Below are 72089 nucleotides of genomic sequence, written 5' to 3' on the forward strand. Positions count from 1 at the left end.
AGCAATTGAAGAAGGTGATTGGGTACTTATTTATGATAGTAGTCTAGACAACTAATATAGCACTTTATGGAAGTTTTTAAATTGTTGATTTAGACCGTATGTGGTAATAACTGTTCATGATAATGCGACTTACTCATTACGGGAGTTAGATGGTACAAAATTGAAAATACCAATTGCAGGGAAGCGAGTAAAAATATTTAAACGAAGACACGTGGAGATGAATATGGAAGACCTTAATGAAGGTATTGAGATTCCGCAGCAAGAAGATGAAAGTGATATGGATAATGAAGGTGACGAAGACGAACAGGACAAAGATGTAGACGATATATTCTGAATCAAACAGCAATTGGGTAAATTGGTGCATACCGGAGGATGCACAGGTTCAGAGGGGGTAGATGTCGTGTTGTAACATGAGTATACCGTAAAAATATAAAGAAAAGGGGACTTTTATTAATGTTTAGTTACCTCGAATATTGGAAGCAACGACCAACTCCAGTGCAAATACTGAGTGGCCAGGTTCAGTCATCCCATTACAGTGAGCCGGGGCATACTGAAATGCTCCATTCGATTCCAATAACGGAGGTCAGCAGGAAGAAAAAGGACCAATTCACACGACGGGTGAGCTTGGTTCGAAGAGCCAATTAGATCCAATTTTAAGAATCCAATCCGGGTCCTCGTATCCAATATGAGACTTGCATTGGTCGAGCAACCCAATGCAGTCTAGTTATGGGAACATCCAGGTTACTACGGGCATCTTACTCAATATGAGACCTGCATTAGTTGGGCAACCCAATGCAGTCTAATTACGGAAAAATCCAGGTCTTATTAAGGGCCTCAGCCAGTCTGACACGAAGGACCAATTTGATCCAATTACTGGAACATCCAGGTTACTACGGGCATCTTACCCAATATGAGACCTGAATTGGTCGGACGACTCAATGTGGACCTGAGTACGGGGTTTCGATTCTGTTTCAGGCTGTTCTATTCTCTGTGCCATTTCAAGGAATGTTGTTTTCAGTAAATGGATCTTTTAAAGGTAAAAATGGAGGAGAAAGCTTTGACGGCGGGAGCCAATTCTGGATCCAAGACGAAAGATTGAAGAAATTCAGAGGATAAGGTTAGGGGGAGAATAAGATTAGGGGGGTTTTTTTTCAGATCGAAGAGCTAGCTTTAAGCTCTTTGCAAGGTTACTAGTTCGGTTTCATTGGAGGTTTTTGAAGATCAAGGGGATTGGAGAGGAGCTTCATGCTTCGAGTCGGGGAAGAAAAGATGGAGAATTGGATTTTTCTTCTTCATAGAGTTTTGGGAAGACTGAGGCAATCGTTGCTGAAGTCAGTGTTGTAATGGTGAATCGAGATTTTTTTTAATGAAGTGGGTTTGATTACTCTTGACTGTTTTGTGAAATCGAGTTACGTCTATGATTGAAGGATTAAAAGGGTGTCTATAGGATTGAGTATGTGGAGTGAATGAAATTTATTGGGTTAATCTAACAAGACAGTCAGTGGATACAAGATCGTAAGTACAAAGCGGTATCGGAGATTAGCAGATTGGGTTGTTCGGGGTTCTCTGGAACATCTAGAGACCTACGAGCTGGGGCAAAAAGGACTTCGACAAGCAGTCAAAGGGCATCCGTATAGATTTACGATATATTCTTGCAGCCGTTTATATTCCAACAGTCAAAAACTAATAGACTGCTTGACTAATGGCGAATCTCTATACTACCTTCTACAACCAGACGCCCGGCGCGTTCTTGAGCAGGAAAGCACGTAATACGACATCGAAGGATGCACAAGTTCAGAGGGGGTGGATGTTGTGTTGTAATACGAGTATATCATGAAAATATAAAGAAAGGGGACTTTTATTAATGTTCAGTTACTTCGAATATTGGGAGCAACGATCAATTCCAATGCCAATATTCAGGGGCCAGTTCAGACACCCCGTCACAGTTAGTCAGGGCATACTTACTAGTAACAAAATGCTCCGTTTGAGTCTAATAGTGGGAGTCAACAGAATCGAAAGGACTAAATTGATGACTGAGCGAGCCTGACGCGAAGGACCAATTTGACCCAATTACGGGAATATCCAGGTCTTACTACGGGCCTCTTAGCCAATATGAGACTTGATTTGGTCGGGCGACTCAATGTGGTCCTGATTACGAGGGTTTCGATTCCGTTTCAGGCTATCCTATTCTTTGTGCCGTTTCAAGGAACATTGTTTCCAGAAAAAGAACCTTTTAAAAGGCAAAAAATGGAAGAGAAAGCTCTGACGACGGAGCCAATTTTGGATCCAAGATGGAAGATTGAAGAAATTCAGAGGCTAGGGTTTGAAAGAGGAGAGAAATAGGAATTTAAGGATCAAAGAGCTAGCTTCATGCTTTGGGGGGGGGGGGAAAGACAGAGAATTGGGGTTTTTTTTTCATAGGATTTTGGAGAAGACAGAGGCAATCGTTGCTAAAAGTCAGTGTTGTATTGATGAACTGGATTTTTTTTCCGAAAGAGAAAAAAAAAAAAAAAAAAAAAAAAAAAAAAAAAAAAAACATTCGGAAATGGTTAGGGTGGAGGAGAGGATTCAGAGATTCGAGAATTAGGGGGGTTAAGAAAAAGGGAGGATACAAGGTTTTTGGGTAGGGGTCAGGAAAGGGACTTCTGGCGATCAATGTTGAAAGATCGATGTATTGTACTAGTGAATCGGGATTTTAATGAAGTGGATGTGATTACTCTTGACTGTTTTCTGAAATCGAAGTTACATCTATGATTGAAGAATAAAAAGGGTATCTATAGGATTGAGTATGCAGAGTGAATGAAAATTTTTGGATTAATCTAACAAGACAGTCAGTGGATACAAGGTCGTGAGTATAAAGCGGTATCAGAGTTTAGCAGATTGGGTTGTTCGGAGTTCTCTGTAACATCTAGAGACCTATCGGTTGGGGCAAAAAGGATTTTGACGAGCAGTCGAAGGACATCCATATAGATTTACGATATATTCTTGCAATCGTTTATATTCTAATAGTCAAAAACTGATAGACTGCTTGAATATTAGTGAATCTCCATACTACCTTCTACAGCCAGACACCAAGTACGTTCTCGAGCAAGAAAGCACATAATACGACATCGTTTCAATTACTATTGTTGTATCAATCAAATAATTTCTTTCAGCTTTCATAGCCAAAACAACTCTCCAAAGTTCTCTTTTGACTTGCGAATATGTATATTAACGAGTACTTAAAACTTTAGCTCCAAATCGAACTCCAAATCTATTTCTACTTCAATCATCTTGATCCACTGCCCATCTAATAGCAAAACGACTAGTATCCACAGTAAGAATTATTTATCTATTATAGTCATGCTCAATTCTTCTTAAAATTGGAGGTATCACCAATAACACCTTTAGCTTTTGGATTGCTTCATTATGCTTTCTTTTCGATTTAAATCGATAATCCTTACGTAATAATTCACACAATGGATTTGCTATATGAGCATAATGAGGAATCCATATACGATAAATACACAAGCTCCTAAAAACTTGCGTACTTCTGTTGAAAAGTCACATGAATCCTTCATCCTTCCAATTGCATCAACTTTTCTTGGAACTGGCTTTCTCCTTTAAAATCCACATAAATGCCCAACAATAAGAACTTTCTATACTCCAAATGTAGATTTTTCTCCTGAAAGTGTAAGAAGAACCTCTTCAAGTCGAATTAAAATCTTTTCATAATCTTGTATATGATCAACAATATATTTGCGATACCCTCTCTCATCTAAAGTTTCATCTTTTTTTCCTTTTTTACATCCTTTGATAGGAACATCATCTAAAAAAGGCATAGTTTTTTCAAAAATGAAGTCTCTTAATACCTTGTTCATCCCATTCATCATATGTACAACTCAGTTAATAGCACCTTGTAGGAGAGTATATATTTTAAGCAATCCAAGTGGCATTTTCATTTTTGTTAGATCTCTACTCCCATGCACAAGTTGAAATTGATCATAACCCGAATATAAATCACCCATTGAATAAATTGCCCTTCCCGCAAACGCTTCTACAAACTCATTTATTAAAGGTCCTATACTTATATTTCTTATAGTTATTGCATTCATTGGCTACATATCTTGAATTAAATGTAACGATCTATTTTTCTTAGGCATCGTAAATCAATGACTAGAATATGGAGCAAAAAAAGGCTCCAAAATTTTCATTCGTAACTTTTTTTTCAATAATTCTACCAATTTACGTAAATGTATCTTCAGCACAGGAATTGGCCTTAAGTTCCAAGGCACATGAGGTACTATAAAGATAACCATAGAAGCAACAATATTAGGATCTATACATCTTATTTCACAAGATCCAAAAGCAAATGATTTACCTCGTTTTGCAAGTATTTTTTTATAATATTCAATATCTGTTAGAAATAAGGAACCATCACATCCAATCTTCAATTCAAGTACAGAATAAACTTCTTTTGAATGAATTTCCACAATCTTATTATTATCTCCTAATCTAATAGATGCAATTAATTCCAAAGAATCTTTCAATCTATTTTCTTCATAAACATCTAAAATCCTCTCATCATCTTTTAATGTCCCTAACTTGCATAATTTCCTTTCAATACTATATAATCTTTTTCTTTCTTTTCTTTTAAAATCATCAACTTTTTTATACATAATATTTCCATTCTCAAAAATACCAATAAAACTTGTATCAAAGGCACCTACATCTCATGAGAGTACCTCCTCTTTTATACGTCCATAATCCTGCTTTATAATGGTACTTCCCTAAAATCCTTAAATCCTTCAACAACCCTTGGCAATGGTTTCTCTCTCAACCTATCTCGATTCCATTCATGATTAGGAGGTACTATTAGAAATTTTACAGCTTTTCTTCCATCTTCACTACGTACCCTTGCATAGATAGAACCATTGTCAAGTACTTTTATTTCTATCCATGTTGCCGTAATATAGGATTGTCCTAAAATCAATGGATCAGACGTTGTATCTTGAAAAAAGTCACAACATTTCCAATCCAAATTTTAACATGTAGACAAGCTCCATATAATTTGGCTCGTGTGTTATTAGCTGCTCATATTATCCATCCATGTTCCATATCAATTGGCCATTTCCGCTTCTTATAAAGATTCTTAGACATAAGATTTATTTTAGAACCATGGTCAACTAGAGCAACAATTGGTTCTTCTATATCTCCTACTTTCACCAATACTTCAGTAGTTGCCTTTGTTCAATACTTTCGAGTATAATGGCTTAAAGCTTCTATTTTCTTATCATTATAATCTTTGAAGCGTACTCGTTGATTATACCCATTCTTTTCATTTGTTGATTGCTTGTAACCATTATCAACCTTTTCTTTATCTTTATATAATCTTGCATCAATAGCATGATTGATTCTAGCTTCGTCCATTTATTCCCTCTTTTGCTTAATGTTGTCAATGATAACATCATGAAACTCCTTCTTTGTAATTTCCAAAATTTCTTTCAATGTGAATTCTACCTTAGCATTTAATATATGTTCTTTCAACACCCCTTTTAAATTTGTTGCCACTTCAATATCAGAAAGTAGCTTATAAGCAATTGATTTATCCTTATCTTTTGCCTCTTTTATTTTTTCTTCCAATGATGCCAAAGTATCCTTTATAGGCAATTCTTATAAAGTTGCCTCACGAGCCTTGTCTCCTCGAGTTTACCTTTTACAAGAATTTCCTTCTCTTATATCATCAAAATTTTCTTATCTCTTTTCTTCCATCAAAGCTTTATGTTGGCTCTTAGCAATACATTCATGAACTAAAAGAGACTCAAGAAGATCTTTTCAACCTGTTGCACCTCGTATTGTAGCTCCAGTCCTCAATAACGCTTCCCTAGGCATTTTTCCTTTTTGCATTGTAGAAATGGCAGAAGTCCAAAATTCACTAATTTCTATACTTCTATCAAAGTCATCATCTACTCTAGCACCATTACTTACACTCTCTCATGTTGTTATTCCATATTCTATTAAAAAATCTTGAATCAATACTCTCATATTTCCTTTGCCAAAATTGGTTTGAAGCAGATCCTTTGTATCTTTTAATGTAATTTTTCCATCTTTCCAATAAATAATTTCTTGCTGTATCATATTATTAAATTCACTACAATCCTTCCTAGTATGTGAAACGTCATCACACCAGATACATCTTTGTACACACCCTTGTTTTGAAACATTCTTCAAATTATTTGCAGAAGTATTTTCTTCAAGTCTTGCCAATTTGATTTGAACATCTCGCATTCCACGTATAATTTCATCAATCTCCATCTCTCCTTTCTTTGATAAAGATATTGAAGGTTGAATAGTAGACATTGTTGGTCGTATTGTATGTATTCAAATTTTAGGTGCTTGTACTGCTTTTGGAATATTACTACTATTCTTTGTCTTTTCTCTTTTTGCAAGCAAATCCACCGTATTTTCAATATTTTTCTACTTTTTTATCAATCCTTCATCTTCTTCTTTGCCTTCAAGAAGCAACTCCAATTTCTCTTGTAACCTTCCATCAGCAGCTTGAAGAAATAATTCAACCTTGTTTGACTCCAATGTCAATTTTTCTACCTTCGATAATTGAGAATACTGCCTCTCAAATTCTCTTAGTAGCTCTGTTGCTTACAAACTCTTATTAGGCCATTCAATCCATTCTAGAAATAGTTTCTTAGTAACACAATCAGTATCCTCCAAGAAATATTCGTCTTTTAATACATGTGAAAAAATCTCCCATGAATTTCCATAATGCTCCATAATTGATGTAATATGCTCTCTTATTTCAGATATCGTGGCAAGTCCAAATAATTCAACCATTTTCTTTTCAAAAACCTGATTTAATTCTATTTTCCAAACACAACATCTTAAATATCTTGAAATATCCTTTCTATCAAATTGATCAATTTTATTGACCACTGCTTACAATGCTTTGGTTGCTAAAGCTTCTTTGCGATCATTGCTTTGCTATTGCTGTATTGATAATGATAAGGCTTGAAACATACTAGCAACGGATGGATCCATGTATATATCTTGTTCTTTAGAAGAAATCCCACGAGAAGCTCTACTTAAAGCTCATCCCAAAGCTCCTTCAAAATTTTTATTCTTGTTCTCCATAAAATAAAAATAAAAATAAATGAATTCCAATACCTCCTACCTCAAGCATTTCACGTCGCGTTCACCACTTATATCTTATTATGTGTTATCTAGCTTGAGAATGCACTGGACATCTAGCTGTAGAAGATAAAATGATGTTTTATAAGTATCCAAGTAGTCTACTGGGTTTCAACTACCTAAACACAAACTATTTTGGATTTCAATATAAAAACTTAATCTCAATATAAAGTACTTAGAATATTATTTTTAATAGCTTTTGGATATTATAAGCATAGATTCTTTTATTATTTATTATTTTTATTTTTATTTCATTTATTTATTTATTTATTTATTTTATTTATTTTATTTTTTTTTTAAATCCTAACCCTAGATAGCGAGCCTCGATAAGCTATAATTCTCAATCTAATTGTCCGATTGTTGTGAGACTCTTACGACTAGTGTCTTTACAAGTCTTCTAAATGCTCAAGAAGTTCAATCCAATCTAACTTACAGATTGCAAGAAAACACCATAAATTCACGTTAAAGTTCCTTGACCGCTGCCTAGAAAATTGATGATGAACTTTAACTTGCAATTTCTCCTTCTCTGACTGTTAATTCTCATTCAAACTTTGTGTGTAGCTCCGTCTTTAAGTCCTCGACTTACCGTGTCAAAATTCACCTTATTCCAATTGGTAGATCTCAAATATTATAAAAATCCTAAACAACTCCAATATGCCAACTTCTGATATCTCTTCATACTAATGATCAAATATCTTCTATCCGTACCGTAAGATTAACACAAATTTTTGCATGCACTTAGTATACTCAACCATCTAGACACCTCTAAAATTCCCACTGCAGATATCTCTCCAATTTCACACAACAGTCAAGAATACTAGCCTTTATTTTATTACAAAAATCCAATTCACAGATACAAATACTAACTTTGAGCAACGATTGCAAAGTCCTTCCAAATCCTATGAAATCCAATTCTATACCTTTCAAAGGAACTTCAAGCTAACTTTCTGATCCCAAAATCCCGATCTCCGAATGTCCCCTTCTTTTTCTTCTCCTCCTTTAACTCTGTGAGGTCTCCTATTCTTTTGCCCTGGATTCCAAATTGGAACAGCAGACCCGCCTCTATGGAATTCCCGCCTCTAAGAGGATCTTTCCATGAAAAGAATGTTTCTCCAAAACGGCATAGAGAACGGAATAGCTTGAAATGGAACCAAAGCCTCCATATTCGGAACTTCATTAAGTTGTCCAACCGAGTCATGTCTCATACTGGATAAGAGACTCGTAAGAAGACCTGGATTGGATGTCCCCGTAATTGGGTCAAATTGGCCCTTTGCATCAGACTCACTCGAATATTAAATTGGTCTTTTTTTCTTTTGCTGACTTTTGATAAGAACGGCTCGGATTCATTTTATCTGATTTATCGAAGAATCTTGAGGACCTCGATTTATTCCCTCAATTTTTCCCTTGCTTTGGATTTACTAATCTCAATTATTAAAATAGAACGAAGCATTATATTGCTGATAAGTATGTCCCATCTGCTTGCTATTCCCACACACTGGTGCATAATTGTCACTAACTCTAGAATTGAGACATTTACTAACATAATGACAAATTTGTCTACCACGGAAACAACAAAGTAGTCTTCTTGTACCGCCATCAGGCATATTGGGTGTCTCCATCAATATATACCTACTAGACTTGTTCTATGTAGGGTTAGAAAATGATCCTGGTCGTCTCATTGGTATGGAGGGTACTTGGTTCGATGACGCCGGTAGAGCATACGCTGTTGTCACGTTTAGTGGTACAGCTTGAAATGAGGTGACATTAATTAGCCCCTGAATATTCACACTGGAATTGGCCACTGTTTCCAATATCCAAGATGACTAAATATTAATAAATCTTTTCCATTTATATTTTCACCATATAATCGTGTTGCAACATTACACTGGTGCATTCTCAAGCAAGATAGCATATAATACGACAGTGCTTTGAGATAATACTATTAGTCTTTCTACACAAAGCAATTGTAAAAATTATTATATTAATGCTTCATCCAATTTTTCAAATCCACCAATCAAATGCTTTGTTGAAAAATTACTTCATCTTTAGAACATAGAAATTCAATTGATTTGATTTTTCTATCATCTCCATGATTATAATCATATTTTTTGATGTAATATAATAATTCTTTTGCAATGTTTACAAGTTACATTCTACATTTTTGACAATAGTAAATTATTCTGTTTAGAAAATAATCCAATCTTTGTTTCAAAAATAAACTTTGACATAATAATAATTTCTTCTTTTTTGAATGTTTTGATCCAAATTTATAATGTTCATTCAAACAAGATTTTTTGTTTGGAATTTCACATTCATAATACTTGTACCATATTATATCATTATTGGTCCTATAATTTAAGTATAAATTCTTCTATTTTTTTTCCATTGTAAGAATTTAAAATAAAGAAGGTGAAAATAAGAGAATTTCTATTGAATGAAGGTGAAATATTTGTATAACGAAATATGAGGTTAATTGATTTTAAAATTATAAATAAAGCATTGAAAGAACAATTGCTTTAGCTACTGCATGTAAAAAATTCAATAATATTAAGAAGGAGTTGTTTTTGAAAGATAAATCAATTGAATTGAGGAATGATATTTTTACTCCTGAAGAGCTTCAAGTAATCACAAAAGTAGTATCATATCTTGAAAAGAATGGAAGAAACTTGTATCGATTATTAAGAAAGGAGAATTTAAATATTTCTATGTTTGGAATATAATTTACTTATCGAGATACTATATAGTAAGTTTTATATATATAGATTTAATATAATTAAAATCATTAAATTTTAAAATAAGATAATATTATATTTTAATACTATTGATTTTATATTATAATTGGATGTTATGTAGGTATGTTTAAAAAAAATCAAAATATTATCATTTATTTAAAGAACTTACAAAATATACTTATCATATCTTGAAAAGGTTGCATAGGAGCTTATTTTAATATTTGAATAATATTATGATTATTGAAGGATTTTCAAATGGTGAAGCTTGTATTGGTAATAGACCATTTATATCATTTGCTATTACAAGGGATTTCAACTATAGGCCTCATTGTAAGTGGTTTTTTTTCCTCTCACTTAAATTTGATTTAATTAAATTTTAACTTTGATTAGAGCCCAATATTAATTGATGTAGAGATGCAAATCATATATAAGATAGAAAAAATAAAATGATATAATAATCAATATTAATCCAATAATACAAATAAGTTAGTTACACATTTTTATGATTTAGTTTTTAGCATTTGTAGTTCATTCAGTTAAGTACCTTCCATGACTTGTTCCATCAAACTTGAACTCTAAAAATTACAAATTAGTCTAAAAGAAAGAGAGGGAAAAAAAATAACATCATGCTAAAGTAATAATCTAGAGCTTTCCATAAAGATATTAAATCATGTGAAGTAAAGATATATATATATAAGAAATTATCCACAGATGAATTTTTTATGACAACTTCATGTAGAATTGAAAATTTTGTAATAAATAGACCTAAATATTTAAGTTCAATACTAACATGAAGTTAAGATTTTTTAGAAAAAAGATGAAAATTAGAAGATTATAAAATTAGAAATAAAAAATAAATAAAAAATTAAAATTAAAATTAAAATTAAAGTTAGAAATAATAATTAAAAATTAAATAAAAAGTTCAAAAGTAATGGAAGTAAAAGTTGAAGATTAAAAATAAAAGTTTAAAGATTAATGTTAAAAGAAAAAAAAATAATATTAAAAGATCATATTAATTTTTATATATATTTTTTTTAATTTTATCCTTAAAAAATAAAAATAGATGGAAAGATAAAAATTTAAGATTAATTTCTAGAGTGAGATAAGAAGTTCTTTAAAATTAATAAATAACATTAATTAATAATAATAAGATGAATGAGTGATAATATAGCAATTTGGATACTAAATGATGTGATTAGAAGGTGATAGAGAAGGAAAACTTACTTAAAATATGTCAAATTGAGGCAATAGATCTCTTATTGTTCAAAATTTTTCTAAGATTCTTCAACAATTCTTATGTACTTGAAATTTTTTGTGGTTGAATTTGACTTAGGATTGTTTTTATTTTCTAAATTTTGTTGTTATTCAATACTTAACGGTTGAAATATTAATTTTCAAAATAATGAGACTTAAACTACCTAAGTAGCAGACCCCCTTCTACTTAAAAATTTATTAGAAATTAGTTAATGATTCAAAGTTCACAACTTTGTTTTTTTTCTAGAACTATACTTTGTAGAATTTTTTTTTCAATAAAATTTAGTACAAAGACATGAGTAAATACTAAGATAAGATTTTTCAAGGACAATTATTCTAATTGCTAAGGCAGCAAAATCCTTCTCACTTAATAGTATGTTACAAATTTGTTATAGCTCAAAAGTTAATAATACAAATTTTATAGTAAATTAGACTTCAAATTTCATTCATTTCAATAATTCATATTAAAGTTGAGATAGGAATTACTGAGTTATGGGTTTTTGAACTTCACACTTTTACGCTACTAAGGGCAATAGATCCTTGTCACTTTAAAAATTTGCCAAAAATCTGTCACAGCTCCAAATCAAGCGTGCCCTATGCGGTTACAAATCTAAAAGTGAGTAATATTTGGCTACAAAATTTTATGAGAAGAATACTAAAATAGATAGATTGAGTAGAAAAAAAACCGAGGCAGTACAAGGTTAAGGGATAAGATTTATATTTACAAAATAAGAAAATATATTTGCCATGGCTTTGCCACAAGAAAAAAATGGAGAGAGAGAGGGGGCTCAGCCACCAAAGCCGTCTTAATTGGGTAGAAGGAGGTCCAAAAGTGGTGGACACATTTCCACCATCTAAATTAAAAATCTCTAACCAAGACCAAAGATCCACATTGATCCTAAGCCTAAATCCAATTTCAAGTCCATAATTGCCTATATCTCAAAAACTAATGCCTTTTTGGCTAAACTAATACCACCAATGTATCCAATATATATTTTTATCCTACGATTGATTATTCACAAGTCCAAATTTAAGTTCTAAATTATTAAAACTACTTAATTTACTAATTTAGTTATAAATTTTAATTAGAAATCTAATTCTAATTATCTTAATTACTGTTGGCTGGTATTTAATAACCAGCAATCACACTCCCCCAACTCATCTAACTTCGGTCTTCTCTTATTGCCACATTACGTTTCAATAGCTATACCTTGATGTTGTTCCAACTTTATATACCAAGCCACCATCCTTTCTTCTTCCATGTGGTTATTAGACGCGTTAAAGTGGTCAGTGTGGAATTCTATACCTTAAAGGTTTTTGTTTCTAAAAAGGACATTACTCTTTCATAATAGTTATATGGGTTTTTTAAACCATAGATAGTCTAACCTACTAATTTATGTGTTTATTTAGGCTCGCATCTCTATTTATGTTTACTTATTTTTTGGTTTAAGTAGCTACTCAATGGGATGCACTTGTCCCTTTCCAAAGATTATTAGTAGAAGCAAGAGTAGATGCCAAGATTTCAGAGGTCACTAAACTAAAAGGTTACTTATTGCATCTGCCACGTATGGCAGTTTTGATTTCTCATCAATGCTACTTTCAATGGAAGAGCTATCTGAATAAAATAGAGAAATTTATTTGTCATGATCCTACACGAGGCATTTGCTGGAATTTGAATGACCATCTTGAGATTGGGTTAAGGCCTCCAGCTATAGGCTCTACAGAAAGTTCTTATCATACTTATTAGGATTGTCTTGTAACTAAGCCAATATCCCTGTTTTCTTTGGAAATACTTCTCTTTGATAGAGACACCTCAAGGTTTAGTACATCCAAGAACAAGCACCCAAACAAACTTGAAATGGTTTCCAAATTCATACTTTGGTGTGGTGAGGAAAAGGGACTAGATACTAAAGGTGATCCTAAATGAGAATTAGTCAAGAAGTTAATCTGGACGTATGAAAACTTGTCCTATCTCCTATATCATTATGCCAATGTAGCGATTGTTATTTATTGTGCACTAATGCATGATGCTAAGTAATATAAGACTGAGGTAGTGGATTTGATCATTGTCAATCTATACATTGTAGAGGACATGTTGCTGGCATTGTTGATAGGCTTCAACATCAGTAAGTTGCTAATGTACCTGTCTAAAGCTGGAATTGTGTTGGAAGTTGAGTCTAACTTTTATGATTACTGCATTGATGAAAAAACTATTTTTGTAGGAATTGGTATTAACAAGATCTACAAAGATAAGCGTATCTTTGAAAAAATGTATCAAATATATGAGAGCATCAAGGATTGCCCTAAATAGAGTACATGTAAAAAATTAATGTAGGTAATCATAGATTCTAAATGATATCCTAATATCTTATGAAAAGCTGGACGAGACGTGAAGATGATTTTTTGAAAGTATTGATCAATGTTGCAAAAGTACTAATTTAATTACATGGAAAAAATCTAATGTATCAAGATATAACTTGATAGAATGTTCTCAAAAACACTTCAAGTATCAACTGATTTTTGATTGATTTTGATGACATTGCTGCTACTTCCTATAGCCATGCTCACAGATTGTGTATCAAAGCTCATGCCCCTGAGATGAGTAAAGGTCATCATGACTCAAGTGTAGACATATAGGACATTGGATATTTGATCACGAATAGTGGGATAAAAGGTTTGTCAGCGAGTGTGTGAAAGTTACAAAGGGATTGCTTACAAATGGATGCTTCCAGAAGACCAAATGTAGAAACTTGCTTGGAGAGATTAAAATGTCTCTATGGAATGATTAACATGGACTTCGAAAGCTGTTGAATGTGATAGAAGGGATACTATGATTTTGGCATCAAGTTATTGAAGCAAGTAAGGATGACCTGTGATGTGGGAATGAATTCTTATTTGTAAGAATCCTACGTAGAGCCATGTTTGGTATTATTAGCTCAACGTGCCTATAGTGCTCCATCTTCTCAAGTTTCATGTAACTTTTGAGAAAATACCTCTAGAAGAATGAAGTCTGAAAACTCCGCAATACCAATCTATACTCTAATCTATAATATGAAAAAATATATGTTCACTTAATGCAACACCCCACACTAAACACTACACTGACAATCGATACAAAAAAATAGAATTTTTATCAACTTAGTGAGGTTAAAAATCACTGCATTTATAATTGATGATAAATCAAGGTCAAGGATCTGAGTTTAATTGAAAAGTTAAGTATTTCAAATTTGAATCATTTGTATACTCTTTGATATCAAAATCACTCCTTTCAATGCTACCACATTAAAAGTAGGACCAAAAGAAATGATCATGAGGAAGGATAGTCATTCTCAAAGATCATGGTCCCTTCTAAGATCAGATTTTCTACTTATACAAGGCCACCAAATAGCTATGCTATATCAAATAGCTATGCTATATCAAATAACTATGCTATACCAAATAGCCATATACCTAATATATTGTTACTAATTATCTTAATACTATGTAGCCATAATATACAAGTAATCCATCTCTATCCATCTAATTTACATAGGATCTTCCTATCATAGAATTGAATTTACTATTTTCATAATCTAAAATGTTAAGAATTGACTAACCAAGAGTAAAATCAATATGCAATTAAAACAAATCCATAGCATATATATCTTCAATGCCTTTTTTCTTTCTTATGTATAGTGTCCTAGTTGATGAATTGATGAATTTCCCTGTGAAAATATTTGGGATATGCAATAATACAAGGTTCATAGTAAAGGAACAAACTATAGCTTTAATAAAGATGGTTATTATATCAAGAAGCAACATGCTAATCATAACTTCTTCAAAGATTGTAGCTTCTAACAAATTTCTTTATAATATAAAAGGATGTGAGGAATCACTTATTATAATCACTTCACTAACATGTGATAGATATGTGATAAGCTTATTCCAATAACTATTTAAAACAAAATTCTATTATGAATTTCTTAATCAGATACACCAAAGAATTGTCTATTGATACTTTATGCTTAAATGTAGCTTTACCTCAATTATTTTTAAGCAATAAGTGCTATTTTGTGTACTATTACTTGTTAGTGACTTTTAAGTATGCTACATTGCGCTTCATACTTTGAGGTAGTTTTAAAAAATATTAGCACATATACCAATACTTGTTGAATTTTTAAAATAGTCAAATACATTGAAAGACATCTAAGTAACATCTTTTTATACAATCAAAGAAAGAGCTTGTAATTCAAGAGAGGGAAGTTAAGATATGAACAAGAAGTGATGAACAATGAGTGGTGAACAATAACATGTGAGTGGTGAGCATGAAATTTTTGAAGATTATTAAATTAAGGATAATAAAAAATTTATTTTTAAAAAATATCTAAATTTGGTATAAAGCTTAAGATTATAGATTTAAATAGGTGGTTAAAAAAAGTTCTTCTATTTGTATCTATTGATGATATAGTAAAGATAAAAATTATAATTTTAGAAGGATTGGTTTGTCCTATGAACTAACACATAATTAAACAATAGAACAATAAAATTTTAAAAAGGTATAGGTAATTATAGAATAAAGAAAGTGATAGAAATAGAGCCTTAAGTGGGCTTTTTTATATATGGTAGAGATAAGGGGATTACATGTCAATGAAGATTGTACCTTGTATATGAGATTAATTAAAGTCCAGACCTATCTACCAAGGTTCTAATCAATCAAAATCTTAGGCTCTATAATACAAGCTAATTCTAAGATTTATATAACCTTGTGATAACTGAAGGTGGGATCATGAATGAATGTTTGCATTATATATTCTATTGAGCAAAAATACCTTAGTATATAATAGACATGCATTTTGAACATTTACTATCATTTTTTCTTCAAAGATTTAGAGGACATCTTGGTAAAGTGAAGACATGTGTATTACGAAAGATTAGTGATTGATATCAAATAGGTTTTATCTGCATTGAAGATAAAGGTGAAGATGGCTCTATATCCTGAGTATGAAATTACTGTGACCCCAATGACATAATAGTCATTTATAAGTGTCATATTTTCCCATTTTTTCTTGTACTCTAGAATAGATGCATTAAAATTGTGGTGGATGGTCTTGGAATAGTAGATGGTCTATCGTCTTAGAATATTGGATGCTAAAATCATCAATAAACATTGTTATTGATTTGTATAGTAGATCTAAGAAAGCATATGATATTGCTCTTTGAAATGCTGCAAGAGCATTGCAAAGTCTAAAAGGCATGACTACATAAATGAAGGTGCCTCAAGGTGTAATCAAGGCTATTTTATGGTGATCTTCTACAACTATAGAAATCTATGAATTTCCATCCATAAATATATATAATTTATGCCCAGCTACCTCTTCTAAGATGGTATTTATAAATGAAAAGAAAAAGTGATCATTTTTAGTATACTTGTTAAGCTTCCTATAGTCTATATATACTCAAAGTTTTCTATTCTTCTTTTTAACTAATACCATTTATGAAATCCAATTAATAATTTCTACAAGTCAAATAAACCTAGCTTTGAGAAGTTTTTTTAATTCTACCTTGATAATTAATTATAGATTAGGATTTATTCTTCTTTCTTTTTGTCTTACAAGAATTGAATTGAAAAGGAGAGGAATTCTATATTGGGCTACTTTCAGAGGTATACTCTTAAGGTCCTTATAAAACCATACAAATATATCCCTATATTCTAAAATTAAGGACTTGTAACTTGTCAACTCATCCTCTATCAATTGAATTCTCACTTTGATGAATTTTAGATCTTCACTTTCGAAAGATACATCCATTAATTTATAATTAAGGTTGTACATATGTAATTACTCTTTTTATCCTTTATATCAATTATTTTCTATTTATGGATAAATAGCCACATCATTTTTAGCCATAATACTATTAGAAGTTTGTTTAAATTATAAAGAGGGATTAAGGTCAACTTCTTCAATCATGTCTACTAATTATTGACCTTAAGTGCCATCAAAGTTCATTCCAAGGATGTCTTCAATATTAATGTCATCAACTAAGGTAGCTAAATCTATCTCTATTTCATTGTTTTGCCAAGTAGAAAAACCTTCTATGAAATTAATATTCATTACTTCATTTGCACTTGAAGTAAGATATTTTGTTAACCATTAGGTGAATTCCTCATCATCCTTCTAATCATATAATCTATGGCCTATACAACTTAATAAAATAAGTTTAATTATATTAGATTGAGTCAATTCATTTAAAAGCCCTTTTCATCATTAGAGAAACCTCTAATAGTTAAGCAATAGTTATATTGGCCTTAATTTCATTCAAGTTTTTTTATGAATTATAGGATTTATTTTTGTCTTTAATTTTTAAGAAAAATGAGGAACTACATTCTCGTTCAAGAATCCTAGGACCTTCCTACTCTTTTGTAGAAAAAAATTCCTCTACATGAATTTTTTTCTTTCCTATTTTGGATTTCTAAGGAAAGTTGGATTTAAAATTTGAGAGAAATGTAACTTTTTCATGTTGTCTATTGCCTCTCTTAAGGCTTTGTTTAAATCAAAGAAGTGAAGTAATTCTTTTGAATTATTTTTATTTTTTATTGAGGTAGGAAAAAGAGAACTAGTATACTTAGATCTTATCATAATTACTAAGGCCGACATGTTAGGAAGTTCTTTATCTTCACTAAGAAATTCTTCATGAGGAATGTAGTTTCTTTGAAAAGATGAAGGATCATCTCTAATCTTTTGAAAACCTTGCTCTTCGGTTGCTATTTCTAAATATCTTGCATCTTCTGAATTTGTTCTTGATTTTATTAGCTATATTGAAATCAGCCACTGTTTAATAAAATAAATCTTCTTTGTGTATTTAAACTTGAGGAAAGATATTGGATTTGATGATTATTATTATAATCATAAAATAGATAAAGAGGTCTCAAGTTATTATCTAAATTTGAGGTTTTTGCCTCCTTTAAATAATCTTGGGCTTGTTGTTGATAATTTCTTAATAAAAATTTTAAGAGAACTACCTTATCAGGTTGACTATATATATTTGTAGGATGGTTTCTCCTACAGTTTTTATATACTATTCTATTTTCTATTCAACAACTATGCGGTGGATGGCTTTTTCTACAAAAGTAGTGCACCTCATGTAATTATCATTGTTGATTCTTAAAGCTTTGGGTAGAATTTTTTTGAGGATGAAATTGGGAATTTGAATTCATCATGCTTTGATTCTTATAAGATGGAACATACAATTACGATCCTTCTTAATTTTTTGGTAATTTTACTAGTTTGAACAAATTTAGCTTATATGCCTTGATTAGGTATACCGAGTGCACCAAAGCCTTAAAGGATGTCTATCAGATTCTATGGAAGGTGGAGCTTGATTTGGATTTTGACTCTTAATTAAAATAATCATCTACACTTGTATTGCCTTTATTTTTTAGACAAATTTATTTAAAAATCTTTGCTAGCTTTAAAAGACTCTATTCTTAAAGTCTTCCTTCTATCTATTATTATCTTCAAGGTATGTGAATTCAAAAAGAATGGGAGGTGGTTTGACTTCTAAAAGTGTTGGACAATGGTTTATGGATTGAAATCAGATTTCCACAATCCTATACAAATGTCTTTGAAATTTTTCTATGTTTTGAGCATGTATAGAAATGAAACTAGGGTTTGTGTGATCTTCCTTCTTTTCTATTTATTTTTGTTGCTTGTCAATGTCTTTGACTATCCGAGCTATTTTTTTGGTTTTTTTAAAATTATCTAGCTTTTTTTTAAGGATTTTTCAAATTATTCCTTCACTATTAAATCTTTAAATAAAAAAATAGATGAGAGTATCATCTATGAGAAGAGTTCTAACAAATCGGATTAATAGGAATTCAAATCATCGAATATATTTAGTAATTTCTTCTCCTTTTCCTTGTCTCAAAGAAGAAAGGCTTGTGAAGGCATTACTTTGTCTTACTTCTAATTTAAATTTTTTTAGAAATGCTCTCATGACCATATCCTAATTTTTAAAGGTTTGAATAAGTGGTTTCTATACCGTTTGTAAGCTCCATCCTTCAAGGTGCTTAAAAACCACACAAGGTAATAACTCAAGTTGGTTATTAAACATGTTGTAAGAAGTTTCATAAACCTCTCTATGTATGTCGATGGATCATCATCCCTAGTCTCTTTAAATATAGGGAAGTTGTGGGGCATATGATCTACTTATAAATCCTTTGAAATTACAATCAATAAATTTCTTGATTAAACTAAGAGATTAATGGGTGTAGGGTTGGAATTAGTCTCTCTCTTGTATTTCATTGTACGAGAAGGAGGTGTTGATTCTTCTCTTTCTTGATTTACCTCTATATATAAATTAGGTGAATCAAGTTCCAATCTTTTTTCTTCCTATTTTTTCATCTAGATTTACATCAAATGGATTTAATACAAAAATATCTTTTAATATTAGAAGTGCGGGATGTTTACTTAATTGTTGAGTTTCTACCTATTTGATCTTTGGTTTATTTTTCTTGATAGTAGCTTCAGGATTTTTTATAATTGGTGATAGGTTGGATTGCATAGATCTAATAAAACAATGCATTTATATGACTATTAACCTATCATTCAACTTAATGAAATTTTATCTACCAATCCACAAAAATTTTGATTTAACTCTTTTACTTGCAACCCACTTAAAGTACCTCCTGACAAGGAAAAAAAGTGGAACAACAACCAAAGAAGAATTTCTTGCTTAAGTATCACCCTAAGTAATATATATATATATATATATATATATTTCCATCTTTGATTATTATACAAAAATAGTATTGTATAGAAGTAATTCTAAGCAATCTTAGTTGTGAAAAGGAATTTTGTATCGAGATGGCAGAGAGCTCAAGTTCTTCTTTTTTCTTGCCTTTTTACAATAAGACAATTAGAAAATTACTTAATACAATGATTAACAACAAAAGTTACATTACAAAAATAATTCTTTGTAATCAATTCATACCATGTTATAAAGGAACTCACCTAATTGCATCTCCAACCAACCAAGCACTGATTAAGGAATCTCCAATACATGCAACTCTTCCAAATCAATTCCAAACTAAATATTTTGAATAAATCTTTTGGGATTGAGAAAGGAAAGGATTTTGAGGCTTTAATGAGTCCACAAATTATATTAGTAAAATTAATTAAATCTTAAATAAATTTGTTGAAAAGATGATTAAATCCTCCTACTATTAAAAAAATACCCTTAGTAGGAAAATTTACTAAGAGGAGTGATGACCCTTATAAATGAACTCTTATTAAAAAATCCAACTCCTTGGCCACTTCAAGATTGCATTCTTCTTAGTAATCCTACACACAAATACCAACCAACAAAACAAAACTACTTGCCTTCCAAATAATTAGAACTACCTCACTTTCGACAAATGTATCAAAATGTGAAGTAAAATACACCTCCACTCATCAAGCGTCTATTATAATTTACAACAATTTAATTATTTAAATTTTCTAATAAGTTTCTATTACTATTAAGTATCCAACAATTCCAAAAATATCCCAATCATAATTAACCTCAATCTCGTTCACATGTAATGTATTTTAGTTAATTAATATTAATTAGCTTACAAATTAATTGATTAAGTTGTCTAGTACTTTGTGTAACTTTTCTATTTTCTACCAATTAAATTAACCTTCAACTTCCACAACAACGACAAGACAAATAACACCAGGCACTCAAATAACTGACCATAGTTTGTATACACAGATAGGAGCATCAAAATCCAAGATGAGAGTTTCAGAGCACTAAGATTTACCACCAATGGTTGACTAGGACTTATCATCCTAAGAAGCAAAACCGAATCTGACCTAAAAATAATAATCACGTTTTGAAAAAGATTGTGATAGGTCTACTGCCTGGAGGAGCAAGCTGTTGTTTCTTTGAGGACTTTGGCTGCTGAGACCTTTTTCTCGTAGGTTCTCCACTAGTTCCATGTTCCTTCTCAACTGGGATATCCTCACCATTTGCTGTGTCTTGATTAGATTCTTCTAACAAGGTCGCTAGATCATTCTCTAGACACTCCCGGAATTGCCTGTTCAAATTGTTAACGAAATAAAACTAAGATCTATTAGCTTGGGGCAATTCGCAAAAATCTCATATACATTCTAAAAAACTAGGTACCTAATTCCATATAGTTCTAGTGTACATGAAATACTGACTGAGAAGCAGTTTGGGGGTTAAAACTTTACCTGGTTGATTTTGCAGCAAGAATAACGTCTGGGCCACGGATGGTCTTACGTTTAGATTGGAGCATCACTTTAAATGAAGCCGAACTTAAACTTTGCACAAATAGAGCTGTTGCTTGAGTTATGAGCGCAAGTGCATCACTGGATACAAGTCTTACATCCTTATCAAGCTTGATAATTCTCTTCACTCTGGTAATCGGGAACGCTGGCACAAACCTCTCACCATCAAAAGATTTCTCTCCCTCGTCCTGACCATCATCCAACATTTCGAAGCTCTTTTCAGCTCCGTCCACGTTCATGTCTTTGGTTTCATCCGGATCATCACCATAACGAGGGAGCCCTTCTTGAGGCGTGACAGGATCTGTATCCTGGGCGTCATCATCAGTGCCACTTTCTCCTAAGTCATTTTCGATTATGTCTAGGTTCGCATCTTTCGTCTCATCCAGTTCATGGCTATCATCGGAGAATTCGTCTCTAGGTGTGCCAGGGTTGTCAGGAGTGCTAAGGTTTGTCATCAGACCGTTTTCGTCGTAGCCCTTTTCTTCGTCGAGGTCATTTTCGGTCATGTCCAGATTCATATCTTTGGTCTCGATCAGGTCGTGGAGCTCTTCAGGTGATCCAGGAGTGTCAGGAGAACCATGGCTGTCAGGAGTGCCAGGATCTGTCATGAGACCCTCATCATCATAGCATGTTTGTTCTGCTCCTCCGCTACCAACCGAGTTCTCAAGTTCCTTCCCCCGCTGCGGTCTCTCATCAACACAGGAATCTGGAAAATGGTGGACATTGGTTCGTATCAGAACACAATGGTACACTAGGTTTCAAGTGAAGACTAATCACATGCTTGTCTGCAACATAAAATGTAGAAATTTGAGCGATTCGAATTGAGTTAAGATCCCCTAGATCAAAACACACGCACTGAGATATATCTAATTTTTTGTCCCACATAAAAAACTTCTGTAAATTGGCGAGTGAATTTTCAAAGAGACATATGGAGAAAATCAGCTAAGAATTCTACGAAGTCTAAATGAATCTCTCCAAAGACCACGCACCTGAATTTGTTAGATCTTTTGATGGAGGACCCGTTGGAATCACCGGAGAAGCATTAGTATTGGGAAATTCTTCCGGGTTCATGTCCATGGAATCCATTGCAAGCGTGTCCATACACATAATCGCGCAAGAGACGGCATCGATCTCCTCCTTCCTAGCCATTAGTATTTCTTCCGGCTTAGCTCCAAACAAATAAGCATACGCAGGTCAAGTAAAAATGCGTGCGATTTCACAGCATGATTTTACCAGAAACAATCAACTGCGCAAAGGGACATACGATCTGATGGAGCACAAGCCATAGCCAAGAAAATTGTAGCCATAGCGTCTTTCTACACTGCCAATAGAACTCTTACTTTACCGAGTTTCAATGCATCTTAGATCATCAATGCGCTGGAATCCGAAGTTGAGTGCGCCTCTGAATAAAAAAACTGCTAACCTACACAAATCACAGCAGAGCTAATAGATCGGCGGCGACAATTGTAGACAATCCCCTGCAATTTAATGTTCTCCCAACTACCAGCGTAACATCTAATACCGAAGCTGTACAACATTTCCCTAATAGCTCACCATTGAAATCTGACATGTATGAAGTACTAGGCGAAATTACAAGGTTACTAAAACTCCAAACAATTGCACAAAGAAGCCTAACATTGAACCTAACAAACTGGTCAACAAACGGGCACCGACGTCAAGAAAAGCTGAGTATAGATCCAGTGGGTAAGCAGAACTTCGATAGCAATGGGGATCAAAATGACAACGCTATCAATCGACAACATAGTAGCGTCCAAGCATCAGCATTCGCTGGGCGATTCGGGAAGAGCAGGGGGCTGAAGGGCGGGAAAAAGCCAGACCCAAGGCTCTTGTGCTGCTGTTTCGAAACTGTTCGTCAAGGCGAGACTTGTCATCCACAGAAATGACAGGAGTGGAGTGCAATCTCGTCTGCAACGACTAGTTTGGATTTGTTAGTTTGGATTTATGTTTGAAGAAGAAGCAGCTCTGAGTTGTCGAAAGTTGAAAGTTTGGCGATTCTTTACCGAAGATGGTTCTTCATTCCTACCATGCCGCCCTCCGGGAGTTAAGAAAGCTTTTACGGTCAATGGATCCGAAGAGGAAAATACCCAATGTCGTTTGGACGTTAGGGTTCGGGTGAACAGAACTCCTGCACATCGTGCATTTAGAGTCAGTTAGGTTCATGTTAGGTCTGAAAATTCCCCGCAGCTCTTGAGATGTGGATAAGTTGTGTCCTTGGAAACATGGTTCACATTAGGGCATATTCAGGCACAAGTGCCCTTTGGGACCCTACGTTCAGCTGACAAAGCTTTGCCATCAGGTAACGTCTAACAACCTGTGCTCTGCTAGTACAGGATTCGATCACTTGATAATGGGAATGGAGATGAGGCGGTTTCAACATGCATGCCTCTCAAGATTCCCAGCTCTCCTCCAACCCACTCAGAACTGCCTCAACCAGTGACTGCATCGTCACTGCCAGAGGAGAATCGATTGTTTGTGGTTAGCTCTTCGTTGGACATTTTAATTATATAAATAAATACATGAAAGTATTTGTAGTAGTTGCAAAATTGAATCTATTAACGAGGGCAGAGTTTGTTGAGGGTAAAATACATCTCACTATTTGTGACTATTCAGTCGTTGCCACTCAGTTGATGGAGCATGAGGGGGGGTCAATCAAGGATGGATCCGAAAAGCTCTCCGCTGTGAAGATTTGTGGATGCGAACCAATTTACTTGTATTATTGAGCAGAAAGTTAGATTCATCAATGATACATAAACATGATGTACATAGGGGAAGCGTCACTCGAGCACACAATCTGAAATTATTGCAGAGACCGAATTGAGCCGTCGCCGTTTATATCATGGACAAGAGGATTGAAGTACAGCTTCGCAGAATTGGATAGCAAGAGGTTAACTACTTGATCTGCAAGCCTAGAATATCCTACTGCCGAAGAAGCGAGAGGCACACCAAAACATCGTCATCTCCACAGATTCTTTCATTTCGCTCGGGCCTGTATGCAGCTAAGGCCACAACCGCATTGCCACAAGAAATTGGCCACAAGAATCAAACCTACAGGCAGTGGAGCGGAGCAATTGAGAATCTACTGAAACTTTTGACCGTCATGGGATGTGGAGTATCCAAAGATGACATTGCAGAACCCCGTCCCATGCGATCTGATGGCCGTAGTCATAAATTCCAATTTGTAAGCAAAGCCGCCTTAAAACCCAACATCCTAGAAACATATGCTCTCGACTCCACATACGTATCCTTGTTACACATCCCTTCTTCCGGAATCAACAATCCTCCTCCAACCTCGGTATTCATCAACACCCCGGATGAAGACACTAGTGTTGAGAATGAGTCGTATTTAGATCCCAGCTTTGCATTTCCTTTCAAAATGAGGGTTGAAGAGGTCAACGACAATACACCCAACACAACAGCATTGGCTGCTTTGAGTGGCGAGAAGGAAGCCAAAACATCCAAAACGGAGGAAAAGGATAAAACAAATGAAAATGTTCATAAGCGAATTGAAACCATATTTATCCATGATGAAGCGTTGAGCACAGAGCGTTGTGAAGATTGTTCAACTTGTCCACTCGATATGTTGTCCGAGGCAGCAATTCTCCAAGACCTGAGAAACACCAGCCCTGGGGTGAACTTTCACACCAATCTTTCCACGTCTTTCAGTTGCATGTTGAGTTACTGCTCATAATTGGAAATTAAGTTGAATGAGTTCGTTACGTCAGTTTACGAATACGTGATCCCTCAAGAGCCTGCACAAGTGAACCTGTGGAATTTGATCGCCAGTTAGCGGGATTTTTCCAGTAACAGAGCCTAACATGCTGGAATTTGTAGAACCAATCCAGAAATTTAGGGTTGCCCCGTCTTCCAGCTCTATGCTCTTGTAGTGGACAATGGTCACAAAGTATCATGGTTAAGCCCATCCAAGACTCTTGGTGAAATTTTTGTTGACTGCAGGATGATAGTACTATAACAAAGGTTTTAGGGCCAGAGCCCAGTCATTGGTAAGTCCTTCAACGAAAGATGCACATTGTCGACCTGAACGTGGACTGGTCTTGTGTTCTTATACTACAATCGTTATGAATTATAAGTCAAATTCAGAACGCATGCAATTCATGATGTTAGTTTCTAAACAAAAAACCGGTAAGGGGATGCATGTAAGAGAATTGAACTTGTGTTACCTGTAGCCTTTAACATGCCACCAAAGAGTGTAATTTCCTCGCACGCGACCCTTAGAAATCACCCCTGGATGCTGTTAAATCTGCAGACCAACTGAATGTTAAGAGAGACTATTTAGAAATTAAGAAAGAATGTACCGCGGTTCAAAGAAGGGCTGTCACTCATCCCTCATCATTGTGTGTCTTGTTGGGAAACAATCCCTCCACGAATGGTGCATCCTGCTCACAATGAAAATACAGCCTCGACTTCTTGTTAAAGCACGATCAAAAATGATTTTTTTATATCCCTCACAGGAAGAATCGGATGCTGGTATAACGCGTTGGCTGGAGAGCACCTATGAGAAGGAAGTGTACCAATCTGACCAGGAACAGAAACTTGAAGGGATCAAAGAATCTGAGGACTTTCAAGAACCCGCAGAACCAAACGAACCAGCTGAACTAGATGTTGTTAATCATGAAAAGGAACATGCTGATGAAGTCTCGGCAGCATTCTTGACGGAGAATTCCAAACAACAAGAAAAGCATATGCAACACGAGCAGCTTAAACGACAAGATCAGATTCCTGATGATTCTGCGGACGCAAACAAAATTTGGTCCGGCTCCGAGTTCAAGAAAACAAAGCTTCCTCCTCTTGCAATAGTTTCCTCAACACGTAAGATAACTTCTATCCAGCTCATCGTTGCATCATCAGCCTGCTCTTTATTGTATTGTGGGTAAATCCATGGTACAGTTCTGCACAAGATTGATGAACGTGATGTGCTATAAATTTCAGTTATCGAAATTCCGTCAAATCCATTTACGAAGCCCGCACTTCCCACTTCAACAAAGCATGGCTTTTTGGAAGTAGAGGTACCAACTGTGTGCGAAACTGAGAAATATGAAGACCACTCTGCCGGGACAGTGACCATGGTCCTTGAACCAGCGGAGTCGATTAACGGAGACAATTCCGACGAATCATCAACAATAACAGAGCATTCGGAAGGAACCCCAACCCCTGCAACCAAGAGTCCCACACGGTGTGAGTGGAGAACACCGCTTTGCGACTTACCTGACTGACATTGAAGACATTATGCTTTTGGAATCCCAAGAGCTCAATAGCCTGCCCCTGCTTCCGATGTTGGACTGCCACATCATTCTCATTGACGAAAATGATCTCATAAGTCGAAGTCAGGGACTCGTCTCCTAGTCCATTGACACCTCTCTTCACAAGATTGGAAATTGCATGAATGCCGTGTTTCATGTGCCTTCGAAAGACCAAAAACGTCAAGCAAGAAATTGTTTGGTCATCTTCGGTGCATATCTTTGTCCCCAGATTGGCAACAATTTGCACACAAGGGCTTAACTCCTCTTCCCACCAAATCCTTCAACAACACACCTTGCTCGACATCATGTACAATGTAGCAGCGCCTGATCTCAACACTTGCATGATACCCAGTTCTCCTAATTTATAGCATGCAAGGAGAAGCATTGTCTGCCAAGAAGTGGCGTGCTACAACTTATATCAGCACAATTCCTCAAAGTGAAGGCATCTATCCAACTATAGAAACGCACATTCACTGCACATCGTGCACCATGAGCCTTGATGTACATCATGGTCCCCGGCTCTTCGGTTGAATTCATCTTGATTTCAGAATGATTTTAGTATTTCGACAGTGGAAGACATCCATGTGCATTTGTTTGTATCATTTCTATTAGTTGAGGCATAGTTGAACTACTTTCGATATTTAAAAATGAGGTTCATTTGCAGTTACTCATGCACATATGAATTTGAGAAGTTTCGGTCTGCTGATGAAGTGCCATTCTGTCTGTTCAAAGAATTAGAAGCGGGAATGTATTTTTACATGGCTACCAAATATACCTACTTTGATCATACGTACGTTTTTTCTGCTCAGTATCTTCCAAGATAATGGAAAATGTGTTGTAGTTTCATGTCAGAGGAGATTTCATGACGTAAATAGTTTTTGGCCTTTGGATTGCTTGTAAAGGCTGGTGCCCAAACGTGGCTTCTACACACGCTCCATCACATTTGAGGAAACAATCTACCAGCATTTCACATGCCAAACACGTCACAACTGTGAGAGAATAACTCAAGAATTGGTTGTGTTTACTAGGGAAGAGGATACAGATGCCAATAAAGCTAAGTAACTGAACGCAAGTTTGTCACGTATCTTATCTTTCTTCAGTTTATTACGTATCCTGTCTGCGTTCAAGCATATTCTGCAACACCTAGTGTTTCTGAAACTCAAAAATCTCCAAGCTCATCTGGAGAGTGCTAAAAAAAAGCCGCCTTTCCTACCGCTACAATAGCTTAACAAGGCCGCACAACTCCCACCTCAACTACTACAGCCGCCTAGAAGAGGCTGTAAACCTCCTATCGAAATCCGGTGGGCTTCATTGGAAATTACATGTTAATTTGATGTTGTTAGTTTAGTACAGGTGAGCCATGTATGAAAGTTGATTCAATGCTATACAAGGATGGGATGATGGTCATGCTACAGCATCAGAACAACGGACCTGGCCGTTTACGGTCTACGTCAAGAAACTCGGTTTCTGCGTTCTGGAGGTATTTGAAGCTCTCTAATTAAAATGCAAGGCAGCTCAGTGGCTCCCCAGTCAGATCGTCCGCCTGCACCACCTCGATTTTACTGCACTCCAGCACGTCTTAGCCGGGATTTGCCCCTGCAGTCTTAAGACCACGAAGGGTAGCATTTTCAGAAACCAATATAGCGAATGGGAAGAGAGAGAAGGCGTTAAGAATTTTGGTATGCATCTGCACGAAAAAAAAAACACACTTTCCATAACTAAAAAAACAATAAGTTCATAATAAGTATTTCAATCAATACAACTTATCATCTAGCACTAAACTCTTTGCCTGAGTGCAGGTGGTTTGGATGTCGTAACAGTGAAAAAGCATGTGTGTGTTTGATCTCTACAGAAAGAAAAATGACAGCTTAGCAACAACCTTGTGACTGACTCAGCAAAACAGAAAGCAAAGAAATGCCCTAAACTGCTTAGCTGGAATCTGGCTTGATGGGTCACCACCAATGCTTGTAGAACAGGTGGATGGGGCAATTTCACTCAATTTGGGGCAACGGAATAGATGCATGTAGAATGTATAATCAACTTGTGAAAAAAAGGATGTTTTGATTGGCTGTGGGGAGATTCTACGCACAGGCTCGGCGGATTCCAGATTCAGGATTCAAAGCTAGCAATGCATAATCTACGTGTGAGGACAAAATTTTATGAGCCTTGGGAATAACGATGTGTGTGTGACGCTCATTTTTCAATTACTGTTCAATTGGTTTTTTCGTACATTTGAGAATTTATGGATGGCCTCACCGAAGTCATGTTTTTCTTATATTAGTAAATTCCGTCATCACTGCATTCGTCCATACTTCAAATTTACTACTACGTTTATGAATATAAAGGTAAAGGTTTTCTTTGGCTTTTCATAATGGTTAGGGTTATTGAAGTAGATTCCATCCAATGCATTTATTTTTCAATCTATCAACGAACAAGAAAATTTTGCAGCAATTAAGTTACAAAGCAACCAAGACTTATTATCTGGGAGAATAATCTCTTCAATGATATATTATAATGGTTGACACAGTTTCATGCATGTTCCATGTAGTTGTATTTTAAAGATATCATGCACAATACGGTACTTTAATCTGATGTTCTTAGTGATTTAACCAGTAACTTTAGTTGAATAATAATTTTAACAAAAGGATTTACAATGATTCAGTGATCGATTCCTTAGCGATTCGGCAATTCCTTCACTATTGGACGCATAATGGAGATGCCAAAATTGGAGAAGGCTCAGCTGTTGTCTGGATACCGCGATACAGTGGAAGCCGCGATCGCGATTGCCATCTCGCGGCGGCGGCGGCGTTCGGTATTAGGAGTTCGACAGGTTTCAGCGGTTCCACGAGCTGGAAGATCAGTCAGGAGAAAACGTGCACAATGTTCCATGTTGTACAGAATCTATGCATTCCACTTTGGGAGTTAAGGCGATGATGAAAAGTGTTCGGGAAGTGAGTTTTAGTGTACCCTGCAGAGATTGCTGGACCTTGCCTGTGGTTGTCTAGGTGTTTGCTCATGGGTCTGGTTGCAAGTTGGTCTTTGCCGGTGAGTAATGGTTTCAATTGTGCTGGATGCATTGCTTAAGCTAAATTTCTAATTCCGTGTATACCACTTCGGGTATTTTGCTTTTAATGCAGGAACCTGTTCGGCGGATATTTCTGGTAATATTTGAGTACTCACGCACAGGCGTACGCTTTATAAGGTTTTAAGCAAGTGATTCAGACTATTGGATGTGGTCACTGTTGCTGCTTCTCCTCGACACAAAGTTCTGACTCTTTCTCAACTATATATACAACTTATCTTGCGAGTCTCGAATCAGGCAGCGCGGAAGCTCTCAGTGTTTCAATCACATAGTTTCAGATCACAGCATCCTACTGATACGATATTTGAGTCTAATTGAATCAATTCAAGTTCTAATCTACGGAGATCGAACATAGCGATTGCAGTGAATGCACCAACAGTGTGTTCTCATGAAATGTTGTCCTTGATACAGACAACTGCTTCTTACGAGTGTATGGACGCAATTGGTGTGGTTTGGAACGCTCAGCAGTCAGTATCAATTGTGACCCTTATGTTCGACCCTTGTTGTCAGTGACGCTGCATCACCTTTCATCATTCTGTACACTTAAATCCCGAAGCTCTCGCTTATTTGTGCACTAATTATGAATTACGGCATATAGTTGTATGAACGAAATTAGTCCCCCCAGAAGAAGAAGAAGAGAAGTAAGAGTGAAAGTGCAGAGGAGGAAGAATAGGAATCGTGCTCTTTTGAATCAGGCACATACATCTGCACAATCTAGTGACTCATATCCTGCTTAAAGCAGCAAACTCTTCACTCACCTCCTGAACTGAAAATATGTGTGTCTGAAACGAACAAGGATCTTATACAGCTGCCATGGTATATGCCATCAATTACAACTGAAGCAACTTGGTATGAGATATTTCTACTAGTAGATGTTGGATGATAAAAATTAAATTCTCGCACTCACAGATGCACGTGAGCTAGGCTCCAGTCACTTTAACAAACTCGACTTTGGAAAGGCTGTTGTAGTTACAGTATGACTCAGCTGTGGTTCATCGCCAGCTTCTACAATTAATGAGTTTTTCCACACGTCTATGATTGTAACCAGAGTACATTTCTAATCTAGTTTTACCACCTCACTTCAGGGCATGTTCCTCTTGACTTCTTTTTGGTTAATTTACAAGGTTAGAACAGTACCATAGAAGAAGAAGAAAGTACAAACTCGTCCCTTGTCATTCTTTTGGCAATCAGAACTCCACATATTCGATTGACATGTGGTAGAAAAAATTGGATTCTAAATGTGGGTGCTGCCTTATTTTCGTAAAAATCTCTTTGCAATGGTACATGAGAGAGTTGATGTTATTGCATATGAGAAAACAATATGTACAACACAAAGGTGATGTGTTTGAAGTGCCTTTTTGCATGGATTCTAAATTTTCTCTGTTAGAACTATACTTCGAACATAACTCTTTGATGTTTTCAATAAATTTTGATACCCTCACTCTGAATGATACTCTTATTATATCTAATACCTTGACCATGTCTTGTTGTGCATGGTTATCAATCTCATCCATATATGAGAGGATATTGGCAGTTCTAAGGCTAGTAGGAAAGGAACAAGAGCCTTTTTTTTTGCCAATACTCCCTTTTGTTTAGGATTTCTCTCTTTCTCTTCATTTTCATTTGGAGAGTGGAGACGATGCTGCAATGGCGCTTATTCTTGTGCAAGCATTTGGGCAAGTTGAGTCTCTTCTACTAGTAAGTCTCCTTCTTGCTTTGTCATATTTTGTTGATGATTTTCTTTATTTTTGTTTTATTCCTACTCTCATTAATTCAACGTAAATTATTCTTGTTAGGTATTTGGTTCTTGGTTACTCTTTTACAAAAGTATTGTGATTATATACTCATATGTACATATTACTTGTTATATAAGTCTTTGCAATGATTTGAAGACCCTAATTTTCAAGTTGAATAAAACTCATCTTGTAGTACAAATTCTAACTTTAATAAACATTGTATATATTCTACTTATAATATATTTCTTCCATCATTATATACTACTATTAGTTTTATAAAAAGAAATTTTTTAGAGAGGTTGTTGAGAATCAATAATCCTTTCCAACTAATAAGACTAAAAGGTTTAAACAAAAGTTGGAAAAAAAAAAATAGATGATATGGATCATTGCAGAAATTTGATGTTTATTAAGATCAATACTCTTAACTATCAATAATGTATGATAGCTAAAAGTATATAGCCTAGACATTTGTTATATAGATTTAGATATGAGTACAATTTATTTATGATAGTTTGTAGGAAAAATATAGAAAGACTTATCAAATAATATATATTATCTTTAGATGTAGATTGCAATCTTCTCGAAGTACCTAAGATAGGTTTTAGAAACAAAGATGAGTTGATTCCATCTTTTCTATTAGTTTTTTATGTTGTTTTTTTGTTGATTGGCTTGGACAATAAATCAGCTAATTATTCTTTACTATAAATACATAAAACTTCTATTTCTCTAAGCTATGTCTTTTATCTGATGAAATAAATTTTCATTCTATATGTTTTGTTCTTGTATATAAAATTTGATTAGCTACTACTTTAATGCATTTTAATTATTATTCATGATTGATGTTATTACATTTACTTGTGTATATAAATCTTTGAACAATCTTCTTAACTATGTAATATTTTTAGCAACTCTAAATAAAACATAATATTTTTCTTTAATTATAGATAAGACAAGGATATTTTACTATTCAAAATTCGAATTAAAAAATAAATTATTAATAATATACAAAAGATCTAAGATGGATCTTTTTAAATCAATATTGCATCTCCAATTAATATTAGCATAAGTAATGAGTTTCTTAAGTTTTCTTTTAGATAATGAATTTTTAGATTAGTATTTCATTTAAGATATCTCAAAATGTGCATTCTAGCTTTTCAATGAAGTTTTTGTAGTGAAGTGTAATACCAACTTATATTAATGTTTGCAAAATTGATGTTGAGTCTTTCAGCATTTGATAAATACAAGAGACTTTTAACAAGTCTTTTGAATTCAATCTCATCAATAAATTCACATTTCATTTTGTTTTAGAATTTTTAGCCTTCATTCATTATAATTGTGCAAAGATTACAATCTTGTATTTTGAATCTATCAAGAATAATATTTATACGACTTAACTTCCAATATTTTTGTTGTATCAATTCTTATGATTATTAAGTCATTCACATATAAAAGTAGAATTATGTATAAATTTTTATAATAAAAAATATAAATATGAAGGTTTGCTTTTGACTTTCTTAATCCAATCTTTTGCAAATATTTGTCAATCCTTCTATACCAAATATAAGGAGATTGTCAAAAATCATACAAAACTCGTTTGACTCTATGAATTTTCTTATTATTTCCATGTTCTTCAAAATAAGATAGGATTTTTAGATATACCTATTTTAGTATACCATTTAAAAATATAGTTTTGATATTATATTGTTTTATTTTCCATTAATGAGATACAGTTAATATAGTAGCTATTCTAATTGTATTCCAACTTATGACACTAGTGAAAGTTTCAAAAGAATCTTCTTTCTCTTATTGTTCAAAGCCTCATGCAACCAATCACACCTTTTATTTTTTAAGATTTTTTCAGCTCATGTATTCTTTTTGAAGATCCATTTCCATGTTATGAGCTTTTTTTCAGTTGATAAGTCACATATTTCCTATACGACTTAATTTTACTTGTATTGAACTCTCTTCTTCAAGTTTGTATAGATAAAGTCTCATTATTGGAATCATCAATTATGTTTACTCTCAACTATAGTCTATGGACTTTTATAATGAATTTTAATAATATTTTTTTAAACCTTGGAAATTGATTTATTAAAGCTAAATTATATATTAAACTATTAAAAGAAGAAAATAAACCATTCAAGATAATTTACATAAGATTCTTATTTAGAACTTTTTTACCAAGTGTTGCAAGTTAATTCTTGATTTTTCATAATGTCCTCAAAAACTCTTTTATTAATGTAAAGTTTCAAAACTTCAATATAGATAGTTTATACTTAAGATTGACTACTATAGCAAGGTCTTTATTTTCATATTCTTGCTTTAATGCCATCCTTACATCTACAAGCTCTTTATTCTTTGTCACTATATCGATAAGATAGTTTTCTATAGCAAATATTAGTATTTTCATAACCTTTGTTTTTATTTCATATGATTGTATTTTTGATAATATATGCCTATTGTATATGCATAGATATGTTGTTGGTAAAAGCTTCTTAATGGTGAGATCTTAAAGACTTTCAGCTCACAAGAAGGTCTTCATTTTCAAGCTCCATATATGATAGTTATCTTTTTCAATTAGTTTGCTAGCCTTGCCAACCTACAAGGGATCACTTAACATTTTTTAATCTTCAAAAAATGCTTATCAACTATATATGTTCAATATACTTTCTCTCAAGCAACTATGAGATAATTTTCATGAATTCTTTATTCTTGCTTTGATACTATGTAAAAACCTCTATATAATGATATATAAAAAAATTGATTTATTGCATAAGAAATAAAAATATATAAAATACAAAAGTAATGTATTATAATTATATTTTTTCATAGATTTTAAATTCTTTTTGTATTCAAACTATACTTCAAACATAACACTTTAATATTTTCAATACATTTTGATGTTCTAAATTTGTATGATACCTTTACAATGTCAAATACCTTACTTATGTCTTATTATGTATGGTTATCAATCTTATCTATGTATAAGAAGAAATTGGTAGTTCTAAAGTAAATATTACAAACATACATATTTATTTTAATAATTATATAGATAATATGATTATATAAAAAATAGATAAAAATAAATTAATTTCACAATGTCTTTTGAGAAGCTTTATAAAAGCTTTATAGATTTGTTTCATCTTTATATATATATATATATATAAAAGTGATTTATAGATTAAAAACTTGGCTAACAAGTTAGTGTCATGGCCATAATCATGTAAGCTAATAATTACATATAGAAATAGGTAGAAGTAAGTAAAAGTAGATAAAAGTAAGTTAATTGTATAATATTTAATATAGAAGCTTCTTAGAAACTTCCTAGACGCTGCTTTGACTTCATAGGTGTCTTTAATTGACTTTTTGGATTAGAAACGTGGTCAACAAGTTGGCCATGTGCCACACATGTTGTTAGCTTGAAGATCAAGCTAACTATGTGGCCCACACGTAGAAAAACTTGCCTTGTAAGTCAAGGCATGTGTCCTACAAAGTCAACACATATTGGAGGTCCTATAGAACGTCGCCACGTAGCCCCTAGTTAGATAGTATATATAGAGACAAGAGTGAAGGCTTCTTCACTCTTGTCAACTCCTTTCTTGCTTCTAGTCCAGGTTCAAGAGTCTTTAGTTTCTTGTCTTGTGGCAATAGCCATTCCAGTTTCCTTTTAATATACCTACTTATTTATATTTAGACTTATTATATCGAGATAGCCTTTTGGTGTATATTTTTCCTCATCGAGTCTTTGTCCTTGACAGATTGACAAGAGTACACTTACAATATCAGAGCTTTGTTTTTTCTTGAGTAAGAGTGGATTACCCCTTTCTCTTGACAAGACATAAGCGTATTAGAAGTTTGCAGATTACCCACTTCTAAACTGATATTGTTCTTAGTATCTTCTTTGTTATCAAGTCTTTCTTTTCTTTTGTCTTGAGCAATATCAAACAAATTTTTCTTCTTAGTGTCATTATGGCAGAGCTTGTTGAAATGAAGAGTGCAATGGCACAAATGCAAGAGCAAATAAGGGAGTTAATGCTTGCGATGCATCAACTCAATTCACCAACACAGGAAAGAACAAGAATAGCAGAAAGTGGAGATATAGAGATGATCGGAGCTGCTTCAACATCTACAACAAATCACGTTCCTTCTCCAATTGTACAACACCCTGTAAGCACTAGAGAACCAAGAATTGCCTTACCCGAGAAATTTGATGGTACGAGATCAAAGTTTCGAGGGTTCATCAATCAAGTACAATTGGCAATTGAACTTCAACTGCAAAGCTATCCAACTCCAGGATCACAAGTCAGGTTTATTGGCACTCTACTTTCTGGTTCTGCATTATCATGGTTTTCGTCTTTTCTTGAACAACGAAATCCAATATTGGATAATTTGGAAGCTTTTTTGGCGGAGTTTCGATCTATGTATGGTGAACACGATGCAACTCATGTTGCAACAAATAAGATCCGAATTCTGCGACAAGAAAATCGCTCAGTAACAATGTATGCTTCATAATTTCGACAACTTGCAATTGACATCAAGTGGGATGATGCTGCACTCATTAGTCAATTTCTTTATGGATTGCAATACGAAGTAAAGAAATTGATGCTCAACTTACCTGATCCTCAAACTTTGAGTCAAGCAATCGATTTTGTAGTAAAATGTGATAATCGACTTTTCGAATTTCGATCTGAGAATCATTCACGGGAACCTCAACATTATTACTCAATGACAACATCAACATCTTTGCCAAACGTACATTCAGAAGTAAAAGACATGCAAATTGACGCGGTACGTTTTTAACCCCTAACTGAGCAAAAAAAGATTCATCGTCGTCAAGAAGGATTATGTTTATATTGCGGAGAACCTAAGCACACTGCTCAACATTGTCCAAAGAAATGACGCAACTATAAAATAAGGGGTACGACGGTCAAAGAAGACAACATGTCAGAAAACGGATTCGTCCAGCTACAATAGGGACCGTGCAGTTGGAACCTTGTACAATTCCTAATAAAGGTCCTATCCTCTCCTCAGAACCCTCTCCTTGTTTTATAATAGACTTATATTTAGGACCTAAGAATTACAAAGCCTCTGCTTTATTAGATTCGGGAGCCTCAGCATGTTTTTTAGATGAACAATTTGTTAAAAGTCGTAAAATACCCTTTGTACAAAAACCTAAACCAGTACATGTAGAAGTCATAGATGGTCGTCCCTTGTCTTCTGGAGATGTCACTCATGAAACTCATCCTATAAAAGTAACAATAGACGGTCATGATAGCTACACAGCTTTTAACATAATTAAATCCCCGTCCAATCCAGTTATTTTAGGTTTATCTTGGCTAGAAAAATATAACCCTCGAATAGATTGGAATAAGCGTAAACTTGACTTTTCCCAGAGCGTTTTTAATAGTTCTACTAATCAAGTAAAAAATTATAAGTCTAGTATATTAAAACCCGCACTGATAGGTGCAAAAGCATTTATACACGCAGCAAAAGAAGGATCAACTTTTGCTATTTATGCTGCACCTATTTCTGAAAACGTAAAGACTTCAAGTGGCATTCCAAGTCAATATCAGGAGTATCAAGACGTTTTTGAGAAAAAGAATGCAGATATTCTTCCTGAGCATCGTCCATATGATTGTTCAATCGACCTCAAGGAAGGAACTCAGCCACCATTTGGACTAATTTACAGTTTATCGCAAGATGAGATGGCTGAACTCAAGACATATATTGACGAGAATTTAGCGAAGAATTTCATACGCCATTCAAAATCTCCAGCAGGAGCTCCAATTCTATTCGTAAAGAAAAAAGATGGATCTTTACGAATGTGTGTTGATTATCGAGGACTCAACAAGATCACAATCAAAAACAGGTATCCATTACCTTTGATATCAGGACTCCTTGACCAGTTGAATCAAGCTAAGATCTATACAAAAATAGATCTAAGAGGAGCATATAATCTAGTACGGATCAAAGAAGGAGATGAATGGAAGACTGCGTTTCGAACCAGGTATGGACATTTCGAATATAATGTCATGCCCTTTGGACTCACGAATGCACCAGCTGCTGTTCAACATCTCATGAATGATGTATTTCATGAATTCTTGGATAATTTTGTCGTCTGCTATCTAGACGATATCCTGATCTATTCTAAGAACGTCGAAGAACATGAAATACATGTTCGTCAAGTATTACAAAAACTTAGAGATGCAGGATTGTACGCCAAGATGGAAAAGTGTGTATTTCACACTACTCAAGTTGACTTTTTAGGATACATCATTTCAAATGATGGTCTCATCATGGATTCTAAAAAAGTCCAAACAATCATGGATTGGAAGATTCCAAGGACAGTAAGAGATGTCTAATGTTTCTTGGGATTTGCCAATTACTATCGGATCTTCATCAAAGATTTCTCACGAGTTGCAGCTCCACTTACACGCTTGACTAGTAAAGATAAATTTCAATGGAATCAAGAAGCGGAAGCAGCATTTGAAGCCTTGAAGACATCGTTTGTCTCTGCACCAGTCTTATATCGTGTTGACTTTTCCAAGGCATTTTTTATGGAAACAGATGCATCAGATTTTGCCTTGGGTGTAGTTTTATCACAAATGGGAACAGATGACAAACTCCATCCGATAGCTTTTCATTCAAGAAAATTCTCAGCAGCCGAGATCAATTATGAGATCCATGATAAAGAACTTCTTGCGATCGTGGATTCCTTTCAAGAATGGCGTCATTATCTAGAAGGCGCTTCTAGTCCAGTCACTGTGTATACAGATCACAAGAACCTCGAGTATTTCATGTCAGCACGCGTGTTGAATCGTCGTCAAGCTCGTTGGAGTATGTCTTTGTCAAGATTCGAGTTCATTATCACTTATCGGCCAGGAAAACAACAAGGTTTATCCGATGCCCTATCTAGACGTTCTTATTTTGCACCAAAAGAAGGAGATGCAGCTTTTGAGCAACAAAGAACGGTCCTCTTGAAATCGGAGCAATTTCATCTCCGAGCAATGAAATCAACATTGACTGTTGATTCAACTTTTCTCAAGCAAATCCAGTCCATTATGTCCTCAGACCCTCTTGTTTATGATATCGAGAATAATTCTTCCAAGTCTCTTGATCCTTAGAAGTTTGAGTTCAAGAATAATCTATTATATTTTGAAGGACGCCTATATGTTCCAGAAGGAGAAGCACGTTTACGTGTTCTTCAAGCACGTCATGACTTTCTAGCAGCAGGGCACTTTGGATATAATAAGACTTTGGAACTCATATCAAGAGATTTTTGGTGGCCACAAATGTGGAAGTCAGTCAAAGACTTTGTACAATCATGTGATGTTTGTTCAAGATCAAAAATTCCTCGTCATCGACCTTACGGACTTCTTCAGCCATTACCTATACCAGAACAACCATGGTCTTCTGTTTCTATGGATTTCATCACAGATCTTCCAAGCTCAAGATCTTATGATTCTATATTTGTGATAGTAGATCGTTTCACCAAGATGGCACATTTTGTGCCATGTACAAAATCTATCACAGGTGAAGAAACAGCTAAGCTTTTCATTGATAATATCTATCGCTATCATGGATTACCTAAAGATATCATATCGGATAGGGGAACTCAATTTGTGTCAAGATTTTGGAGGACCCTTTTCAAGATTTTAAAAGTGGACATAAAACTATCTTCGGCTTTTCATCCTCAAACTGATGGACAAACAGAGCGCGTAAACCAAGTCTTCGAGCAATATTTAAGGTGTACTATCAACTACCAACAAGATGATTGGACAACCCTTCTACCATTGGCAGAGTTTGCTTATAATAATACGGTACATTCTTCCACGCAACAAACACCTTTCTTTGCCAATTATGGCTATCATCCACGACTTGATACTTTTGATTTTTCAAAAGTTGATAATCCTGCAGCAGAAGATATGGCAAATCGGTTGTCAGAGTTACATGCAATAATGAAGACACAATTGAAGGAAGCTCAAGAACGACAAAAGATAAACGCAGATCTATATCGTAAGGAGCAACCACAGATCAACGTCGGTGATAAGGTATGGCTACTTCGTCGCAATATCAAGACTACTCGACCTTGTGACAAGTTGGACTATCGTAGGCTTGGCCCCTTTTCTGTTTCTGAACAGATCAACCCAGTTGCATGTCGGTTACATCTACCAGAGTCAATGAAGATCCATCCTGTATTCCACGTATCTCTTCTTGAACCATATAAGACAGTGGATATACAAGGAAGAAGACAAATGCCACCGCCTCCTATAGAAGTAGATAATAATGAAGAATTTGAGGTGGAAGAGATATTAGACTCAAGGCGGCGCCGAAATAAGCTAGAATATCTTGTTCATTGGCGCGGATATGATATTTGTGAACGTACATGGGAGCCATCCAGGAATCTAACAAATGCATGAGCTAAAGTCAAAGTTTTTCATCAACGACATCCATCGAAATCAAGAAGAAAATCTCTCTTATAAAAGAGACAAGATTGAGGCAAGATAACATTCAATTTCCTATCCTTGTTTGTAACTTCTTTGCATTTGTGACGCTAATTAGATGGAGAGCCAATTACCAGCAGATTCAACTCAAGAACCTTCGTTTGCTGACCTGCCGGACGAGACATTACGATTGTCACAACCTTCAAGTCGACGCAATCGAGATGAAGATCTTCAAGAACGACATGTTCTTCCTCGAACAGATGGTGAGATACAACGCGTTTGGTATCACGATTTGGGAAGGGACTCCCGATGTTTGGTGATTTTGCTAGAGGTAGGAACAACTCCTGATGGTATTCCGAATATTCTATTCGAAGGAAGTTATGAAGGCCTCAATAATGATCAAATAATTGGGTGGTCTTCCCGCCCTGGTATGGGACACTACCGATGGTTGAGAGGCCCTATCAATCATCTTCGAAGAGAACAGAGATCAGAGTATGTGGCGAATACAATTCGTCGCATCATAGATTTCCTCAACATATGATGACCGCTCCTCGTGGAACTCGTCTCTAGAAAGGGGGGTAATGTCACGGCCATAATCATGTAAGCTAATAATTACATATAGAAATAGGTAGAAGTAAGTAAAAGTAGATAAAAGTAAGTTAATTGTATAATATTTAATATAGAAGCTTCCTAGAAACTTCCTAGACACTGCTTTGACTTCATAGGTGTCTTTAATTGACTTTTTGGATTAGAAACGTGGTCAACAAGTTGGCCATGTACCACACATGTTGTTAGCTTGAAGATCAAGCTAACTATGTGGCCCACACGTAGAAAAACTTGCCTTGTAAGTCAAGGCATGTGTCCTACAAAGTCAACACATATTGGAGGTCCTATAGAACGTCGCCACGTAGCCCCTAGTTAGATAGTATATATAGAGACAAGAGTGAAGGCTTCTTCACTCTTGTCAACTCCTTTCTTGCTTCTAGTCCAGGTTCAAGAGTCTTTAGTTTCTTGTCTTGTGGCAATAGCCATTCCAGTTTCCTTTTAATATACCTACTTGTTTATATTTTGACTTATTATATCGAGATAGCCTTTTGGTGTATATTTTTCCTCATCGAGTCTTTGTCCTTGACAGTTAGTCACATGTTACATGTATTAATAGCTTGTATAAGGTAATAACGTAGCACACATATAAAAAACTTGTCTTGCAAGTTAAGACATATATCTTGCAAATTGGACATGTATTGGAGGTCTTATAGAACGTTGCTATATAGTTTATAGATAGATAGTATATATAGAAGTAAGAATAAAGCCTTCTTCACTTTTATCAATTTCTTTCTTGTTTTTAATTTAATTTCAAAGGTCTTTAGTTTTCTTATCTTTTAGCAATAACCATTCTAGTTTCTATTTAATATATATATATATATTATCATCTCTCTTTGATAAAACTCTCACTTATTATTTGTCTTCATTGAATTTTGTCCTTCATAGATTGATAAGAATGTACTTACAATATGATAGCTTTGTCTCTTTTTAATTAAGAGTAGATTATTCTTTTTTTTTGATAAGGCATAAACATATTAGAAGTTATGTATTATCTACTTCTAAACTAGTATTGTTCTTAGAATTTTTTTATTTTCTACTCTTCTTTTTTATTTATCTTGAGAAATATTAGATATCTTATTTTTTATTGTATAATTATAGTAAATCTTGCTTAATTGAAGAGTGTAATGGCACCAATGTAAGAGCAATTAAAAAAATTAATTCTTATTATGTATCAACTCAATTTACTACCACAATAAGCAATAAGATTAATAGGTAGTAAAGTTATAGAGATGATTGGAGCTACTTCAATATCTATACTAAATCATTCTATGCCTTCTATAGTAAAATATCATTCAAATATTAGAAAATGAAGAATTTTCTTACCTAAGAAGTTTGATAGAATAAAATTAAAATTTTAAGGATTCATCAATAAAATACAATTAGTGATTCAACTTCAATGTCAAAGCTATTCAACTCTAAGATTAAAAGTCAAGTTTATTAATACACTTCTTTCAAGTTCTATGTTATCATCGTTTTTATTTATTTTTAAACAATATAATCCAATATTAGATAATTTAGATGCTTTTTTGATAGAATTTTGATTCATATATAGAAAACATGGTATAATTTTTGCTCCAACAAACAAGATCTATATTTTGCAATAAGACAATCAATCTGTAACATTTGACAATATCCATTGCTATCATGGATTATCAAAAGATATTATATTGGATAAGGGGACTCAATTTGTATCAAGATTTTGGTGAATCCTATTCAAGATTCTAAAGGTGGATATAAAGCTTTCTTTAGCTTTTCATCCTCAAATTGATCGACAAACGGAATGGGTAAATCAAGTTCTGAAGCAGTATTTGAGATGTACCATCAACTATCATCAAGTTGATTTGACAACTCTTTTACCATTGGCAGAGTTTGCATATAATAATTTGGTACATTCTTCTACTCAAGAAACACCTTTATTTGCCAATTATGGTTATCATCCACATCTTGATACTTTTGACTTTTTCAAAAGTTAATAATCATGTGGCGGAAGATTTAACAAATAGCTTGTCAAAGCTACATATAACAATGAATTTACAATTAAAAGAAGCTCAAGAACGACAAAAGATCAATGTGGATGCCTATCACAAGGAGCAACCACAATATAATATAGGTGACAAGCTATAGTTACTTTGTCGTAATATCAAGAGTACTCGTCCTTGTGATAAATTAGATTATCGTAGGTTGTGACCTTTTCCTATTTGTGAACAAATCAATCCTATTGCCTATTGATTAAATCTACCAAAGTCTATGAAGATCCACCTTATATTTCATGTCTCTCTCTTGGAGTTGTATAAGACAGTGAAAAACTTGAAAAGAAGACAAATGCCACCTCCTCCTATAGAAGTAGATAATAACCAAGAGTTTAAGGTGGAAGAAGTCTTAGACTCAAGGTGGCATCGAAATAGGTTGGAATATCTTGTTCATTGGCATGGATATGATATTAGTGAACGCACATACGAGCCATCAAAGAATCTTACAAATGCAGTAAAGAAAGTTGAAGACTTTCATCAACGACATCCATCAAAACTAAGATAAAAAATAGCAAACCTTTGCTATAAAAGAAATAAGATCAAAGAAAAATAACATTCTACCTTCTATCTTTCATTATAGCTTCTGTGTATTTGTGATGAGATGGAGCACCAACAACCAGCAGATTCAACTCAAGAGCTTTCATTTACAAACTTATCAGATGAGACATTGTGATTGTCACAACCTTTAAGAAGACAGAATTGAGATGAAGATCCTCAAGAACGACATGTCCTTCCTTGAATAGATGGCGAGATACAACGTTGTCGTAATACGTGAAGTCTTGCTTGAGAATGCTTTGGGCACTTTGCTATGGAAGGTAGAATGGAAATTGCAACAACAAAATCCTAACTCTAATAGAATACTAACTAAACTCTAATTAGACCATAATAATGTTAAACAAGATTTAATCAAATTCAAAGAAACCTCAAAGAAATTTCAAAAAAATAATAAGAAATCTTAAAAAAATATTGGAATGATCACAAATATATCTCAAATACATCTTAATTCAATCTTAATTTAATCCTAGTTAAAATCCTATTGGACTTCATTCAAAATTTAGGCCAAAGCTAATTAAATCTTAAATCCTAAACAAATCCTAATAAAATCCTAAATCCTAAATCAAACCCTAAATCCTAAACCAAATCTTAACCAAATCTTAAATCAAATCCTAATTAAATTCTAAATCAAATCCTAAACCCTAAATCAAACCCTAATTCAACTTTAAATCCTAAACCAAATCCTAATCCTTAAATCAAATCCTAAATCCTAAACCAAATCCTAATCAAATCTTAAATCAAATCCTAACCAAATCCTAAACTAAATCCTAAATCCTAAATAAAATCCTAATCAAATTCTAAACCCTAAACCAAATCCTAATCAAATCCTAAACAAAACCTAAACTAAATTCTAAATTAAAATCTTAAATCCTAAATCAAACCCTAATCAAATCCTAATCCTAAATCAAATCCTAACCAAACTCTAAACCCTAAACCAAACCCTAACCAAACTCTAAATCCTAAACCAAATCCTAACCAAACCCTAGTAATTTCTACAATAGATTTAAATTTCAATAACTAATAAATGAATCATTGATCTTAATTCAAATTTTGCATACGTCTTAAAAACTAAGTTAAAAATAAGCAAAAATAAATTTAAAAAGGATCAAAATTACCAAATAGACAATAACCTCCAAAATGTGCTTGGATATTAGTCGACCTCCTTCTCCAACCTTGATGTCAATCTCCCAGAGCAAATATCTCTCTTTTTCACCATTCGATTGATCTCAAAATTCTCATACACATAGAAAAACAAGTCTAATATCTTCTCACATAAATTTCACTTCAATCCAACTAGTAGATTGCAAGAAATCTAAAAAATCCTCACTGGACCTAAAATTCTACTTTTTGAGACCTTGACCCACTTAAACCTCAATAACCCTCAGTTTAATTGTTATATTTAGCTAAGATTTATAACACATATTAAGCACAACTATAAACATTAATTCATAAAATTTCACTTAAAGATCTATTACAAAACTCTTGAAATTACTAGAAACATCAACCGTATTTTATATCACAAACCTTAAGTCATCTGAAAACAATCTTGACTTTGAAAAGCTCTTACAAAGTCATAACAACTTCAAATTGCTCAAAACTAATGCTCATAGAAATCTTATCTAGTTTGCTATCAAATCCCACTCTCTAATTTGCAAAAGAACCTCTGAGTTTCCATAGATACTCGGTTTTGTGCCTTAGGGTCTGATTTTGATCTAGGTTGATAACCGGCCCTCCTCGGATATAAATATCTAATTTTTCTAAGTAATTTTTGCTAGAATTTACTCTTAACTTCTTCCTAAAGATGATTATATCATTTTTTTCAATCTACCTTATTTTGCCTTATTTTTGGCCCTATAAAGTAAGTAGAAGCTATTTTTTCTAAAAGGGCAACATTACTACTAAAAGTTTTACTACCTCCCTATCTTTTATCCATATTTTTTTACTTTATCTTTTAACTTGGCTCTTCTATAGTAAGATCCATATTATCACCTTTTACTATATAGTCATGTAATAACATGACAACGTGTTTGGTATCACGACCTTGGAAGAGACTCCTGAAGTTTAGTGATTTCATTAGAAGTAGGAACAACTCGTGACGGTGTTCCAAATGTTTTATTTGAAGGAAGTTATGAAGGCCTCAACAATGACCAAATAACAGGGTGGTCTTCTTGCCCTGGTGTGGGACACTATAAATGATTGAGAGGACCTTTCAACCATCTTCAAAGAAAGCAAAGATCGAAGTATGTAGCAAATACAATTCACCGCATCTTTGACTTTCTCAACATTTGAAGACCGCTTCTCATGGAACTCATTCCTAGAAGAAGAGATAATGTCACGGACATATATATTTATCTCAATAGTTACTTATATGATTAAGTAGAAGTAGGTAAATATAGAATAATTTCATAAAGACTTATAGAGAAGCTTCTTAGAAGCTTTATAGATGCGATTTTGACTTTAGATGTGTTTGTAGATTAGAAACTTGACCAAAGAGCTAATCATATATTGGTAGCTTATGGAATAAGTTATCTCTGTGTAATAGCTTGTGGAACAAGCCAACTATGTGGTCCATACATAGATAACTTGTCTTGCAAGATAAGACATGTGGCTAGCAAAGTCAACAAATGTTGGAGGTCCTATAGGACATCGCCACATAGCTCTTAGTTAGATAGTATATATTGAGGCAAGAGTGAAGCCTTCTTCACTCTTGTCAATGCATTCTTAGTCTTTAGTCTTATTCCAAGCTTTTCTACTCTTCTTGTCTTTCGCAATAGCCATTCTAGTTCAATAATATATCATTTTTGAGTGATTTTCTAGTTCTCCTCAGTGATACAAGAGTGTATTGAGGATTTTCTTTCTTCGAGATTCATGTCTTTGACAGAAGATTTCAAAAATAATAAGAGATGTTCAATATTTTTTGAGATTTGTCAATTACTATCGAATTTTCATCAAGAACTTAGATCAAATTGTAGCTCTACTTATATCTTTGACTTATAAAGACAAACTTTAATAGAATCAAGAAGTAAAAGCAGTATTTAAAGCTTTGAAGATGATCGTTATTTTTGTATTAAGCTTATATTACATCAAATTCTTCAAACCATTTTTTATAGAAACAAATACATCAAAATTTACTTTAGGTGTCGTATTCTCACCAATAAAAATAGATGATAAACTTTACTCAATAGCTTTTTATTTAAAAAAAATTTTAGCAATAGAAATCAAGAACAAGATCCATAATAAAAAAAACTTTTTATAATTATGGATTCATTATAAGAATAAAGCTATTATCTAAAAGGAATTTTTAGTCTAGTCATTGTGTATGTGGATCATAAGAACCTTCAATATTTTATATCAATACGTATTTTGAATTATTGCCTAATTCTTTAGAGCATATCTTTATCAAGATTTTAATTTAAGATCACTTATCAGGTAGAAAAATAACAAGATTTCTTAGATGTTCTTTTTAGACAATCTTATCTTATATTCAAAGAATAGAATATATTTTTTGATTAATAATAGATAATAATTTTTAAAGCTAGAGCAATTTCAAATTTGAACGATGAAATCAATACTAATTGTTGATTTAATTTTTTTAAGTAAGTTCAATCAAGTATATCCTTTGTTCTTTTTGTTTATGATATTAAGAAAAATTCTTCAAAATTTCATGGTACTTCCAAGTTTGAATTTAAAAATAATCTACTTTATTTCAAAGATTATTTATATATTCTAAAAGATGAAGTATAATTACATATTCTTCATCAACTAGATATTTAAGATACATCAAGATTTTAGAACTAAAAATATTATTGGCTTTTTATCCTCAAATTGATGGACAAATAAAGTATGTAAATCAAGTTTTGGAGTAATATTTGAGATATACTATTAACTACCAACAAGATGATTTAATAACTCTTTTGTCATTAGCAAAGTTTGCTAATAATAATATGGCACATTCATCTATTCAACAAATATCTTTTTTAAATTATAGTTACCATCTATGATTTAATACTTTTGACTTTTTAAAAGTTGATAATCTTATAGTGGAAGATTTAACAAATTATTTATTTCGGCTACATACAACTGTAAAGACACATCTAAAAGAAATTCAAGAACAACATATATTAATACAGATGCTCATTATAAGGAACAACCTCAATTCTACATTGGCAATAAGATACGATTACTTTGTCATAATATCAAGACACTTTGGCCTTATGAAAAGTTGGATTATTATAAACATGGACTATTTCTTATATGCCAACAAGTCAATTCAATTACTTATTGATTATATCTAATGGAGTCTATGAAGATCCATCCTATACTTCACATATCTTTATTTGAGTCATATAAGATAGTAAATATCTTGAGAAGAAAATAGATATTGTTTCCTCTCATAGAAATAAATAATAACCAAGAATTTGACATTGAAGAAGTCTTAGACTTAAGGTGGCGCCAAAATAAATTGAAATACCTTATTCATTGGTACATTGATGAATATCCAAGAGAGCTAGCAAAGAATCTTATAAATATAGCAAAGAAAGTTAAATCTTTTTATCAAAGACATCCATTAAAATTAAGATGAAGAGTCAAAAAATTTCTTGCTATAAAACAAAAGATGTTCAATAGAAATTGTATTCTATCTTCTATCCTTTATAATGAGTTCTTTGTATTTTATAATGCTATATAAGATGGAAAATCTATAAAAAAAAAAAAAAAACAAAAAAAAAAAAAAACAAACAAACAAACAAATTTAACTGAAGAACCATTGTTTATTAACTTATTGGATAAGACATTACAATTGAAATAGCCTTCAAGACAATGTAATTGAGATGAAGATCCTAAAAAATGACATATTTTTCCTTGAATAGATAGAAAAATATAATGTGTTTGATATCACAATGTTGGAAGAGACTTCCAATGTTTGATGATTTTATTGGAGATAGGAACAACTCATGATAGTGTAATAAATATTTTATTTGAAAAAAGTTATGAAGGCTTAAACAATAATCAAATAACAAGGTGTTTTTTTACCTTCAAATGAGACATTATCGATGGCTAAGAGGATCTATCAATTACCTTCAAAAGAAACAACAATCAAAAGTATGTAACAAATATAATTTCATGCAACTTAAACTTCATCAATATATTATCACCGATCTTTGTGAAACTCATTTCTAAAATAGAGGATAATATCACAAAATCGATTTCTAATTCATTTGAAGAAATATAGTGTCAATTTGATTATTTTTAATATTTCTTTACTTACTAATTTTAAGACTCATTGTTACGGACATACTCATGTAAGCTAATAATTACATATATAAATAAATATAAGTAAGTAAAAGTAGATAAAAATAAGTTAATTCTATAGTATTTGATATAGAAGCTTCCTAGAAGCTTTATAGACGCTGCTTTGATTTCATAGGTGTCTTTAATTGACTTTTTGGATTAAAAACGTGGTCAACAAGTTGGCCATGTGCCACACATGTTGTTAGGTTGAAGACCAAGCTAACTATGTGGCCCACATGTAGAAAACTTTGCCTTGTAAGTCAAGGCAAGTGTCTTACAAAGTCAACATATATTCGAGGTCCTATAGAACGTCGCCACATAGCCCCTAGTTAGATAGTATATATATAGACAAGAGTGAAGCCTTCTTCACTCTTGTCATCTCCTTGCTTATTTGTAGTCTAGTTTCAAGAGTCGTCATGTTTTCTAGTCTTTGGCAATAGCCATTCTAGTTCAATATATTATCACCTTTGAGTGATTTCTAAGTATTTTCGAGTGATACAAGAGTGTATTGAGATTATCTTTCTTTAGAATTCATGTCCTTGATAGTTTGACAAGAGTGCTAACATATTATTTTTGTCTTGTTCTAGAAGTGAGTGGATTACCCAACTTCTATTATTGTATTTTGAAGGTTACGGACTACCCACCTTTAAAAAAAAAATCTTGTTTTCTAACATTGATCTTTTCCTTAAAGAGAGTAGATTATCCCTCTTTGTGGAATTTATTTTTAGAGGTTGTAGATTACCGTCCTCTTATTTAACTTTTGAATTCATTGAGTTATCTATAGAAAGAAAAATCATGGATGTTACACTTGATGGAAGTGAAAATAGATTTGCAACTATTGCAGATCTTCATGAGCTTGTCAACACTCTTAGGACCGAAATTTCACGCATCACCAACACCAACCATGGAATCACTATTCCCACTACTATGGAAGAAGTTCAGAGTCTATGCCAAGAAGTTATGCAGTTGAAGGAAACAAGTCCATTAGCCTCGCAACCAAATTTTGGGAGTTTTGCTTCTACAAGCTTGAGAGAGGCAAGGATTAGTATGCCTGAAAAGTTTGACGGAACAAGATCAAGATTTTGAGGGTTTTTGCAATAAGTTAAACTCTACTTAAGGTTGCATCCTTTCCAATATCCTGATGGATTTACTCAAGTTGGATTCATAGGTGCACTTCTATCTGGAAATGCTTTCTCTTGGTTCGCACCTTTGATGAAAAAAGATTCATGACTATTATATGATTTGAACTCATTTTTAGAAGTATTTACGGCTATATTTGAAAAAAGTGATTGAGAAAGGATAGCAGAGACCAAGCTTGTATCACTACGATAAGGATCACGTTCAGCCACCACATATGCCGTTGAATTCCAAAGTCTTACTTGTGATGTGGGCTGGAATGATAAAGCCCTTATCAATCAATTTTGCTATGGATTAAAGGATAATGTCAAAGATTTGTTATTGACAATGCTAAAAACAGATTCTTTAGAATAATTCATTACTCAAGCTATTGCATGTGATAATCATTTATTTGAAAGACGTCAAGAATAAAGATATGGCTGAAGAAGAACAAGTCAAGTCATGGCAACACCTTCTAAGTTTTTGGAAACCTTTCAATCAAGGCCAGAGCCAATGCAAATTGATACGGTACATTTTAAACCACTCACGGAGCAGGAAAAGACTTGACGACGCCAAGAGGGCTTATGTCTATATTGCGAAGAAGCTAAACACACTGCTCAATATTATCCAAGGAAGCAATGCAATCACAAAATGAGGAGTACGATTACAAAAGAAGACAATGTGTTGAAAAACGAGTTCCTCTGGCTACAATAGGGACCGTGCGGTTGGAACCATGTACAATACCTAGTCAAGGTGCTATTCTCTCCTTAGATCCTTCACCTTGTTTTACAATAGATGTGTGTTTAGGACCCAAAAATCATAAATTCTTTGCATTATTAGATTCAGGAGCCTCAGCTTGTTTCATAGATGAAGACTTTGTCAAAAAATAAGAAATGTCGTTAGTCAAGAAAATCAAACCCGTACATGTGGAAGTCGTAGATGGTCGTTCGTTGTCTTCTGGTGATATTACCCATGAGACTATTCCTTTAGATGTAGTAATTAAAGATCATAATAGTGTAGTAATATTTAATGTGATACAATCTCCTTTGAATCCAATCATTTTAAAACTATCTTGATTAGAAAAGTACAATCCTCAAATAGATTGGATTTTTCGTAATCTTAACTTTCTTAATAGTTTATTTCAAAATTCTATTAATCAAGAGGAAATACATAAGTCTAATGCATCTAAGCCCTTACTAGTAGAAGCAAGAGCTTTCATGCATGTAGCCAAAGAGGGGTCATCTTTTGCTATATATGCCATGCCCATTTTAGATAGTGAAAAGATGTCAAGTGGTATTCCTAGTCAATATCAAGAATTCCAAGATATTTTTTAGAAGAAAAATATAAATATTCTTCCAGAACATCGACCTTATGATTGTTCAATTGATCTTCAAGAAGGAGCTCAACGGCCATTTGGACTAATCTATAACTTATCACAAAACGAGTTGATTGCATTAAAAGAGTATATTGATGAGAACTTGGCTAAAAACTTCATATGCCATTCAAAATCTCCAGCAAGTGCATCGATCTTATTTGTAAAGAAAAAAGATGGATCTCTATGGATGTGCGTACACTATCAGGGCCTTCACAAGATCACCATCAAAACAGGTATCCTTTATCTTTGATTTCACAATTTCTTGATCAACTCAATCAAGCAAAGATCTATACAAAAATAGATCTACGAGGAACATATAACTTGGTCTGCATCAAAGAAGGAGATGAATAGAAGACTGCTTTTCTTGGAAAAGTGTATATTCCATACTACTCAAGTTGACTTTTTAGGATATATTATTTCCAACGAAGGTCTGATGATGGATCCCGAGAAAATCCAGACTATCATAGATTAGAAGATTCCAAGAACAGTATGAGATGTGTAATTTTTTTGGGCTTTACAAATTACTATCGAATCTTCATCAAGAATTTTTCTCAAGTTATAGCTCCACTTACACGTTTGACTTGTAAAGACAAATTTGAGTGGAGTAAAAAAGCTGAAGTAGCGTTTGATGCTTTAAAGAAAGAATTTAATTCTGCACCAATCTTGTATCACATCGACTTTTCTAAGGTATTTTTTATGGAAATAGATGTATCAGACTTTGCCTTGGATGCTGTTTTGTCACAAATGGAAGCAAATGACAAGCTTCATGCAATAGCTTTCCATTCCAAGAAATTTTCAGCAGCTGAGATTAACTATGAAATCCACAATAAAGAGCTTCTTGCAATTGTGGATTCATTTTAAGAATGGCGGCATTATCTAGAAGGCACCTCAAGTCCAATCATTGTGTACATTGATCATAAGAATCCCAAGTATTTTATGTCAGCATGCGTATTAAATCATCGTCAAGCTCGTTGGAGCATGTCTTTATCAAGATTCGAGTTCATCATCACTTATCGATCAGAAAAATAACAAGATTTGTCCGATGCCTTGTCTAGACGTTCTTATCTTGCACCAAAAGAAGGAGATGCAGCTTTTGAGCAACAAAGAACGATTCTCTTGAAGTCGAAATAATTTCATCTTCGAGCAATAAAATCAACATTGACTGTTGATTTAACTTTTCTCAAGCAAGTCCAGTTAAGTATGTCTTCAGACCCTCTTGTTCACGATATCAAGAATAATTCTTTTAAATCTCATGATCTCACTTAATTCGAGTTCAAGAACAACCTACTCTATTTCGAAGGATGCTTATATGTTCCAGAAGGAAAAGTACGTTTACATATTCTTCAAGCTCGTCACAACTTTCCAACAGTAGGATATTTTGGATACAATAAGACTTTGGAGCTGATATCTAGGGATTTTTGGTGGCCTCAAATGTGGAAGGTAGTCAAAGATTTTATACAATCATGTGATGTTTGTTCAAGATCAAAGATTCCTTGTCATCGACCTTTTAGACTTCTTCAGCCATTACCCATTCTAGAACAACTATGGTCTTCTGTTTCTATGGACTTCATCACAGATCTTTCAAGCTCAAGTTCTTATGACTCTATATTTGTGATAGTAGATCGCTTCACCAAGATAGCACATTTTGTGCCATGTACAAAATCCATCACGGGTGAAGAAACAGCTAAGCTTTTTATTGACAATATCTATTGCTATCATGGATTACCAAAGGATATTATATTAAATAGGAAAACTCAATTTATATCAAGATTTTGGAGAATCCTTTTTAAGATTTTACAAGTGGATATAAAACTATCTTCGGCTTTTCATCCTCAAACTAATGGACAGACAAAGCACGTAAACCAAGCCTTGGAGCAATACTTAAGATGTACCATTAACTATCAAAAAGATGATTGGACAACTCTTCCGCCATTGGCAGAGTTTGCTTATAATAATATGGTACATTCTTCTACGTAACAAACACCTTTCTTTGGCAATTATGGTTATCATCCACGACTTGACACATTTGATTTTTCAAAAGTTGATAATCCTGCGACAGAAGATATGGCAAATTGGTTGTCAAAGTTACATGCAACAATGAAGGCGCAATTAAAAGAAGCTCAAGAATGACAAAAGATAAATGTGGATGTCTATCGAAAGGAACAACCACCATTCTACATGGGCAATAAAGTATGGTTACTTCATCGCAATATCAAGACCACTCATCTTTGTGACAAGTTGGACTATCGAAGGCTTAGACCACTTTCTATTTCTGCACAAATCAATCCAGTTGCATATCGTTTACATCTACCGGAGTCAATAAAAATCCATCCAGTATTCTACGTATCTCTTCTTGAACCATACAAGATAGTGGACACACCAAGAAGAAGACAAGCTCCACCTCCTCCTATAGAAGTGGACAATAATAAAGAATTTGAAGTGGAAGAAGTTTTAGATTCAAGGCGACACCGAAATAAATTGGAATATCTAATTTATTGGCACAGTGTCATGATGTAACACGATTAACAGGTGAAAGAGTGTAGAGATTATTATAATTTAAGAGATCTTAGTTCAAAGTATTAGAACAAATTATCTTAGAAATATAGTTAATAGCCAAAGGGGTAGAAAAATTAAAAGGTATCAATGCTGCCTTTTAAAAAGGTGACTTCTACTTACTTTGTAGTACCATAAGTAAGGTAAATCAAAGTATATTGGAAAAATAAATGATATAAGAATCTTTAGAAGAAAGTTAAGAGTAAGTTCTAGAAAAAAATTACTTAGAAAAACTAGATATTGATATCCGGAGAGGGCCAGTTATGAACCAAGGTCGAAATCAGACCCTCAGGCACAAAACCGAGTCTCGACGACGACTCCAGGACTCTTTGGCAGATTAGAGAGTGGGGTTTGAGAGAAGATTAGATAGGGTTTCTATGGGCATTCATTTTGGGTGATTAAGAGTTGATATGAATATGTAGGAGCTTTGCAAAGTTGAGGTTTTTTTTGGATGACTTGGATTTTATGAAATAAAATAGGGTTTATGTTTTGAGTGATTTTGAGAGTTTTGTTGTAGATCTACAAGTGAATTTTTTCGGATTTATGTTTGTAATTGTCTTCAATACATGTTGTTAATTTGAGCTTGATCTAACGGTTGAACTGAGAGATATTGAGGTTTAAGTGAGTCAAGGTTTCAGAAAGTAGAATTTTAGGTCCAGTGAGGGTTTTTAAGATTTCATGCAATCTACTAGTTGGATTGGAGTAAAGCTTATGTGAGAGGATATTAGACTTGTTTTCCTATGTCCATGAGAAATTTGAAACCAATCGATTGGCGCAAAGAAGAGAAATTGGCTCTGGAATGTTGGCAACAAGATTGGAGAAGGAGGCCGGCTAACACTCAAACACATTTTTGAGGTTTTAGTCAATTTGGTAACTCCGACCCTTTTCAAATTTTTTTGTGCTTGTTTTAAACTTGATTTTTAAGAAGTGTGAAAATTTTGAATTGAGATCAATGGTTTATTCATTAGATATTGAGGTTTAAATTTGTCATAGGAATTACTAGGGTTTGGATTAGGGTTTGGCTAGGGTTCGGTTTAGGGTTTGGATTAGGGTTTGGACTAGGATTTGAATTAGGGTTTGGCTAGGGTTTGGTTTAGGGTTTGGATTAGGGTTTGGATTATGGTTTGGTTAGGGTTTGATTTAGGATTTGGTTAGGATTTGATTTAAGGTTTGGTTTAGGATTTAGGGTTTGGATTAAGGTTTGGTAAGGATTTGATTTAAGGTTTGGTTTAGGGTTTAGGATTGGATTAGGATTTTATTTAGAGTTTGATTTAGGGTTGGTTTAGGGTTTAGAGTTTGGAATAGGGTTTAATTTAAGATTTGTTTAGGATTTGACTTAGAGTTTAGGAATTATTAAGGTTTAAGATTTAATTAGGTTTGGTCTAAAGTTGAGTGAAATTCAATAGGGTTTTAACTAGAATTAAATTAAGCTTGAATTGACATATATTTGAGTAAAATTTGTGATCATTCTAATATTTCTTTAAAAATTTTATTGTTTGTTTGAAATTTCTTTGAGTTGTTTTGAATTTGATTATGTTTGTTTATCATTATTATAGTCTAATTAGAGCATTGTTAGTATTCTATTTAGGATTTTGTTATCACAATTTCTATTCTTCCTTCTACAGCTAGGTGCCCGGAGCATTCTCAAGTACGACTTCACACATTACGACAGCGGATATAATATTAGTGAACACACATACGAGCCAATAATGAATCTTATAAATGCAGCAAAGGCGGTGGAGGCTTATCATTGATGACATCCATCAAAACTAAGATAAAAATCTTCTTTATAAAAGAAACAAGATCTAGACAAGATAACATTCTACTTTCAATTCTTGTTTGTAGCTTCTTTGTAGTTGTGACGCTAAGGAGATGGAGAACCAACAACCAGTGGATTCGACTCAAGAGCCTTCATTTGTTGACTTGTCGGATGAGACATTACGATTGTTACAACCTTCAAGATGATGCAATTGAAATGAAGATCTTCAAGAATGACATGTTCTTCCTTGAATAGATGGCGAGATACAACGCATTTGGTATCACGACCTTAGAAGGGACTCTCGATGTTTGGTGATTTCAATAGAGGTAGGAACAACTTTTGATGGTGTTTCAAATGTTTTATTCGAAGGAAGTTATGAAGGCCTCAATAACGACCAAATAATTGAGTGGTCTTCTTGCCCTGATATGAGACACTACCGATGGTTGAGAGGCCCTATCAATTATCTTCGAAGAGAACAAAGATCAGAGTATATGGCGAATACAATTCGTCGCATTATAGATTTCCTCAATATATGATAATTGCTCTTTGTGGAACTCGTCCCTAAAAGAGGGGATAATGTCACGGACATATTCATGTAAGCTAGTAATTACATATATAAATAAGTAGAAGTAAGTAAAAGTAGATAAAAATAAGTTAATTCTATAGTATTTGATATGGAAGCTTTCTAAAAGCTTTATAGATGCTGCTTTGATTTCATAGGTGTCTTTAATTGACTTTTTGGATTAAAAACGTGGTCAATAAGTTGGCCATGTGCCACACATGTTGTTAGGTTGAAGACCAAGCTAACTATGTGGCCCACACGTAGAAAAATTTGCCTTGTAAGTCAAGGCAAGTGTCTTACAAAGTCAACACATATTCGAGGTCCTATAGAACGTCGCCACATAGCCCCTAGTTAGATAGTATATATATAGACAAGAGTGAAGCCTTCTTCACTCTTGTCATCTCCTTGCTTATTTGTAGTCTAGTTTCAAGAGTCGTCATGTTTTCTAGTCTTTGGCAATAGCCATTCTAGTTCAATATATTATCACCTTTGAGTGATTTCTAAGTATTTTCGAGTGATACAAGAGTGTATTGAGATTATCTTTCTTTGGAATTCATGTCCTTGATACTTATACTTAAAGAATATATTTGTAGAAAATATAAAGATTGTACTAATAATAAATTATTTACATTATTGTGTATGTTTTAGTGTCTCCCAAGAGGACATAATTGGTATAAAAATACAATTGTAAGAATGTATAACTTGTATATTTGTCCTTACAAATGAAGCAAGATTTAGACTTTTTATTAGTAATGTCTATCAATATTATGAATTGATGAATGAAATTATATCCTATCAAGGATCTTAATTTGTATTTTGGTTTTAAAAATTATTATTTAAAATTCTTTGAATAAATATCAAGTTATTTTATAGCATTCTATTTATAAATTAATAACTAAATTAAAAATTTCAATAAAATTTTAAAGCAATATTTAAGGTATACTGTCAACTATCAATAAGTTGATAAGACTTTTTATTTGCTACTTGTTGAATTTATTTACAACAACATTTTTTATGCTTCTACTCAATAACTATCTTTTTATATCAATTATAGATATTATCTATAAATAAATATAATATTTTAAAAATATATATATAAATATAAAAATCGAATAATTTTTTATAAGATTAATAAATTTAAATTTAATTATAAATTTTATATTAGAAAAAATTTAAAGATAATATAAAATAAGAAAAAATAATTTTTTTAAAAGTAGTCTTTTTTTGGAATTAGTGAAAAATCAACAATGCAATAAATTGGACTATTAAAGACATCAGTCATTTTTTATTTAGAAGCAAATCAAACATATTGCTTATTATTAAGAATAATTGACATCTATAGAAATGCATCTTATTTTCTTATACTTCTCTTTTTGAGTCTTGTATAAATCAAGCATGTTAAAAAGAATCTAAAAACCATTGCTTTACATTGAAATAGATAATTATGAAGAAGTTGATGCAAAATAATGACTTAATTTAAGAATAAAACAAAGAAAATTAGAGCTCTTAATACATAAGCACAATTATACTATTAGCAAATAATAATAAAAACTAGTCTAAAATTTAGTCAACATGCCTCAAAAGTTACATGAATTTTATTAACAATATCTTTCTAAACAAAAAGTGACAATACTTATAATCAATGCTTTATAATATTTGACATGAAATCTAATTTAAAAAGATAAATTCTACACCCCTGATGTTTTTTGGATTTTTTTATATCAAAAAAAAATAATTATAAATAATTTAAACTAAAATATACATAAAAAATCTAAATCTATTATATTTCACCTTGAATTGAGTAATTTTTCTTGATTTTAGCTTAATAGTTCAATCATTAATAGTCAAAATAATGATATGTTAGAAATTATACTACATCAATCAAATATTTTATTTATCAACCTTAAGAGGAAGAATTATTCAAACTACAATGAAGTCAAAGAATATCTAATTGCCAATCGGTTGTAATTATCATTGAAGCACAATTTACTTATGAAGATTGTCCTAAAGTAGTATTTGAAGGGTGTTTTCAAAATAAAGATATAGAAGTATAAGCTTAGTTTTAAACAAAGAATGTTGGTTATTATTCTTAGTTACAAGAACCAATAAGTCTTTTAACTTATGAAAAATAAATAGAATATATAGCAAAGACTATGAAGCACAGCTTTGATTTTGTAGGTCTTGGAGAAATTTTGGCTTTATTTCTTCTCACAAAAATTGGAAGTGAAGAAAAGGTGATATCACATACATTCATCTAAAGAAAGTTCTAAAAGAATCTAAAAGGTTCTAAAAGATCTTTGAACTTTTTGAAAGGTCTTAGAAAGTCGTAAGAGATTTCAAGAGTTTTTTAAAGGAGATTCTTTAGATTGCTTGACTTCCAAATAATATAAGAAGTAGTAAAAAAAGATTCTTAATATTTCTTTATATTAAAGTAATAAATAAGTTATTTAAGTATCATCTTAGGATTACTTGGAACTAAAGCTTTTTACAAAAAGTTATATAGAAGATTCTTAATTTTGAGTACATATAGATGTATGAGCAAAAGAATTCTACAATTTTAACATTACATGTCTTATAGTCTAGTTTGGACCCTCTAATCTTCTTCTTATTTTTGTATTACATTTCTTCATAACAAGACTCATATATTTTTTAATGTGATTTAAAAAATATGTAGGTATAAGACTAAATTTATCTTTAGTGTTGTCAATGTCAACTTGTATTTTGATGTTGATTTTTTAATTTCTTTAATCTAATATTATATATTTATATCTCCAATAGTAATATAAATGTGTGTATTTTTTAATAGTATTATTTTACTTTAATTCTTTTAATTTTTGTTAAAATTTTAAATATTTCTCAAATGTAAAATTAAAAATAAAATGTATAAGAATTATAGTGATATATTTTAAATTTCTTTCTATACAGTCAAAAACATATCTAATATTAATGATACTATTAGTTTGTAATATATTCTATTAAGAACTATTTTTTTAATGCAATATCTTAAAAGTTGTAATGTGTTTGCTTGCAAAATATCTTTAAATAGTAATGAAATGATAATAGCTATTATTAAAAGTTATATATATATATATATTAAAATAATATAAGATAAATTTTATATAAATTTATCATATTAAGTTTTAAATTAAATTCTAAAATAATTACAAAAAGATCAAAAAATAATATTTTTACAATATTAATAAAAGGACCTAAAATTTTTTTAAATTAAATTATATAATTTTTTTATTTTATTGAAAGATTTTTTGAAAAAAGAAAGTAGATAAATCAATTATATAATAAAAAATTAATCATTAATGCATTATATTATATATATAATTTTAATTATAAATAAAAAGTATTTCTTATCTTTTTGATATTATTATTTTAAATTATTTTATTTAGTATATATCATAATTTTTAGATAAGTATTGGTAATAAAATTTATTCAAATAAAAATAAATAAAGAATAAGATGTATTGATTATAATTTATAAATATATTATAAATAATATTGATAGAATTAAAATATCAATAAAAAATCACTTTATGTTTGATGTTTGAATTTATTTTTTAAAAAATATATTTTTTAATAATCTAATAATTTTTTATACATTGATTATTAATATTTTAATAGTTTTAGTGATCAGGCATACATATTTTAATTTTTATCATATATATATATATATATATATATATATACATACATTACAAAATTATTAACATCACGTTGTATTCTTGTCACATCAATGCACATTGCAGAAAGATGTTGGAAATTGCAATTGCATATGAAATCAATGACACGGAATATTATGACAAAATATCTTGATGCCTTTCATAGATCATTGATTACTTCTTTTGTATTGCTTCAAGTTAACGACTCACTAGGATTTTGAGATGTCACATTATATGTAGAGGATAGTTTATTGCCAGAAACGTTATTAGATCGCAGTTGAGACGTTAATGCTCGTGATACTCTGAGTGTAAAAGACAGGACATGTTTATATTGTAAAACGAGAGACATTTGGAAACCTTTTCATGAACTTTGAAAGTCCTCTATTCTTGAAAAGAAATAACAGTACAATGAGGACAATTAAACGTCATCGCTGGAGAGATATATGAATGGTGTTAAGCAGGTCTTGAGTACCTTCTAATGTCGTATTGCATTATCCCGTTGCATTCATAAGTTCAGACCAAGTCAATTACTCCTCCAAAATAGAGAATACTTTTACTTCTCTTTACGTAGCTCATGCTCTTCGCACATCAAACGTGTCACCAAATCTTTTGCATCAACATGCAATCAAATGTAGAATCTCATGAGGAATCAGAGACATTTTTCTTTTCCGACGAACGTAATACTTTTGTTCTACATAATTACACAAACATATATACTAAAAAGACTTTCAACATATATCAGACCAACATATTGATGCAGTTTTTGGCTGTTCTTAGCCACTATGCTAGCTAGCTAGCTCATACAAGAGTAGAGCAATCTACACAACATTCGCATCAAGACATAGCGCGGCTTCTTTCCAACGAGGTTCGTCCACCTAGTAACATGAGCATTGTACGACCGACTTTCCAAAACCTTCCTTTCCACTAGATATTTCATCCGTCACTGGGACATTGACGAGCACATCTGTTCATCCGTCAAATCAAACAGCTGCTTTTGTATAAGTAGCATTGGTTGACAAAATTGCAATGAGCTCAATTGCTTCTCTTAATTGTATCTATTCTATTATTATAAATTCTAAAAATAATTTGATGACAAAGTAATTTCTGTGAAAAAAGAAACCAAATATATAATTTTTTAACATTATTTTTCAATTAATATTCAGAAAGTCTACCTTTTGAAATTAAGTTTTAAAATATTCTACACAAAACATTTAAAAAATAAAAATTATTTACAAAGAAATTTTGTAAGAATTTAAAACTTTATTTATGAAAAACTCGGAATTTATAATTTATTTTATAATTTTGATTATAAAATACTTTAACAAAATATTTTAAATACATGAATTTAAAATGGTTATGCAGCAATATCTATTCAGGATATTAAAAAAAAAAAAAAAAAAAAAAAAAAGTAAAAAATTAATCTCATTTACAGGTACTAGATTTTACCATGTTAATGTTATACAAATAAATTAATTCAAAAAAAAATTAAATGATAGAAAAATTGCAATATTAAAAATTCTTAACTACTTTTACTTAATACAATACTTTTGTTAAGAATTAACAAGTAAAGTTGTTGAATTTTTTAATTCTAAATATAATAAATTTATTCAGAATATTAATTTTAAAATACTTAAATGTAGCAAAGCAAACTATAAAGACTTCAAAAATTCTCTTAAAGATGGGACAAGTTTAATTTTTAGCATACAATGGATCTCTAGTGAGTAGATAGCCTTAAGAAGCTAAGAACGTATGTGCTATATAATTAAATAAATAAATAAATAGCATTTAAAAATATATATGGTTAAATTTTTATTTATTTATTTTAAAAAAAACTATTTCTTAAATTTTTTGAGGACACAAAGAAACATGTTTATTTTATAAAATATTTAATTCATTACATAATGTTGATAAAACTATTAAAAAACATATTTACATTAGATGTACAATGATTCTAGCTTTAATAAGTTAAATATTATAAAAATAAAAACAAAGAGTTTCAACACCTTGATGACCTTATTTAAAACAACTAGATATTTTTAAGTTCTTTTCTTCTAATTTTATACATTAAAAAATATATATTTATTTAATTCTAGTTCCAACTTATTTGGCCTTATGAAGTAATAACTTGTTTGATACAATAATAATAATAATAATAATAATAATAATAACAACAAAATAAACTACAACCAATAATTTCTTTTAATATTTTTTGGGGTTAATTTTGTTGTAAATAAAAAAGAAATAATTTTTATTAAAAATTGTGATAGTAATTTGAAATTATTAGATGAAATTTATAATTTGTATTACCAAAATTTATACAACTCTATTTATACTACATTACAATAATATAACAAATGTGGCTATTGTTACTAATTCTTGTGGTTTATACTACCTTTAAATTAAGTTAGTAATTCCGGTAGTACATATCCAAACCAATTTTTGATAAAAACTCATATTGACATACACAGCAATTTGTAGATAAGAGTTTCCATGAATGAAAATGTACACTTCTTCGTTACTTCCACAATGTTTCCTCAACTAAAACATGCTTGTTTAGATGATCCATTGCAAGGTAAACCATACAAGATAAGCATTTCCAAAGTCAACAACTGCTTACACAACAATGTTGTTATTGATTTTATATATATATATATATATATATATAAATATATGTGTGTGTGTGTGTGTGTGTGTAGGTTTATTTATTTATTAATTTATGAGAATATGCTATTACAACATTACAATTATCTCACCCTTGTAGTACGAACCGACTCAAAAGATGAGGAGCCTCAAGCTTTCTAATTACTGATCTAGGACGAGGAAAAAGAAGGAGAAGATGAAGAAGAAGACTCAAGCGAGCAGCCACTCAAGAAGCAGATTTACGCACAATTTATCCGCAGTAATCAGGAATATTCAAACCATGACGATGCCATGACATTCCGGATTAAGCCAAAGGTTCTACACAACAGCACAATACTAGAAGGACATCTGGAGGAACTGACGCTGGAGCAATCGCACCTCAAAAACTCCTTTTCTTTCATCCTACGGATACACGCTATGGACACAACCATCCTTAAAACTAGTACACAATAAAAAGTAATGGACCTGCAGCTCCACAAGGCTTCCCAGCTACAAGAAGAGAGGTCTAGATTTCAGCATCAGAGTTGAGAGTATAGGTGATGTAGAAGCATGAGGATGTCACTTCAACAGCATGGAGCACAGAAAGATGGGAGATGGGAGATGGGGGATGGAAGAAAGCTTATCGTTCCCAGCCGAATGCATTGAGGTCCAAGTCACTCCCACGGGCGGGTTGAATGCTGTTCCCGCTACAGTTAGGACCAGTGGCGGGGTGGAGATGGTGATTGTTCAAATCGAGCCCTCCTTCGACTTTCACGGTTGGGGAGATTCGCAGCTCCGGGAGCGTGTGTGGCATGTAGATGTTGCTTTGGTATGTTTTTTGATTGTGGGTCGTGGTTTGGGTGTCGGTGAAGAGAGTGGGAATGGCGCCACGACGAGGAGTGGGCCGCTCGAGTGAGGCCCCTGTCCCTGGTGATGGTCTCATCTCCGCCGCGCCGTTCCCCTGCGGAGAGAAGGGGTCGCTGTTGCGACTTGTATTGTTACTATTATAGCCCCCGGGAGAGTTTTGCATTTGGTTGCAGCTGTTGTTTTTGACTCCTGCTTTTCATACCATGCATCCCCCCAAAAAAAACACAATTACGTATCACATCAGACTTTTGACGTGCCGTTAGAGATACTTGTCTCCCATGAAACGGCCCTCGCAACTTGCACGACTTGCGACTGGTCCAATGCGATCATTACTGTATTGGTGCTGCTAAAAATCATCAGGAGGATCGTAAGATTGATGAAATTTGATGGAGTGAGCGGAAACTCCCCATACCTGGATCACCGTACCTACTCACTCTACGACGGAGACAATTGAAATCATTACGCGCAAGTAGATCGAAAAGCAAACGCCCTCAATGCGCATCGACCACACGGTACCGAGACTCAGCAGCAGCTCTGACTCTTTACAGCGCTCTCATTGCGTTGAAGTGGTTCTTGAATGATTGGATGCATTTTCTAAATGTTTGGGGTCACTTCTCACACCTACGCCAGAAAAACTTTTCATGCAAGACCATCCCTCACGACAAACTCCAGCACCCCGTCAAACTGGTTGATTCGAAGTCTTGGAACTAAGCTATTTTCATTCCCACAAGAGGCAGGTATCGACAACGTCGGCAGTGCGCCACCGTGCCAATGTTGCTACAGAGAGAAACTTTAGAGGCCATCAAGCGGGAGCTCTCACGAGCAGTTGCTTGAATGCACTCGAAGGTGAGTAGATTTTATTACCTGGTATAGACGGTTGCTCACATCCACCAGAAATACCCCCGCTGTCTTCCTGAATAGCAGTGAGGTGAGATTTCTGGGAAGAGGTATCTGATGTGCGGCCCGATTGTTGGCGCGTCAGGGTGGGGGTTGCGACGTTGTGCACTTCGTTGTAGGCTTCTTGGATCAAGTTTGATGCAAGATTGGTTAGCTCAGGAGGGTTCAACCCGGCCAGTTGCTGGGATGTAGAAGCTGCAAATGTGCCAGGATCACCGATAACCTTCGATGCCAATTCGGTCAGCTCTGCGTGTGCAGCTTTCAAGTCCGGGGACGCGGAGGTATGGCCAGCTAACGTCTCTTTTGCCTTCTCCAGTATCGTCTGCAGGTATTTCCCTTGCGCCTCTATTCGCAACTGAAGATTCTTATGAACCTGCATTGCAGCTAACTGTGATAAGAAGACAGTGCAATTTCAATGTTCACCTGTTGCAAATCCAGTAAATGCTTGTAAGATGATGTTTCATGACTCCTGCACTGAAGGGTTGAATGTGCCATGGCCATTACCTCGAGTTGTTCCTGAAGTCTACGTTGAACCTTCATCTGCAAACGAATAGCTTCAGTGATCTGCATGGTGCTGCAGGGAATAATCACACTTCTATTAGGTCGTGATCATAATTTGTTAGTCTGCATGAGATTCAAACTCATTGCTCAGAAGATATATTTGTGCAGAACGGGACATACTCTTGAGAATTCTGCGACGTTGGAGTCAGAGGACGATCAGATGCGCCATTACTTGTCCCCAGCATGTCTGAAGAACCTGCAGGAAGCAAACATATGATGATCATCATTTCAAAATGTGAAGAACCGAGAGAATACGGTGTTATGCCAATCAGCACAAGAAAGGATAGTTTTTCTTAATACCGTGACTGACATCCTTGTTGGCTTCATGCACACTGGAGTCTCTATGCAGTTGCTTTCCCAGTCTGTATTTCTGCAAGCCCAAAGTCGGAATGACTTTTAGCCTCTACAAGTAAAAAGAAGGGATTGCTATTCAACATGATTGAAAAAATAAGATGAAAAATAGAAGAATGACTAAAAAATTGCGATGTAACTCACCTGAAGATGGCTCTTCAAATGGTATAGAGTAAGATCCTTCACTCCCATGATCCGCATCACAGATTTTGGTGTAGCCTCTGTCAATTGAGTTCGTTAATAACAAAGAAATTAGTCATCTTAATCTAAAATAAATCCTTTTTGAACACCTACATTAGACCAAAATATGTTGAGAATCCCACATTAACGACTTCGAGAATGAGGGTATAACCACCTCTGATGTACCGGGGAGAAGGTGACTGCACAATGTCATACCATCAGCAGAGCTGTGATGCTTAAGGTCACGGGTAAGGTCACGAGTAAGGCCATAAGTGTAGAACTGACGATCTCTACAATCAAGTAAACGTTATCTCCTGTGTTCCGTAATATCAGTTCACATTCTTGTCCATGTGCTTGGGCTGGCATCCTGTTCGGGGAAATAACTAATAAATAAATCTTAAAAAAGGTGGGGTGCACATTGATCGTAAGAGGGAGATTGTTCATTATTCTCTTACGCTCCTGTCGAGGGAACTAGTAACTCGAGCTCGTCATCCATATATCAGTTCTTTGAAACGTACTCCAGTTACTAACGTCGGCATTGATGGTTGAAGGAGGAAATGGATTTGACGACCACACTTCTACTAAAATTCCTGTAATGGATCATTGGCTATGTAGATTTCATCTCCCAGGCAAGATTCAGGTACAAAACATTGAATTCTCACTGCTGAAGATTACTTTAAAAATACCGATGATGAGCAATGTTTGAATAGCCCACACGTGCACAATCAGGGTAGCAGATGGGTCGCAGTGCATTGCCTGAGCGTTTAAACGAGTAGACTCCAGCTTGTTCTTAGCAACTACAATGTAAGTTATGGTGTTCTACTGAGCGATGTGAGGACATTCTGGTGGAAGGGCAAAGAAATGAGTATTAGAGAGAAGATGAACTCACTATCAGCGCCACCGAGCTGGTTGACAGCGTCCACAAAGCGCTCATGCAGCTCTGGAGTCCATCGCAGTCGGGGCTTGGGGTCTACGGGGTTCATTTCTCCCGTCGATAGAGTGGGGGCATATGAAGACACTTGGTGATGCCGATGTGGAGCCAACGCAAGGCTAGAGTACTTCTTCATCTGGTACATTGCCATTGCTGATACTTACAAATTATCCCTTCGATAACCTCGCGCTCTTGAATTTGTTGACGTTAATTGAGACTCGAGTGCAGTCGTAGTTGCCAATATTCCAGAGATTGTTGAGCAATTAGATTGGAATTTCACTACATAAACAGGGTGAATATAGTGCCAGACACAGAAGGTTCTACTAGTCCAAAGATTTCCTTCGACTGATCAAAAGGTTCGAAGAGTTTTCACAGCCTGATACTCGAGTCCGTCGGACATATTCAACATATCCTGATGTTCCAATCAGAACTAAAAGATCGAATTTCGTGTGCAATGGTTTTCCGGGGCTGAAGTCTAAGAGATCACTTCCCCGAAATGCAAAAACACATAGTTTTTGCAAAGCTTGAAAACAGGCTGGCAATTAGAAGCTATTGTGATGTCCTTTGAAGGACTCTTCGAACACTGAAGCAAAAAGTATTGCTCAAACAATCTCTGGAATATGAAAGCAAAGAGCAGAGTGATATAAAAATCATGACAGCGCCTGAAATATACCATATGCCGCCACAAAGAATCCCAGAAGAAAATGACTTTCGACGTCGTGTAATACAAAGACTACTACAGCTTTTCGATGTTGTGTTAGGCAAGATGGTCAAACGGTCCTGCTATGGAACCATGACGAATCTGGGGCAGCGCATTCTACTATCAGATATATTCGAAGTTACAATTTCAGTTTACAGTTCACCGACAACAGATTCCAGGAGTTACAAGCAACTGAATAATGTCAGGAGCAAAACTGAGGCGGCTCGCTTGAGAGCAATCCAAGACTTCGCATCTGGGTTGCGCTGAAGAAAGATATATTTTCCGGGGCTCTCAAAATCAAAGCGCTAGATTGGACTTTTCCTGCACAATTTGCTACTCAAAGCGTCAAAATCACAGAAAGCAATAGACACAACAGAATATTTAATCGTTTTAGACGACCCAGGTCTCCTGATCAATGCCAAAAGCAAGTACCTATCATCCAGCTTAGAAGACACTAAGTGCAGCTTCAGAGCTTCAATGTGAGGCGCATTGCTTTGAATTCTGAGGTATACACACATTCGATTTAAATCATCTCCACGTAGTACTCCCCCACTTTCATTTCTACGATGTTTCTGGTACACTACATCTTCCCCCGGACTATATGAGGAGAGTATGGCCTACTTCTGAACGCCTCAACCCAGCACTACTAAATTTCGGTGATCTCAAGAAAATGTTTGTGGTTCGAGGCTGGACCGTAGTGGGCCCTCCTCAAGCACTGCTGATCGAGTCAGACTCTTTGACAGTTACGTATCGAGCCATTGAATTAACTGCGACGGTCCTAACCACAAAGGTAACGTCCAAACTCAGACCTCGAACTTACAGGATTTGATTGTTCACCTTTAGAGGTGAAAGCCTCCAGTAAAGAACAAGAGCTGTCGTCACTCAGGGCCAAGTATTGTCATATGAGGGGTGCAATGAACGCCGCCATGGAGTAAACGGTGGAGATAGTAAAAGCCATTCGAAAAACCTAATGAACAATCTATCGAGGCAACATGTCTTGTTCAAGGCGTTCGAGCGAAGTTCCTCGGAAGACGCGCGCCCACGATTTCCTTCGATTCTCCATTTACCGACAGAGTATATGTTCGCACATACACTCGAAAATTGAAGCTTCTCATGAACACTAACAAGTGCTCGAACAAAATTCAACTACAGCTGAATTCTCCACCTTCATCCCCAACTCGCTGCCCAAATGTAGAACATCATGAATTGAGCTGAAGCAGCAACACTGTACAGACAAACATTCAAATTATTGCGCCTGCACCTCTTGAATCATTACCTGAACAAGCGGGTGCTACACAAATCGCGTGCACGTCGCCGAAGCTGACTTGGATGCCGCAGCAAGTCTTTAGCAGATGTAAAATTCCAATTGGAGCAGCGAAAACCACGAGCGGCATAAACCTCTCCTGCAGGTTTCAGCAGCAAAACGCGCCACAGCAGCAACGGTGCGTAATGATGGGCTTGATCACCGAATCGCAGCTTTCCTGCAGCCGAGAAGATGGAAAACTTCCCCCAACACTTTGCACAACTTCTTCAACTATCCACGACCTCCTCGGGACCTTGCTAAAGCAACACTTCCGTTGAAACCAACAAAACTATGCGCAGATTGCGAGTTTCTACATGACCAAGATGCGAGATAAACCCCAAAACCACGGACTTAAACCTGGAGCATCCTCAAGCGAGCATCGCTCTGCCGATAACAGCTAATCGAGGTTAAAACCTCGTCCACAAGCGAAAGCTCTCTTGCTCCACTTCTAATCAGCTTGAGCTCTGCGATCCGCCAATCTACTAATTACGGAAATGCGACAGTATGCGATCAGGTGCAGGCAAGAGCGAGCGCTAGAGTGGGGGGGGGGGGGGGGGGGGGGGGGTTGGCGATTCGGCAGCAGGTGGGGGCGGTAAGGGATTGGAGTATCAGTGGTGGAGTAGTCAATGAGGGAGACGAGGGAGGCTGGAGAGATTTGGCGACAAGACGAATCTTGAAGGATGGTAATAAGCTAGAATATGCCAGCGGTGGTCTCGCCTTGTGAGCCACGCCCTGTCGTTTCTGCTACGCTTGTTGTACATCTTGCAAAGTAAAATTCCCTTGCAGTTCACCATGTTGTTGTATCACACACCGACGACCACATTCCTCCTGGTGAACCTTTCATTATTGATCCTGTTCCTCTCAGACGTATAGCTCCGAGCCAGACCTCCGCCCAAATCTCCGCCTCGCGATCACCTGGTCTTTTTCACAATATTCCCAATGTTCTCTGGGGTTGGTTACCATACTCATAAAAGGATGAGGAAGAATAAGTCCTCAAGCCACATTTCTTTACCGGAAGCATGAATCTTTCTTGCATGTAGTTGGGGAGGCCTATCTACTACCTCGGTTAAGCGAGCAAAATTCCGCATCCTCACACCCTCGATGGCTTGCAAAGAAAAGGAAAGCATTTGGGGTTTGGATAATTGCTATGATTCCACCATCACAGCCTGGCAGGGATGTAATGCGAATAGCTTTGGTCAGGGGTATTCATCGCAATTTGTGACCTGCTTTATTCCTTGGAAAATTCGTCAAAAGCTGGTTGTGCAATTTGTGGCGATCATTGCTTTGTATTTTTGTTTGGAATCATGTCCTGGAAGGAAACATGTTAATGGGTACTTCTTGTTGCTCTATGAGCAGTAATTACATTGTAGGCCAACGAATGAAAAATGTCCGGCATCTTTTGACGCCAAGCTTGCGTAATGGTGTGCGCCACCTCCGCAACTAACATCCCTGCCCCCCTCGGAAATACCTGCAGTAATAGAATCAAGGATGAAGAAGTGTAGTGTACACTTTCCCTGGCGCACTCAAACCGGTAAATGTCTGGCCATCAGATCCCCACCGTTCTAACCTCACACTCCCACAAGTCCAATCCTTACGAGAACATAGTGTGCCTGGACAGTCTACTGTGATCCTCCCAAGACATCAGACAACATTGTCAGACGAAACGACAGCAGCAACGCCAGTCAATAAACCTCTGGCTGATTCACTAAAAAAACGCACACCTCCTAGGATGTCTACAGTTTAGTTCTACACCCCGCCCATGCCAGCGTTGGATACGCATCTTCTCGTCAGAGCACACCTCGGTGACCTTCACTAATGCCGACCCTCAAGGCCAAACAGAATGCGAACTAATAATAATAATAACAATGATAACATAAATGATATTAATAACAACCAATAAATCCTAATCCTGTCCCCACATGCCGAAACCCTGGCTCCAGAATACGAGGAAGCATTATGCCGCGCACACACCCAATTTCCGAATTAATAAAAACATGCTCCAAACCAGATGTTCGACGGCCAACAACGACCCAACTTGCTTTTCTTAGTCCCGATCCAACCCCATGCACTGTTGGTTAGGACTTTGGATGGGTTTAAAAGCCTCGCATGGGTCCCGTCACATCTAGGTTTTGTTGCAAAATGTAGAAAGAGAGCCGTTGCCCCTACCGCAGCAATGGTGATTTGGCCGATTGCGGTCGGGGATGTTGCCAGGGGGTGGGAGCTGCGACAGGAAATCGGCGCGAACTTGCCCTGTGTTCTGGGAGGCGCTCCACGCAACAAGGGAATTCGGCTCATAGCAAAGCATACGTGTGTGTATGTGTGTCCAGCGATGGATATATACCCAAGAAAAACAAAACAAAACAAAACAAACATTAACCATGTTCACCGCATGCAAACCACGTCACCCACTCCAAGTCATCGCTCCCGCATCGTCTGCTCTCTCTGCCACTCGCTGCCGCCTCGTCGTCCCTGCTTGCATATAATCAGACGACCGCCGCATGCCGGCGACGATTCCAATGATCGCCCACGACACAGTCCACAATCCTCGCCCGGAAATTCTCCGAAAACATGGTCGATCGGTGGTCGGCCTTCCTTCTTCTTCGTCGTCGTCGCGGTCATCGTTGTGGGTCTCCATCCACTTGGTCTCGAAAAGCAAGCTATGTAGGGTGCTCGTCCAAACGAAACCTCAAAGAGTATTGCAAAAGTTTGGCCCTAGTTTGGTGATATCACTTCACGAGATCCACCACATTTGATATTTCAATGGTCGCTATAATGATATTTATTAAGATTAAGGGTTCAATTGAACGATGTAGTAAACTTGAAAATTAATTCTTGTAAGAAAATTAGTGGACAAAAGTTCAAGTGATTTTGGAAGAAGTCATCTTATTGGAATGGGAGATGAAGCATTGTTATTGTTATTGCTTTGTTTTGTTTTGTTTTGTTTTTTTTTTTTTGGTGTCTTAAAGGGATGTAGATGAACTAGTTCTTGTAGACAAAGAATCCCTTGTATCCACTTGCTTTGGATCTTTTTACTTATTTTTTATTTATAAGTATATATAAACATTTAGTATTTATTTTTAGTAGATTTTTCATATAATAAAATTCAACTAGATTTTCCAATGAAATTAATTTATTACCAGGTATTGGATTTGTTTTTCATATTTTTTTACATATTTTTACAATTTCAGATTTTATAGTGGATAAGATAAAAATGTATTTCATAAAAAAAAAAAAAAAAAAAAAAAAAAAATCATAATTTTTAAACTTTAAATTTTTTTGTAAATACTAATCTGTTATAATTTTTTAACAAAATGTTATCAAAAATATAAAACTATACAAATTTGTTAAAAAATTGTGTTTTATTGTACGACTATAAGAATAAAAATAAAACAAAAAAATAAATAAATATTATATTTAGAAGATAAGAAAGTATTGTATCATTTATTGTCAAATACAAAAAATCCAAAAAATAATAATTTTCTTTATATAAAGATTAGCATTTAGATTAGAGGGTGGAAGAAAAATTAACAAAATTGAAGATGGTAACAACCTTATTTCTACATGTACTAATAAGGCTATTAAAGCTTTCTAAAGACCACAAGGATTGTAAACCAAGTATCTAAGTTGCATCATACTTCTATCATGGATTTTTAAATGTATGAAATCTCTATAACCACAAAGTTTATCCAAGGATATTGAAAGATCTAAGCTAAGTCTTAAAAAATATTTGATATTTCTAAAGAGAGATATTATTTATCTATTGATTTCTTTTTTTTTCTTTTTTCTTTTTGTAATTAAGTGCACTAAGTGATTATGAAAATTAGAAAAAATTACATAAATGGTAATTAAATTATAAGTTTTTTAACAAATTAATGTGTTGCATAGAAATAAAGTTTTCTTATTAGGTAGACAAGCAATTTGAATGTTTATGTATTTAATTTAGGAAATATTTTTATAAAATACATTCTTTTAAAGATTAATATATCTTTGATAAAAATAAATAAACTGAATTAAACTAAGTTAAATTCTATCATTTTAAGCATTTAAATGATTTTAACTTTATCATGTAAATATGATTCTAATATGACAAATCATTTATCATATAATCTTCTTATCCAAATAGACATAGTTATAATATTCTATAAAGGTCATTGATAGGTTTTTTAAATCAAAGATCAACCATAGTA

General features: G+C 34.0%; 3 protein-coding genes and 1 long non-coding RNA gene across 14 annotated transcripts; 1 reads left to right on the plus strand and 3 right to left on the minus strand.

Annotated features, from left to right (window-relative positions):
- Positions 1-20866: 20866 nt before the first annotated feature.
- Positions 20867-23286, minus strand: LOC112290136 (uncharacterized). 5 transcript variants are annotated; one of them, XM_090255497.1, is made up of 4 exons: positions 22782-23286; positions 22426-22573; positions 21380-22142; positions 20867-21222 (listed from the first exon to the last, which is right to left on the minus strand). In XM_090255497.1, exons 2-4 carry the CDS (start codon positions 22541-22543, stop codon positions 21012-21014), a joined length of 1092 nt encoding a protein of 363 aa, XP_090111623.1. In that variant the 5' UTR covers positions 22544-22573; positions 22782-23286; the 3' UTR covers positions 20867-21011. The 5 variants fall into 5 exon arrangements, with proteins under 5 accessions (XP_090111623.1, XP_090111622.1, XP_090111621.1 ...); XM_090255496.1 differs by having other exon boundaries at positions 22426-22577; XM_090255495.1 differs by having other exon boundaries at positions 22777-23286.
- A 963-nt stretch (positions 23287-24249) lies between these two features.
- LOC149987982 (uncharacterized) lies at positions 24250-26872 on the minus strand. Of its 3 annotated transcripts, none has more exons than XR_016506165.1 (3): positions 26681-26872; positions 25636-25715; positions 24250-25064 (listed from the first exon to the last, which is right to left on the minus strand). It is a non-coding gene; the product is annotated as an uncharacterized LOC149987982 (long non-coding RNA). The 3 variants fall into 3 exon arrangements; XR_016506164.1 differs by having other exon boundaries at positions 24250-25220; XR_016506163.1 differs by having other exon boundaries at positions 24250-25220; positions 25636-26364.
- LOC112290138 (uncharacterized) lies at positions 24555-26918 on the plus strand. Its single transcript, XM_024536129.3, has 3 exons — positions 24555-25085; positions 25927-26284; positions 26405-26918. The coding sequence occupies exons 1-3, from the start codon at positions 24555-24557 to the stop codon at positions 26686-26688; spliced, it is 1173 nt and encodes a 390-aa protein (XP_024391897.2). The 3' UTR covers positions 26689-26918.
- Positions 26919-62180: 35262 nt separating this feature from the next.
- LOC112290872 (myb-related protein 2) lies at positions 62181-68758 on the minus strand. Of its 5 annotated transcripts, none has more exons than XM_024537679.3 (8): positions 67876-68758; positions 65858-66920; positions 64933-65009; positions 64738-64807; positions 64558-64633; positions 64381-64450; positions 63844-64249; positions 62181-63168 (listed from the first exon to the last, which is right to left on the minus strand). In XM_024537679.3, the coding sequence occupies exons 2-8, from the start codon at positions 66048-66050 to the stop codon at positions 62753-62755; spliced, it is 1308 nt and encodes a 435-aa protein (XP_024393447.1). In that variant the 5' UTR covers positions 66051-66920; positions 67876-68758; the 3' UTR covers positions 62181-62752. The 5 variants fall into 5 exon arrangements, 4 of the variants coding, with proteins under 4 accessions (XP_024393447.1, XP_024393443.1, XP_024393442.1 ...); XM_024537675.3 differs by having other exon boundaries at positions 67437-68390; XM_024537674.3 differs by having other exon boundaries at positions 67420-67909.
- Positions 68759-72089: the final 3331 nt, after the last annotated feature.

Source organism: Physcomitrium patens, chromosome 13 (genome assembly GCF_059467195.1).
Source record: "Physcomitrium patens ecotype Gransden chromosome 13, ASM5946719v1, whole genome shotgun sequence".
NCBI classification, from domain to species: domain Eukaryota; kingdom Viridiplantae; phylum Streptophyta; class Bryopsida; order Funariales; family Funariaceae; genus Physcomitrium; species Physcomitrium patens.

What these genes read in the sequence shown, in the direction of transcription:
- LOC112290138 (XM_024536129.3), top strand. Translation starts at nt 24,555, where the DNA reads ATGGGATGTGGAGTATCCAAAGATGACATTGCAGAACCCCGTCCCATG. An exon ending in TGAGAAACACCAGCCCTGGG is followed by an intron (nt 25,086 to 25,926) that starts GTGAACTTTCAC and finishes TATCCCTCACAG; the next exon opens with GAAGAATCGGATGCTGGTAT. An exon ending in TGCAATAGTTTCCTCAACAC is followed by an intron (nt 26,285 to 26,404) that starts GTAAGATAACTT and finishes TATAAATTTCAG; the next exon opens with TTATCGAAATTCCGTCAAAT.
- LOC112290872 (XM_024537679.3), bottom strand. Translation starts at nt 66,050, where the DNA reads ATGGCAATGTACCAGATGAAGAAGTACTCTAGCCTTGCGTTGGCTCCA. An exon ending in ATTTGAAGAGCCATCTTCAG is followed by an intron (nt 64,808 to 64,932) that starts GTGAGTTACATC and finishes TTGGGCTTGCAG; the next exon opens with AAATACAGACTGGGAAAGCA. An exon ending in GACTTCAGGAACAACTCGAG is followed by an intron (nt 64,250 to 64,380) that starts GTAATGGCCATG and finishes GCTGCAATGCAG; the next exon opens with GTTCATAAGAATCTTCAGTT.
- LOC112290136 (XM_024536128.3), bottom strand. Translation starts at nt 22,585, where the DNA reads ATGGCTAGGAAGGAGGAGATCGATGCCGTCTCTTGCGCGATTATGTGT. An exon ending in AAAAGATCTAACAAATTCAG is followed by an intron (nt 22,143 to 22,425) that starts GTGCGTGGTCTT and finishes ACCATTTTCCAG; the next exon opens with ATTCCTGTGTTGATGAGAGA. An exon ending in CTTGCTGCAAAATCAACCAG is followed by an intron (nt 21,223 to 21,379) that starts GTAAAGTTTTAA and finishes CAATTTGAACAG; the next exon opens with GCAATTCCGGGAGTGTCTAG.